The sequence below is a fragment of the Paramisgurnus dabryanus genome, chromosome 17 (genome assembly GCF_030506205.2).
Source record: "Paramisgurnus dabryanus chromosome 17, PD_genome_1.1, whole genome shotgun sequence".
Lineage (NCBI taxonomy): Eukaryota > Metazoa > Chordata > Actinopteri > Cypriniformes > Cobitidae > Paramisgurnus > Paramisgurnus dabryanus.
Window position 1 is genome coordinate 31,367,656 of NC_133353.1, and position 69,534 is coordinate 31,437,189.

The window sequence follows — 69,534 nt, forward strand, 5'->3', positions numbered from 1 at the left end:
TTAATATCAAATACTATTCAATCGGAATAATGACACATTTGCATCATATTTAGATCTGAAACGGCATGTTTTATTTATTTAAGTCTTTATGGCTTGTTTAATTGTGTCATTAATGCATTTTGCACAACAACTGCATTATCATATAAAATTAATATAATTTTAAATCCATAAAGTATATAAACAACGAAAATGACATAAGCTATAGCCACGTGATTGATTTTAATGTTCAATAATGATTTAAAAAAAATATGTTTAGATAAAATTATTAGAGGAACAGATTTTTGCATTAAATTTTACCTCATATGTGAGCATGTGCAATTCCGCGCCCGCGTGAACTCTGGCGAACTTTGGCGTTGTGCCAAGAAGATGAATCTCTACTAATATAACGTTGAGACGGTCACATTTAAAACCATACATTTTCTACACAGAGGAGGTTAACTGCACATTACCGTACTGGGGTTTGGAAATGTTGTGAGCGTTTCTAACACGTTTTAATTCCTCAGCCAAATGCAGCAGCAAGCCAGCAATAGGAGAGAGCTCGTGAGCGCGCCCAGACGCTGATGACGTCTGCGACTGCGTTGACTGCAGCGCCAGCTGCCGCCAGAATAAAAGTAATGTAACATGATCAAAACACTATCAAAACGGCGAAAATCTCCGAAAAGTGACAAGGATGCAGCACAGAATGTAAAACAGTGTGCATATTAAATAGATTAAAGGTCAAATAACAGATTAATGGACGCTTATTAGATTTTGAGGTTGGATGCAAAATCCATTGGCTCAAAAAACCAAGGGGGCACGTGCCCCCTTAGTTTGAATGGGCATGACGCCTCTGGGAACTATACTCTCATTCTGGCGTAATACTCAAGGACTGCTGATGTAACATGGCTGCAGCAGGCGTAGTGATATTACGCATTGCCCGAAAATAGTCCCCTGCCATTGAAAATAACCAATGAGCACATTTAAGAAAAGTGGAATATCCCTTTAAGTTGCTATAAATTATAACTATTCGCTAGTCATGAAAGTTGAAATGAGTTGTAAAAAGTACATTTTGACATGACAACATAGAGAGGAGGAATGGTTGGTCGTCCGTCGCTTAAACCTTCAAGTGCCTTTCTCATGCAGTGGCTAATCCTTGACATCCTCGAAATCCCAGCTTTCCTGCTGTAGAGAGACACCACATAAGTCAATCACTTAATCACAGGAAATCCACAGAATATCCTAAATATGTATTTTCTTTTCATTATTTATATGATGCAGCTTTACTCCTGTGCTACCAGACTGGTCTACTCCTTGGTGTAACACATGGGGTGGACTTTTATGCAGGCATGCATATTGTCATATTTTCAGAAAAAAAATTCAGATGTGTAACCGCGGCAATGCATGTGCATCCAATAAAACCCTCTATAAATAAATAAAAAATAAAGTTGAATGGCTTAAGTTATTGCAACTTTGGGCCCTATTTTAACGATCTAAGCGCATTGTCTAAAGCGCACAGCGCAACGTCTAAATAGGCGTGTCCGAATCCACTTTTGCTAATTTAACGACGGGAAAAATGGTTTTTGCGCCGAGCGCATGGTCGAAAAGGGTAGGTCCTATTGTAATGGGAGTATTTTGGGCGTAACGTGCAGTAAACCAATGAGAGTCACAGCTCTCATCCCCTTTAAAAGCAAGTTGCTCTGGCGCTATGTCTAATCCCTATTTAGATGATGGACTTTGTAAACTGAAAAACTAAGCGGAGGAAGAAGATCCCCAGTTTAAGATTAATGTTAAATAATTATGTTGTTTTTCACTTGTATTGAAATTGTTATTTTTTTATTAAAACCTTTAAAACCCGTTTTCTTTTAGTCATGGAAGTAAAAAGCAGGCTTGTAATTGCTTTAAATGTATGACTATCCAATATCATCAAAAAATAATTTGCAAGTATGTAAGATAAGGTTTGTACTCTAAAAATACTTTATTTGTAACAAACAGGAGATAAAGAATTTACAAACGGCTCTCCTCACGTTTCAGCACTTTGGACAGCGTTTTTTTTAAGCATTACTTAAAAATGTTTCTCATCTCACCATATCCACAGGTACAGAGTCATCATATACAATAAATCCGTGAGGTAGCATTAAAAAAAACATTTAAAAACATACGCATTTGTTCAAAGCAAAGCATTTATTTACTTACCAGGCTGCAGGTGAAGCAGCTCTTTGTGCCTTCTAACGTCTCATAATTAGTCCTCATTTATGTCCAAGAGACTCAATAATAATCTTTTACATTCAATCCTTTAATCTTTCATATTTAAAAGCATTTTTGTGCTGCTGCGCATTCATGTACCTTGTGATAAGCAAACCCGCGTTGTCCTCCCGTGTATAGGCGCATTTTACTAATGCGCTCTTTAAATAACATAAAACACATTGCGCCATTGACTTTAGACTTTAGACCAGGTTTTTGTTGGTCAATGGCGTAGTCTATTTTAGTTGCCTCAAAATAGCAACGCGCCAACAATGCGCCTGAACACACCTCGTTTTCAGACCAGAACGCCCATGGGCGCAAAAGGGGGCGCAAATGCATTTGCTATTTAAACAACGCGGCGCTAAACGTGAAAATTAGGGTGGAAACTAGCGAAAGACACTTGCGTCACGCATTGCGCTGCATTGCGCCGGGTGTAAGATAGAGCCCTTAATCTTTTTTATTTATAGCAACTTCTAACAAGTGAAATTGCTTATTAATTCAAGTTAAAACAATTAATAACCCAACAGTTGGCTCTGTCCAGGGGCGTCAACACAAAAATACTCAGCATAAAACCCTCAACAATGTTGACTGCACATGTAACAGTCCCTGCAACACCAGCTCAACCGAACAGTGCCAAAGCATCATACTGTAGAAAACAGCAGCATGTTAAGTCAATGATTTTAATGAAATGTATTACATATGTAAAAGAAAACACACTATAAGCAAGCACACAACAATAAGAAAAACATTTTTCTTTTCTTTTCAAGAAAAAATTTTCTTAGTATTTTTGTCTTGTTTTCAGTAAAAATATAATTAAGATGCTTTTTCTTGATGAGCAAAATGACCTAAGAAAATAAGTCTAGTTTTTAGACCAAAAATATCAAATGTAAGTGATTTTGAGCATAAAACAAGCAAAAAAAATCTGCCAATGGGGTAAGCATAAAATCTTGAATGTTTCTTAAACACCAAAAAAATCTAGAACAAAAAGCTTACCCCATTGGCAGATTTTTTGCTTGTTTTATGCACAAAATCACTTAAATTTGATATCTTTGGTCTAAAAACCAGATTTTTGCTAATCAAAAAGCATCTTGATTTAAGAATTTTTAGATATTTCTACTGAAAACAAGACAAAAAGTAAGAAAGTCATTTTTGCAGTTTAAGTCGCACAGGTATTGCTTGATTTTTCAGAACATTTTAAACAAATGCTTTCAAAAAGTGGTGGGGACAAAATCAGCCATTTCAAAAAGTGGTGGGGACATGTCCCCAGCGTCCCCAGTGTAAATGACACCTATGTCAAGTATATTGGTATATTTGGGATATTTACCCAACTGTGCACCAACCCAAACTTTTTAGAAGTTGTAAAGGATGAAACAGACAACTCCCAACATACATCATAAAGGATTTTCTGTATTGTTACTGACATCTAAATGTTCTTTAAATTAGGCTACATAAAATGTTGTTATTGCATGCATTGTTTTATATAGTTTACTTACAGCATTGGCCAAACAGGTAAATGAGATTCTGCATGGACTAAAATGAAAAGATATTGCAGATCATGAACATTGTCATTAGATTCTATCATAGTTTCTTTGTCTTCCTTTCCTGCTCATAAAGGAAATATTCAATGAACCGGCAGTAATATTAGTCCTGTCTTTAAAACATTTTGACAAAGTATTAAAGCTCAGATTCAACAAATTAAAGCTGAAATTAGTGAGCTACCATTGCCTTTAGGGAATAATTTTCTCCTTTGTCTTATGTGAAAGTGCAGGTGCTAACATGTATGCCTAATTGACTTAGATAAGCTATTAATTATGGTGGGACTGAATGATCTCACTTTCTCTGGTCTGCTGCTTGATACAGTGATGTTCTTACTGCAATGAGACAAAAGACCATTATTTATCTGTACACGTTGGTCTAAATGTACAAAGTCAGAAAAAATATAAAAAAAAGACCTTAAGCTGTCACTGGGGCAGTCCACTTTAAAATAAAACAGATAGATTACTAATATGTACATGTACCTCTAAGGTACTAATATGACCTCTTTAGGTGAAAATGTGTACTTTTTGAAAGGGTACCACCCCAGTGAAAGCTATAGGGACCATTTGTCGTCCCTGAAACCCTGGTTTCTATGACTTTTGTTCATTTAAAGAAATAAACATTTATTTGAAACAAACCTTTAAATTAACAAATGCATTTTTACAGTAAGAATAGAATTGATAATTGGTTTGCAAGTTTGAAGATCTAAAACTAGCAGTTTTATGCCATGTTATTGTTATTTTAAAAAGTTTGTCCAACTATACCAGATCTAATAAGAGAAAGAGTGAAATTGACAAATACCTTTAAATCGGTGGAAAGTATGTTTTGTCATTAAATAGTACATATTAAATAGTCAAATGTGATCAACACTGCAAAAAATGATTTTTTTTGCCTTGTTCTCAGTAAAAATATCTAAATGTTCTTAAATTAAGATGCTTTTTCTTGATGAGAAAAACGACCCATGAAAATAAGTCTATTTCGAGTGATTTTGTGCATAAACCAAGCAGAAAAAAATCTGCCAATACAGTAAGCAATTTTTTCTTGAAATTTTCTTGAATTTAGTGTTTAAGAAAAATATTCAAGATTTTTTTGCTTACCCCATTGGCAGATTTTTTTTTGCTTGTTTTATGCACAAAATCACTTATATTTGTTATTTTTGGTCTTAAAACTAGACTTATTTTCTTGGGTTGTTTTGGGTGATTTTGTGCATGAAACAAGCAAAAAAATCTGCCAATGGGGTAAGCAAAAAATCTTGAATATTTTTCTTAAATATTAAATTCAAGAAAAATTTATGAAACATTTTACTTACCCAATTGGCAGATTTTGTTGCTTGTTTTATGCACAAAATCACTTAAATTTAATATTTTTGGTCTAAAAACTAGACTTATTTTCTTGGGTTGTTTTGCTCTTCAAGAAAAAGCATCTTAATTTAAGAATGTTTAGATATTTTTACTGAAAACAAGACAAAAATACTAAGATTTTTTTTTTTTGAAAATCACTTTTTTGCAGTGCATGGACCACAAAACCAGTCATAATAAAAGTCAAAATTGTTGATTTTCATTCCAAAAATCATTAGGATATCCTTTAGAGATCACGTTTCATGAAGATATTTTGTACATTTCCTACCGTAACCTAAAAAAATTGTTATCGTTAGTAATATGTGTTGCTTAGGACTTTATTTAGACAACTTTAAAGTGATTTTCTCCATATTTAAATTTGTTCTTTCCACCTCCAGAAGTTCAAATAGTTGTATCTCGGCCAAATATTTTCCATACACCAATGGAAAGCTGATTTATTCAATTGACCCATGACTGGATTTGTGGTCCAGGGTCACATATCTGTCTCTTCTCAACCTTCATGCCACTCAACAGCAAACTACCAGCAGCAAAAAATGTCACCTGACCTTCCTTCCAGAGAGGGTTGCTATGAAACGCGTTGTATAATTCATTTACATACTGCATACAAATATGTGGACAATTAACCCCTTTTGTTTGCATAATAAATTTGTATATTTAATGGGCGCTCATACACACGTGCTCTACAAGCTACAGGAACACAAAGCGGCAGCATCGTGCAACCTGCAACGCCCCATCCACTGCAATCATGCCCTGCTACCTGATTTCAACGCGGAGCCAGAAAAGGAGGATAAATTACCCCTAGCACTGCACAGAGCTTTAATTATAGCCTTGCAGACAAGAGAAAGGCTCATTGATGTGTAGATGAGGATGGACTATGCATGTTGCACTGAAAGAACCCATGTTTTGGTGATTCTCTATCAAAAGAACAGCTGGGTTGCCATTTTCGCTCAAATTAGATTTCACCAAAGCAATGCGATGCGAAACTAAGAGACGCAATTTCAAAAGTTATTTTTCTCGTTTGTTGAGTCACAAGAGCAACAGGAAAAGTCGATCTTGAATTACGTTAGTTGGCAAAATCGAGAAAGGAAGCAAACATCCTCATCATCTGCGCTGGGTTCGAAGGTTGAATTGAAATGGTGTTAAATGAGAGCGTAACCTTTTCAGGCCCTGCAGCACAATGGTGACCGTATAGCAAAAAGACTGTTGAGACGAAGCGACGTGAATGAATCATTTCTTACATTCAAATGAAACAAGCAATATTGAAAGAAATAAATTATTCAAATCATTTCCATTCTTTTAAGATAGCTAATAGTGAAGGAGTGTCAGGTGAAATATGTTACCTCTGTCCAGAATCTTGCTGGTGCCGGCAGTCCATTCACTGTTTGTTTTCAGAGAGCTTTAAGAAAGACGGTGTGGTGAAACATGGAGGTTATTGATACCCCTCCATGCCCCAGACACCAAAAAGCTCCACCCAGCAGTGAACCCTGTGACCTGAGGGTGCCGAAAATGAAGAAACCCCCCCTTCCCTTAATGCCCAGAACATGCATATTGTGTCTTTACTAGAGAGGTTTTCATACTTTACTGCGCTATAAAATGATATATCATGAATAATGACGAGCCTGTGCGTATTTATACTAAGCTTATTGTATATAGACACTGTAAGAGTCTGCTGATGTTAATCATAAGTAGGTAGGGCTGTGCGATATTGACCCGAAATACATATCTCTGTAATTTTGGGATGGGTGACGTTATACGGTGCATATCCCGGTATAATCTACAAAGTGGAATAAATGTTTTCAGGCAAGTCAAAGACTCATGTGAGATGCCATTTATTGAAACAATGTATGATGAAAATTATGGATTATGTAGGCCAAAATACAATTTACCTCAGAGAGCATGTTTCAACTAAATCTAACTTAACGTTTTATTTTCCACAAAAGTCAGTGGTACTATTATTTTAAAAGACAAATGGAAATTGTGCAATGTTTTGGCTAAAGACCCTCCCACGGAAGGGTCTTTATCCACGATATCTGCGATAATTGCCGCAAACTAGCATTGTGATATAATAAATACTACATGACTTCACAAAATTAATAACTTGTGCCTTGCATTTCTCATATAAATGTAGCTCTGGGATGGCAGCTTGATGAAAATAGTTGTGTGATGATATTATGTACATCTTGTCAAGAAACCAGATCATTTTAAAAGCTATGGAACCCTATAAATTGGTACGACCTTGCATTTCGCAAGGTAAAATGATATTAAATATGTAATTTCTTTCTGCCGTTTGAAACCGTTCTTGTATAGAGTAGCACTGGTAAAGGCAAATGAAATAGTAAAAAATAATAAGCCTGCTGCCATGTTGATTATAAAACGAGGCTGTAAGGAATGGATGTCCAGAGCGTGCGCTTTAAACCTATTGTTTTGTATCAGGATCCTGGTCCTTCAGCCATCAAAACACAGAAAAACGTCTTAATCGCGATTAATCGCATACAAAATAAAATAGATTTTTGGCATAATATATAAGTGTGTGCTGTGTGTAATTATTATATTATTATATAATAATTACATATAAATATACACACATTCATGTACAGTATGTATTTAAGAAAACGATTGCATGTGTATACATATTTATTAAAATTTTTATATATTCTATATTATATATAAATAAAAAAATTGATATATAAATTTAAAAATTCTGAAATTAATATATGTATGTGTGTGGTTAAATATACATAATAATTACACACATTACACACACATATATTATGCAAAAATATATGCACTTTTATTTTATATGCGATTAATCGCGATTAATCTTTGCCCAGAACGTTAACATTTAACAAATTTTCACAGGATAAAGAACCTCAGAAATCATGAATTGTTAAAATGAGAAGGGACATATGACCTAATCTTGAGATAAGAGCAATGCAATGTGTACATAAAAATCAGTTTTTTTATTAACCTGTTGCCTAATCACTATTCTAATGTTATAAGCATGCTTGCTTTTCTTTAAAACAGTAATATAGTCCAATAACTAAGTACATATCTCTAATTCGTACAGATTGTGAAAAATGCTCTGCATGAATACGTTAAAAAAACTTTTAATGTTTTAACTACGTTAAATAGCAGCAGAATCAGGAGTCATTTCTAACTAAATAACATTTGTACACAACTTTGGGGGTTGATGGGGTTTTTCCTCTAATAATACTTGCACAACCAACTATCAAATAGCTTGTTATCAAGCAGAAAAAATGCATGGCACATACTTTTATGTTGGAAACAAACTGGATATGTAGACTTTGTTGTAGTCATAAAATATTGTGTTGTTGCACTATATTGGTGTTTTAAAGAAAAGTAAACATGCTTACAACATGAGAAATTAGCAATTAGCAAACAGGCTAATAACAAAACAGATATTATGTACACAGTGCGCTATTCTGATCTCAAATTACGTCATATGTCCCTTCTTATTTTAACAATGCACGTTTTCAAAAAAAATTTGTTCTCTGGAAATTTATAAAATGAAGAATTTTTTATGTGTTTTGATTGCTGAATGATACAAAAACATAGGTTTAAAGAGCATACTCTGGACATCCATCTATCACAGCCTCATTTTGGAATCAACATGGCGGTGGACTTAGGGGTTGTGTACACCAAAACTTTTACGCCCGCGGCCGGTGCATGTTTTCAATTGTTTCCAATGGAAGCTCGGCGTTTTCAAATAAGCCAGTAGCTAGCGGGTTTTTTCCGTGCTGAAAACCGGCGCTCGGCGGTTTTTCCGCGCTCGGCTCTGAGCGTCGAGAGTTGAAAGAGATTCAACTTTTGGAGAAAAGCTCCGCTCGTCAATGTCAGTTCTCACACGGCCGCCCAATTACAGTGGAGGAGGGGCGGGACATTACCACAGCAACCAACCGGGTCGCAGCTGAAGTATCACAGCCACCAAAGCGCTCAGCTGAAGAAAGCTGGCAATCAGCTGACCCTTAGGGGCTGGACAGACCAAAACTTTTAAACGCGGCTGAAAACGCCTTGAGGACGCCGAATGCCAGCTCTTTTTCAGCTGAGTGACAGCTTTCTTCAGCTGAGCGCTTTGGTAGCTGTGATACTTCAGCTGCGAGCCGGTTGGTTGCTGTGGTAATGTCCGGCTCCTCCTCCACTGTGATTGGGCGGCCGTGTGAGAACTGACATTGACCAGCGGAGCTTTTCTCCCCAAGTTGAATCTCTTTCAACTCTCGACGCTCAGCGCCGAGCGCGGAAAAACCGCCGAGCGCCGGTTTTCAGCGCGGAAAAAACCCGCTAGCTGCTGGCTTATGAAAAAAAATTCAAAGTATTTTTGTCTTGTTTTCAGTAAAAATATCAAAAAATTCTTAAATTACGATGCTTTTTCTTGATGAGCAAAATGACCCAAGAAAATAAGTCTAGTTTTTAGACCAAAAATATCTGCCAATTAATTTTTCTTGAATTTAGTGTTTAAGAAAAATTTTCAAGATTTTTTTGTTTTGCTTGTTTTATGCACAAAATCACTTAAATTTGATATTTTTTGTCTAAAAACTACTTATTTTCTTGGGTTGTTTTGCTCATCAAGAAAAGACATCTTAATTTAAGAATTTTTTGATATTTTTACTGAAAACAAGACCAAAATACTAAGAATCTTTTTTCTTGAAAATCATTTTTTGCAGTGTGGGATGTCGATGCTAAATCTATATATTGTGTAGCCTTATAAGTAACGAAGCAAATAAGAATGCTTTCCGAACTTTTTCAAGTTTCGGAAATGCTTTTCTAAAATAGTCAACCTACCCAGTAGAATCAAAAAGTATAGTTATCGAGACTGATAAAAATTTCACCCGAGAGCGGATTCTTGTACGTATAAAACTCAGTTTATAGAATTGTTTCTAAACACATTATAAATGTTAGAAATGTATTGCTGAAACACGTTAGACTGTGAACTATGAAGTAGTGAATTGTGGAATTCCCCCGCTAAACAGTTTTTCCACATTTCTGTGTTCAGGATTTTTTAGGTGTGGCTAAAATGGTGTCTCGATGACACACTGGAGCCACCGAGGATGGCCCCGCCCCTTACACATTCATGAGCATTAATTTAGGTTGTAGCAGTATAGCGGCCACACCCCCAGTGTTTGAGGGCAGAGAATCCTGCCTGTTTTTCCAAGATTTTGATAACTTATTTTATTTACTTGGTATGGTTTTTTAATCATTTAAACTTGGCTGAGTGGTTAATATCATGTTTTTTGTGGTGTTACAAACTGAGAACACATTTAATTTCTGACTTTTGGACTAACATGACAATTTGATGATCAAACAGTGTATATATATTTCCGAAAGAACGTTTTGTAAATCAGACACGAGTGATTCTACATGTTACTAAAACTTTAGACAATTTAAGAGAAGAGCCGAAGAAATATGCAATTCTCTCATGTCACAATGCCACTCTTACTCGAAATCTTTTCACATTTCTGATTAGCAGACACATTTTATCACTCTGCAGACAACTCAATTTTCATTTTGGGAGGGGAGAGAGAAAGGGTGACAGCCCGGGGCCTTTAAGGCGGCTTGGGGACCCCAGTGAGCCCAGCGCTGAAGCTGATAATTAGACTTCCCTGAACCACAGGTCAAAGAGACAGAATTATTTGGCCTGTGTAGACAGCAATTTCCTCAAGCCACACGAGATGAGATATCACAAGCTGTTATACATGAGCACCGGGAAGCTTAAAGAGTGGGATCAGAGTCATTTCTATTCCCAGCAGATATTCGTATATTGAAAGGGCAACTAACTAGAGACCACGATCATTTAATTTGACTTCTTTCAGGGGACCGTGTTCCCCAACCGTCAATTTCAGGGACCGGTTGCGGTGCTTACGTACCCTGACAATAATATCTGGGTTTTCCCCCTTTTATTTGAGGAGAGGGAGCTCTTCATCGGGGTTGATGGTCATGTCGATTAAACGTATCAAAAGTGTCAGAATATAATGAGAAGGTTGCCGTCCCCTGTGTAAGTTCTAGCACTTTGGCTTTGAATAAAAGGCTGGGGGTTTCAGAATGTAGTCGTACGTAGAAGTGTGGATTCAGTAATACATCACACCTATTGAAAACTCTTGTGTTAACCATCATCAAACAAGTGTCTAAATATATGTCCAAAAATTTAAAGAGCACCTATTATCCGATTCACATTTTTACATGTGTAAGTGTGTATTAGTACATGTTAAACGATATGCAAGTACAAATCCAAAAGTTAACGATGATGCGAGTTATCATTTCCAACTTAAATCTCTTTTCTTGGACTACAACAAACACGGATTGTAGGCTACTGTTTACTTCCTCGCCCTGTTGACGTGGACACGAATATCATTAAATGCCGTCCGCTTGTGACTCCCAGTCTGTAGGTAAACTATGTTTTCATATTTAATTCATTCCCCACCAGCATTTTTGAAAAAGTTGCATTTTTTGTGATTTTCACAAAAGTTTTACAAAATGCTTTCTAGGAAATTTTTCTTCTATAAATATATAAACATACAAATATATGAAAGAACCGGCCCCTTTGCTTTCTAACAAATAAACAAACAAACAAAACGAGAAAAAAGTTTCATCCTATTTTTACACTGTAAAAAAATCCAACTTCAGAATGTTCTTTCAACAAAGATAATTAAGTAACTTGAACAAAGATTTTTGTTGAAGGGGGTCAATTCATTATTTTGTGTTCACTAATCTTCCAGCTTACAAATATTTTTTGTTGACTGGACTTAGATATATAAGTTTTTGTCCAACTCGTTTACCCAACTTGACAAACTGAGTAATCTGACAGGGTTTCCCGCAGAAAATTTATTAGTTAAGGTGGTAGGGTTGGGCGGTGGGTGGTGCCGGGGGCGTGACAATCAAAGGTACGCGTCATGATGAAAATAGTTTTATTAAAAACACTCAAATAAAACTTATTTTTGAATAAAATATGACAGAAAATGAACACATACTAGATTATTAATGAATTAAAAGTTTTTAACAGATACCTCAAACAAAAATAGCTGCATGATGAAGTGACACTAAAGGGTTAATAAACACAAACTGAAGCAGATGTTGTAGACCATTAAGGCCGTGTGGCACGCGTGCCCACTGGTAGTGTGAAGCGTGTCCGTGCTATTCTCCGAGATGACTTGATGGCTTTTTGTGCTGCGAAATTATTATTTGTTGGACAACCTAGTTAAGGTGGTAGGGTTTCCCAGCTTAGGTGGGCCGCCCGAACTGCAAAGTGCTGCGGGAAACCCTGTCTGAACAAGCAATTTAAAAAAACAATGGTCTTAATGGTTCCCAGCATACATTGCAACATGTTCACTTTTTTTGGTTAATAATTACTAAAAAAGATGATAGTTTTAATGTTTGCCTGATTTATTGTGTTGTTATGTTGTTAATGTTAGTTATATGTTGTATTTAGAAAATTTTTAAAAGTATTATGTTTGTTCATTGTTACCATAATTGAGAATTGTGTGTTCAGTGTAGAGGGCGACACAGTGTGTTAGGCACATCATTGTTGCCTCCCAGCAAGGTCTCTGGTTCAATGTTTTTTCAGTACTGTTATTGAGTGAAATTCCATGCCAACATGAATGAAAAATAGACTTTTTGGCCAACATGAAATATTTAATTAATATAACATTTTATTTCAATTTGGCCCAACAAGCTATGTTTAGTAAAGAGAGAATATTTAATTGACACACTATTTCAAGTTCAGTTCACACAAAAAAAGTTGGTTTCTGCAACTTAAATTGGGCCAACTAAAAGTTTTAGGTGCAACAGGTCAAAATTGTTGGAGAGGCAAATATTTTACAGTGTATTTGTTTTATTTTTATAACCTCTTAAATATGTGTAAGTTTTTTTAAAAATACCAAATTTCCAGCAAAAAGCTGAAATAATTGCATTTTTGTAAAGGAATTTTGTTAGAGATCAGATTCAAAACGATGATCAAAACATACACAGAGTTTAAAATGATGTTAAATTAGTTTTGCTAATTAAATTACAGATCACCGTAAAAACTCGTCAGGACAGCGTCATTGGCAGGGAAATGTTTTCTCTTAATTGATGATATATCTCGTCAATGGTGGGGAAAAAGTTAGAGAATTTAATCTGACCAAACCATGATTCAACTGCAAGAGTAGCGCTTGTTGTTTGTTGTTTCTACGATCACAAATGTAGGCATGGTTTTAATGTTTTAGTATCCTTACCTTCACTGTAAAAAAATTCCGTAGAAATTTCAATGGTTTTGCAGCTGGGTTGCCGGTAATTTACCGTAGATTTAAATTTATGTTATTTACTGGCAAGAGTTTGTTCAAAGTTAAATAAATTTTAAATATTAACAAGTCTTTATCTTTACAGAATAAAACTATACAATAACAGCCTCATGCAAAGCATTCTGGGAACCAGAAGTCATCATCAACCTTTTTCTGTTTTTTGCTTCAGATTTTGTTTCCCAGAATGTTTTGCTTGATGCTGTTTTTTTAGTTTTACTCTATAAAGACAAAGACTTGTAAATGTTTAATGTTCATTTAACTTTGAACAAAATGTTGCCAGTAAAAAACATAAATTTAAATCTACGGTAAGTTACCGGCAACCCAGCTGCAATTTCTACGGAATTTTTTTACAGTGTTAATCTGTTACACTCTGCTCAAGCCAGCTGGTAAAGTTGATCAATCAGATTGGTCATCTGCATTATCTGGATCAGATTCGGCTCATATTGATAAGGTAGTGAAGACAATATTAACTCCTTAAATTTCCAGCTGACATCAAAATTATTCAAGCCAATCACAACGTATTGGTGAACTGGCAAATCGGAGGACACTACGCTTTTCAGAACGATGAGCTTTTTACAAAATCAAGGTGTTTTAGGGAGGCAGGGCAATAATGAATGGTATGTGGAAAATAATGTTGTTTTTGAACCATAAACCACGCAAACACATTGCATTTCACCAAATACACAAAAAATAACGTTGTTTTTAGCAACATAAAAGGTGCTTGTTAAAAAAGATATGTGTTTTAATTGACAGTGTGGGTTTACTCTGTGAGTTGAGACTATCCTCAAAAATAAGGTGTTTCTCAACCCTGGTCCTCGAGGACCCCCTTCCAGAAAGTTTTAGATGTCTCCTAATTTAAAACACCTGAACTAACTCATCAGCCTCCTTCCAGAATGTCTCCCTAACAAGCTTATAATACAAATCTAGTGTGTTAAATAAGGAGACATCTAAAACATTCTGAAAGGGGGTCCTCGAGGACCAGGGTTGAGAAACACTGTTATAGGCCATTTGGGTGACCACCACCCAGCAAACTAAATGTGGGACAAGTACTAAGTTTTTTGTGGGACAATGTGGGATGCAACTTTTTGTATTCTGCCTTTTAGACAGCATTTTTGAGATATAGTTGAAGTGAAAAGTCTTACAATTTATCAAGATAGCTGAATGCAGACTTATAGAAAAAGGTGTGTGTGTTTATTACGGGGACGGAGTTCGTCTTTATGCATCACCACAAGAAACATCAAAGTACCGCAAGAGCGATTGATGTCACCCACCTGACGGCTCACGCGGGGCAAAGGGGAAGTCGAACACACCTATTTGTGTGAGTGGGGTTGCTGCTTTCGATGTATCGCTGCCAGATGGTGGAGAAACTATGCCACATTTTTAAAGCAGAGTTTTAAAGAACGCATGCATGACATTTTTCCTAATATGCGACGTGCGTGACAGGTTCGAAATGCTGTGCGGTACACCTCAAATCCTATAGGTCGTTTGTGCAAGCAGCGTTTTACGACGTAGTTACGTTTTAGAGATAAACGCCTCTAGTGGCCAGCAGCTTATTATGAACCGTGGTTACAATTCAAGGTTGTTTGACTTGTGTATCAGATCAATATACATGTAATTTTCTACATTTGTAAATTATGTACATAATTTTAAAGATATTTTGGAGTGGAGCCCTAAACCCAACCACTTCTCAACTATATAAAACACAACATGCAAGTAAAAGTGTAGTAATGGGTATTGCATAAATTGACCAATGAACAACAGTATAAAAGTCTTACAAACTCCTTCCAAAAATAATTGACAAAATTGGCCTTGTACTCAAAAAATATGCGCAGTATAAAACAATAAGGAAATGCTTTTCTCAGTGACAAATAGCATATTTTTTATTGTAATCTCACTGTGTAGCAATACTCAATGTTAGATTTGGCTCACACATCTCATATGATGTATGAGTCTCGCACCTGCTTCCCGAAGAACAACAATCAACAGTTAAGCTGAATGGAGGGAAAGTTGTGGCAGATTCTTTAAGTTGGCCGTTACTGAAAAGGTGTTTTTTGTGTGACAGAGGCTGTTGCATTGGCTGGGAAGGAAAACACGGGGACAGCTGTATAATTATACTATTTTTACTGTCAGGAGCTCAGTATGTGAGAGGAGAATTAGCATCACACCTGTGCATAATTGGCTAAATTAGCTCGCATAATGCAAACTCTGAGAAGCATTGGACACGGGGAGGAAACGCGGTGTTGAAAACTGAGCGAGTTGTTTGGACTCCCTCTGGAATTTAGTCAAGGGAGGAAAAGCTTGGTCTGTAATCTTATATCTTGAGTCAAAAGAGCATCCAAAGACCCCCTTGCAAGTGTTGCCAAACAATAAGCAAGTCAAGACCTTGATCTAGGATCTGCTCAGGCAGGAAAAACAGGCAAACTGTCCGGCTCTTTTTTGTTTAAATCCACCTCAGTGAATCTATCATCATCTATAATCTGCAGCAAGAGTGGCACGGGTTACTTGACAGGTGTATGCAGTTTAGGCTACTAAATCTGTGCTGAATTTGACTAGAGAAGTCACAATACTCATCATTTTAGGGCACTAGATGTATTCATGTGGACATCACGGAGTTTGTAGCCTTTTAAGTCACACAAATGCAATTTTTTCCATTGTCATACATAAAAGCACATCCTAACAAAACATTGTAGGATGTGTACATTAGTGAAACTGGCCCATAATCCCATTTTTTCCATTACACATTATACAATATTCATATTTTATAGCAAGTGCAATTAATTTTTACATATCTTCCATGAAATACTGATGTTTTTATAAAGTGTTAGTGCATCAAACCTTAATATAATGAAAATATTGCTTTTTATTTATAGCCAAATGAATCAAACAGTGCATAATCCACAAAGCAGAATTAAATGTGGAAATGCTTTTTATAAATGATGCACAATTCATAAAATTGTCTGACCTTTCAGTTTTCTGAAAGATGGTCCTCAAAATCATGCTTTCTTCTGACTGGGGTTCATGTGTCAATTTAATAGACAAATGAATTGAATCTCGGATTTGAAATGGGAGGCCAGTGAGAGCACTTTAAACTGTTTTCATCTACTGCCACCTACTGGTTAGTGATGCTCAACAAGGCGTTTTTTCTTAGGTCCAAAACGTAATCTTGGGCATGTTAAAATATTATATATTTTTTTTGTGTGTGTAAATATTAGAAACGTTTGTCTGCATTCTTAAACATGCCTACTAAACTATAATAATAATACAAAATAATAAATCAATATTTTAAACAAAAGACGCTCTCAAGTGAGCAGTTGACGTTATTTCCATAAATGTTTTAATGTAATAATATTTTCCTTATAATAAATAAATACCTTAAATAATATATTGATTTTATTTTCAGATTACATGAAATCGTGTACCCAACGTTTTTATTATAGATTTCTAAATCTTTCCAAAACAATCTTGAGTAGATACTAGGCATGTTCGCCTTCATGCGGTGCTGCAAGAACTGACAGGGATGACGTCAAAGTACCGCGAGAGCGATTCGAAATTATACACGGGCATATATATTGTTTTAGTTTAACTGGATACATTTTGTGTAGTGTCTTTGAAGGCCAAAAGGATTTAAAAAGAAATATATATATAAATTACAGTCTCAGAGGGCATGTTTCAACTAAATACAACTTAACATTTTATATTTCCACAAAAGTCCGGGGTACTGACTATTATTTTGAAAGCCAAACGGAAGTTGCGCAATGTTTTTGCTAACGACCCTCCCACCGGAACATCTCTGTTTTGGTTTGAATTCAACCAATCAAAATCAGACGAAGGCGGGGTGTTTACGGGTAGAGGGAGCTTTGAATTTTTTGTGAGTTTTTTAAACACACAGCTGTAGTATCTGGCATTTAAAACTAAACTTCGCTTAAAATGTATATTTTTGAGTTATATGACTAGAAAAAGCTCACGGTAACGCTGAAATGGCGATCTGGCATCACTAGCACCAGAGAACAGACGCTTGTTTTTGTTTCTGTGATAAATCTTCGCGTCGACATTTTACAATTCGTAAAGTTTTTCTTGCTGCTCGTTGCCAACGAACAAACCAATAATGAAAGCGAGGAAAGAGGAGAATACTGAAATAAAAGAGATTAAGGACGAGAAAGATCTCAGTAAGTCCTTTATTCTTACAAGTTACCACTCAACCAATCTTCCAGTGACCAAACTCATGATTAAATATAAGGTGTTTTTATAGCTGTAACTAAATTTAAGATATGTTTTTGTCCTTTAGTTTGTAGTCTTTGTAAACGGAGCGACAACTGTCCCGAAAAGTATGGGGAGAAGATCACACTCGAACAACACGACCTGACTGTCCACTATTTCTGTTTGGTGAGCAATCGCCATGTTACTTTTTACACCATGTATGGTTGGTTGTTTTTCAGGACTCATATTTCACATTGGGCATCAAAACAATGACCCAAAAATGTTAATTCCATTAAAATGAGTTGGACTCCATAGATCCAACAAATATGCTTTATGAATAACACGAAAATAAACAGCAGAAGTGTGCTTTACTTGCTTAACACATGGAAATAATAACAGACAAATAATTATGTTAGTATTAAAAAAAAAACTATTCGTTTTGCTGTCATAACTGCACCGTTTTAATGGTTAGTTGCATTTAAATACATTTATTTAGTGTAGTGTTTTTTCTGCCCCTGACCCTATCAGAACAGACTTGTACCTTACTAGTTAAAATGCCCATATTTTACTCAGCCTCAAGCCATCCTAGGTGTACTTAACTTCTGGAGTTAAAGGGCACCTATGGTCCAATTCACGATTTTACATTTCCATTACAATACGCCAGAGGTATTAAGGCCAATCACAATGTACAGATGAGCTGGCCAATCAGGGACAGAACGCTTTTCAGATCGATGAGTTATGTACAAAATCAGAGCGTTTGAGGAAGGCAGGATATCTGAAGCTACAATAATGTACGATATGTGGAAAATAATGTGTTTTTTGAACCATACACCACGCAAACACATTGTATTATTCCAAATACACAAAATAACGTGCCCTTTAAATTAAGTAATATCCGAGCCCTTTTCAGCTTTTTTGGATGGTGCCCCAATTTTAAAGCTAAAAAGCACATTCATCCAAAACGAATTCTGGGGGTGTGCACAACCAAAGCTTTTATGCCGACGGACGGCGTTTGTTTTTAATTGTTTCCAATGGAAGCACAGCGCTTTTCAAAAAAGCCAGTAGCTTGCGTTGTATGACATTTATTAAATGTACGGATTCGTTTTTTGATTGACGGGGCACTTTTGGATCTTTAAAAATGGGGCACTATCCAGTGCCATTATAAAGCTGAAAAGAGCCAGGATAATATCTAATGTAACTTCGGCTGTGTTTGACTAAAAGTAGCAAGGCATATACATCTACGATGGCTTAAGGTTGAGTAAAATATGGGCTAATTTTCAATACAGGTCACTTCCAGTTCAGTGGTTCTCAAACTGGGGGCTGCGAGATGGTGCCGGGGGGCCCTAGTTTTATGACATTTTATAAAATAAATTAATTTATCATGAATTTTGTGCAATTAAACCTTAAAAAAATAAGACTACTAACCAACAGCACTACTTTGTATTATTTAATATGTTTTGTTTAATTAAAAGTTTTAGAACAGTTTCTTCTCATAAATTGTCTTTGGGGGGGGCACGAAGGAATGCGCCGTACACAAGGGGGGCCGCACGCTGAAAAAATTTTGAGAACCACTGTTCTAGTCTATCCTGTCAGTCAGTCAGTCACAAAACACATACAGGAATACAAAATAACACCTTTACATCTTTAAATCATATTTATTCAAACATGTAAACTTTTCCCTGTCAAGTTGAGGCTCTGTAGATTCTGAAATATAACTTGTACAACTATGTACAACTTTTGTAAGAATTGTATTTCAAGTGTAATATTCCCTGCTTATTTTATAGCTGATGTCTAGTGGAGTGTTTCAGAGAGGAGAGGAACATGAAGGCATTCATGGTTTTCTTGTGAATGACATCCAGAAGGAGATTCGCAGATCTTCAAGACTGGTAAGTACACATTTGACTGACTAAGTATATTCCATTATCACCGTGTAAATGCGTCAGACACTGTAACGTATTTTTACTGATCACTTGCAGAGGTGCACGCACTGCAAAAAGATTGGCGCTTCGGTCGGGTGTTTCATCAAAACCTGCAGGCAGATGGTCCACATGCCGTGTGGAATAGAGGAGGAGTTTATTTTCCAGTTCACCGACTCGTTTCCGTAAGTGTCTTTTCAGAAGACGACATCACCTTTCCTTTGTAGAGAAACACATGCAGTGTCATTCCCACATATTCTTAACCATATCATCAAATGACATTTCCTAAATTCCAGGAGAGGGGGTTGATCTTATTTTGGGAAAGTGACCCTTAGATATTGATGATGGCAGCTTTCGTTTACAGGTGTTACTGTAAAAAGCATGCACCTAGTCAAGCCTGCGTCTCCAGTCCCAGTCTACCGCTCTCCTGCTCTGTGTGTCTGGAGGCCATTGAACCCGTTCTCTCCTACAATGTCCTCAAGTGTCCCGCGTGTCATGGGAGCTGGTTTCACAGGGCTTGTGTACAGGTACCATAAATTTACATATGCTTAATAAATACATTATCACGTCAAACTGTTCTTTAAATTTGATAACAAATACAATTATCTGGGGATGGAAATTTGAGCTCCGTGTTCCGACTCTGTTGTTTCAGCAATATGCATACAGTGCTGCTATGTTCTTCTTCAAATGCACGCTCTGCAATAACAAAGATCAGTTCCAGCAAGAAATGGTCAGGATGGGAATACACATACCAGAGAGGTAAGTGGTAGTTGTTTTCGTTTTGATTGAGAATTTATGTTAGGAAAGTTTTTTTTTTTTTTTTTTTTTTTTGCAGTATTGTGTTTTGTTTTTTACATATGACCTAGTGTTGGGCGATATGCCCTATTTTGAGATCGTCCTATCGTCAGCCTGTGAGATCAGCGATACACGATAGTATCGGGGCAGGGCAGTAGTTTACTCATTTTTTTATTTGTTAATTTTTTACTCATTATAACAAGTCACTTAATGGGTGCACAAAAAAGAACAAGAGCAACACCATCATGACCGCAACCTTCTTAAAACTGATGCCATTAATGCGAGCGCGTCATTAAAACCCTATCATGATTACTTAATAACTGTAAAAACATGCATCTGCGCATGCACACACACATGCGCGCACATACAAACAATTCAATGCATTTGTTTAGTGCTGTTGCAGAAGGCTACATGTGTCACGCAGTGGTGCTCTCAGATGAGACTTTTTAAACGCATCGGTCCAGCGGAACGCGATCATATTTTAAACACAATCATATATTAAACACGAGGGATGTATTGCTACAACTCCTTGAAATGCATATCATAAACAGGATTAATACCTAGTGATCTGACTTTGGACAGAGCGCAGCTTTCTGCACGTATGCGAAAGTGAGAGAGGCGCCATGCAGCGGGTCATATTTTAAACAAAAAGTAAAGTTTGCCTCAGCTCGCATGAAACGCATTAAACTGAACAAAGACATAAGGATTACTACTTTAGTTTATGTTTAGACTTCGGACAGATGCGAGAGCGCGTGCACGTGAGACAGAGAGAAGCGCAGCTGGTCATGACGCGGGTGCTAGAAGGAGTCCAAGACGCACGCATTAAGTGCAGGTACGTGCAAGAAGGAATTCTCTCTTTACAAGCCCTCCGCGTAAAGTGAAGCCCACAAACCCTCATGCGAGGAAAAGCATGCAATGTGGATGTTAATGTAAAACTATGATGATAATAATAATATTAGTAACCATTCGCCAACTATCGTCATGACTATCGCCATGAAAGCCTGCCATTGGCGATATGTCTGAAGATCGTCGATACACGATACTATCGTCTATCGGCACAACCCTAATATGACCTATCTGTGAGCTCAGTACACTCAGATATACTTATTCACAACACTCGGATATACACTCACCTAAAGGATTATTAGGAACACCTGTTCAATTTCTCATTAATGCAATTATCTAATCAAGCAATCACATGGCAGTTGCTTCAATGCATTTAGGGGTGTGGTCCTGGTCAAGACAATCTCCTGAACTCCAAAGTGAATGTCAGAAGGGGAAAGAAAGGTGATTTAAACAGTTTTGAGCGTGGAATGGTTGTTGTTGCCAGATGGGCCGGTCTGAGTATTTCACAATTTGCTCAGTTACTGAGATTTTCACGCACAACCATTTCTAGGGTTTACAAAGAATGGTGTGAAAAGAGAATAACGTCCAGTATGCGGCAGTCATGTGGGCGAAAATGCCTTGTTGATGTAAGAGGTCAGAGGAGAATGGGCCGACTGATTCAAGCTGATAGAAGAGCAACTTTGACTGAAATAACCACTCATTACAACCGAGGTATGCAGCAAAGCATTTGTGAAGCCACAACACGCACAACCTTGAGGCGGATGGGCTACAACAGCAGAAGACCCCACCGGCTACCACTCATCTCCACTACAAATAGGGAGAAGAGGCTACAATTTGCACAAGCTCACCAAAATTGGACAGTTGAGGACTGGAAAAATGTTGCCTGGTCTGATGAGTCTCGATTTCTGTTGAGACATTCAGATGGTAGAGTCAGAATTTGGCGTAAACAGAATGATGGAACATTGATCCATCATGTCTTGTTAGCACTGTGCAGGCTGCTGGTGGTGGTGTAATGGTGTGGGGGATGTTTTCTTGGCACACTATAGGCCCCTTAGTGCCAATTGGGTATCGTTTAAATGCCACGGCCTACCTGAGCATTGTTTCTGATCATGTTTATCCCTTTATGACCACCTCTGATGGCTACTTCCAGCAGGATAATGCACCATGTAACAAAGCTAAAATCATTTCAAATTGGTTTCTTGAACATGACAATGAGTTCACTGTACTAAAATGGCCCCCACAGTCACCAGATCTCAACCCAATGGAGCATCTTTGGGATGTGATGGAACAGGTGCTTCGTGCCCTGGATGTGTATCCCACAAATCTCCATAAACTGCAAGATGCTATCCTATCAATATGGGCCAACATTTCTAAAGAATGCTTTCAGCACCTTGTTGAATCAGTGCCATGTAGAATTTAGGCAGTTCTGAAGGTGAAAGGGGGTCCAACACAGTATTAGTATGGTGTTCCTAATAATCCTTTACGTGAGTGTGTAATGCATACCCCGGTAGTTTTTCCCATAACTAATATAAGTACACAAAAGCTATGTACAAAGTATAAAAGTATTCAAAATAGTTTATATTCAATTTTTTTAAATATTAAAAATAGGCTTTTTGCATCCATTTGTTTATTTTATTTGCATTCATAATGCAATTTTTATTGCACATCACTTTAGCATAGACATGAATGCAAATGTCTTTTTTTCTCTATTACTATATACTTTTAAATATATTTTCAGAGATGCATCATGGGAACTAGAAGAAAATGCATATGGAGAATTACTGCAGGTGTACCAGCGCTGTGATGCCACAAAGTGTCTATCTCACAGGGGTCGTAAACACAGCTCAGTCTCAGGGTAAACGATGTGCTTATATGAATCATATGAAATGAAATGGGATGTGTTCAATATTTAAAAGATGTCATTAAGATTACATTTTTCTGTCTGGCTTACAGATTTTTCGAAATTCTCCGTTGTGCGTTCTGCGGATCCAGAGGAACTCATCGAAAGTGCTCCTGCCTTGAGCTTTATGAAACCGAATGGACGTGTGATGAATGCAAAGGCGCTGTTGAGGGCAATAGTAAGATCTTAACTATTCATTTGTTTTCGATCAGCCTGTATTCATTTTGAAAATAATAATTGTAAAATGTTGCATTCTGGGACATGAAATGTAGGTTTGCATTCTCTTACATTATTATCTTGCGTTATCTATATTTATTTTTGCAGATTCAGTGTCTTTACCAAACCATGTTAAATCTCCACTGGCTGAAAGGCAAGAGAGGAAGAGATTATTTAAAGGATGTATCTCTGATTTTCATTCCTCACTCACTACTAAAAGGTACTTGCTCTGTCATTAGCATCAGGTTAACCACAAAATTGTCTTCAAACTATCCCCTTAAGGAACATCCATTTAGTGCCTTGCAAGACCCCGATCTTTTTGCATTGACATTACATAGTAAATAACCCAATTTTTTGGGTGTTGCAACAGTCTCGCTGAGGCTAAGACATTTGTAAGATACTTGCTATCTTTATTGAATGCATGATATGTTGTTGTTGTTGTTGTTGTTGTTTTTTTTGCTTATTGAATTGCTCAACCTTTGCAGGCAGTGTATGCCCGCCACTTTTCCAGAGATCTTAATGGGTCTGGCCTCTCAGATATCACAGCAGCAGTGCACAGAGGTGTTGGTGGAAGATGGTAATGATGATGAGGTGGTAAAAGCGGCTCTGAGGGTTTTGCGGCAAAGCAACTTTAACCCCTCCAACACACTTTCTGTGAAGTACTCCAAAGACAAACTAAACAACAACGTCAGGAATCAGCGTCGGTTTCTCAGATGTCTCGTTCAGAGCTTGGAAAAGTCTGAAATCTTTGAGGGACCCAATGGAGCAACTAAAAACCTGGTTCTGAACTCAAGAGGTACTATGAGACCCCCTCTTTAATTTCTAATACACTGACGTGACCTTGGAAACTTACTATTTTATTGTATGTTATCGTATGAATAGCTCTGAGGGATGATCTATACTTTGAGATCGGCAGCCTGTTGGCCCTCTCTTTGGTTCATGGGGGTCCTCCGGTGGGCTTCTTCTCTCCAGTTCTGTACCACAATCTGTTCAGCTACCCTACAAACTACAGACCTACATTACAAGACCTTGGAGACACCGTTTTGGCACACAAAATCAGAAGAGTGAGTTTTCATGTTGTTTATGTAAAGATATTGTAGTACTGCACTTTAAATAAACAATGTATTATTGATTATAGTGAAACATATGTTAAATATATATATATATTCTCAGTAAATATATATTCTCAGATTGCAGAAGCAAACAACATATTTAATTTAAGACGTGCAATGCAGTCAGCATCGCAGTACTTGGAAGTAGCAGGCTGTTGGCGAGAAGTCAGTAAGCTCTCTGACAAAGACATGTTGGTGGAGGATGTTCTCAATTTTTACTTGATCATCCGACTACAGCTGCCTCTGCAGAGGTTGGTAGACTTAAATGAAGTTGTGATGGCGATTAATTGTCCATATTGCCAATAGGCCTATACCAGTATTGTGTTTTGATCCACGTGTGTATGCTTGTTTACTGATACTCTTTGTTTTGCCTTTTTCAGGTTTCGGGAGGGTCTGAGGACACTGGGAGTGTTTGAGCAGGTCCAGATGTGCACAGAAGGTTTCTATTCGGTTTTCTGTGGCCCTGTGGAGAAGTTGACTGCCGAATGCATCCTGGAGCTCTTTACCACACGGTTTTCAGAGGAGGAAGATCTGAAAGCACAAGAGTACACAACTCAAAGCTTTTGGAAACAGTACCTACATGAGTGTGAAGGTATGTTTGTTACAAATGGTGTAACGTATGTTGGACGAATTAAAGGGATAGTTCACCCTCATGTCGTTCCAAACTCATAAGAACTTTGTTTATCTTCGGAACACAGTTTAAGATGTTTTATGTTTAGTCCGATGTTTTATATTTACTCTCTTCTGTGTCTCTTGTGAAGCGCATGCACGAGAATAAAGTCACGTGACTGCATTGACGCGGCTGTGGTGTTATCTGTTGCGCCCCAGCTGTTTTTTGTGCGTTGTTTACAGTCTGAGGGAGACGCACGCTGTCAGTAAAAAAAAAAACTTTGCAAACATGTCTGAGGATAACACGTCATTCGCATTACTGCAGTCAAGTGACTTCAGTCGCGGAGGAGAAGACAATGCTGAATAAAGTCATACATTTTTTTATTTTTGGATCAAAATGTATTTTCGATGCTTCAACACATTTTAACTGACCCACTGATGTCACATAGACTACTTTGATGATGTTTTTATTACCTTTCTGGACATGAACAGTAGGGCTGGGTATCGATTCAGATTTTCCAGATCGATTCGATTCTCAATTCAATTTTCGATTCTGGTTCTCGGACCGGTTTTTATACTCTATTCAACTCAATAAATATAGATTTAATACAAATACTATATTAATAAAAAGAACAGTGAACAGCAGGTTACAAGTGGGTAATTAACAAAATCGACGAAGCACCTGAAACTGCCATTTTAAGCACTGTATGAATGAATGAATGACAGGCTTGCCTCTTGCTCCTTGGTAACATTGCGCTAGGCAAAAAAGAGGGTGACATTTAGTGAAGAAGACTAGTAATTCGATTAACGTTAATCTTACGTTCAATGTTTGCAGAAATAAATATGAAAGGAAAAAATTGATTCTGCTCTTTGAGAATCGATTCTGATTTGACCACGTTTAAAAAAACGATTAATCGAAAAATCGATTTTTTTGCTCAGCCCTAATGAACAGTATACCGTACATAGATTTTCAATGAAGGGTCACTAAGCTCTCGGACTAAATATAAAACATCTTAAACTGTGTTTTCCGAAGATGAACGGAGGTCTTACGAGTTTGGAACGTCATGAGGGTGAGTCATTAATGACATTATTTTCATTTTTAAGCGAACTATCCCTTTAAAAAGTGTAACCTATTGCTTATGCATGTTAAAAAAAAAAATTCCCATGCCAATATACATAGAGCTCAGATGCAAATGCTGCTAAATGCCTTCTCTGTTAGATATTGAAATTACTGAATCTAAACATAAGAGCCTGATAAAAATGCTCCTTTACATGTCAGATGCATGTGTTTATCTTGTAGTGGTGCGACATGAGTTTACCTCTTCCTTTTTGTTTCAGATGGCCAGTGTGCAGCATCACTCGAGGATATTTTAACATTTGCCACTGGCACAGATGTTGTTCCATCCATTGGATTCAATCCCCCTCTAGCTCTTTCTTTCCTAATCTCTCCAGACCCTTCCTGTGCCTTTCCTCGGAGCCACTGTGACACCAATCATCTCATTCTTCCAATACTACCCTCTTATGAGGTCTTCAAGAAACACTTGGACTACACAGTGTGTCAGTTTTCGGTTATGCAGTACTTTTAGAGACTCTTTATCTGAGATTAAGGGTGCTGTTGCCCTTTATCTGTAATGGTGCTAAATAATATCTGTGATTTATTTATTGGAGTTATGTAGTATTATATGAATGGTATTGTTCACGTTAGCATTACTTGTTACATTCATCAGTAATATGATAAACCCTGTTGTCATTTATTTGACATTAATTTAGAATCTACAAAGAATCTAGAATGCAAATTGCAATTTGCCTTACATATTACCTAGCAGTTATACAGTAGGTTAAAGGAGTAGTCCACTTTATAGATGGGGCCCATTGACTTACCGTAGTATTTTTTTTCCTACTATAAAAAGTCAATGGACCCCATCTTTAAAGTGGACTACTCCTTTAACCAGTCATAATTTCATTTCAGATTATTCATCAGTTTAAGTTGTTCAAAACTGTTAGGCCTCAGCTGGAAGCAATGCATGTTCTTTAGACTCTACTAGTTTAGGTGCATGTAAACATGGCTTGCAATATAAGGTGTTTGTTACCAGCCACACCATTCAGAGTTGTACCAGTTTTATATATAGTGCATCTACAGTTAAAATGTTCAGTAGTTATAGATATGCCTACAGTCTGTATACCAAGCAACTGAGAATTTTGATTTTTTATTAAAACATGGTTAACAATGAATACTTTGTAATTTCCTAGTAGCCACAAAATGGTGCTGTTGCAAGTTTAGCTTGTATATTAGCCACAATAGAGTTTCCGTACAATGGATAAATGCGTCTTTATAGCCACTACACATGAATCCATACATTTTACTGTATAAACTGTTCTTTGAAAATACAATTGCAATGTATGTTTTTTTCTATTTACCGTTTTTTTTTTTACTGTTGCTCATGTTCTTTAAAGTTGTTGTCAGCTTTATATCTGTCATAATTTATTAAACTCTTTGATGTTACTCCCACTGTTTTTCCCACTTTTAATAATTAACTGTGTAAAATCGAGTCAAACTTTCACAATAAGATGGCTAATATGAGACATCATGAGATAACAATAGTTATGCTGTGCATCACAAGCACCAAACTATTAATAAGCTCAAATAAAATAACAGTATGGAACAGTTTCTCAGATAGGGTTTAAATTAATCCAGGACTAGGCCTTAGTTATTTTAGGACGTTTTTACAAACATACCTTACAAATAGACGTTTTTAATGTACATTTTGTGACAAAACAATGGCACTGATATGTGTTAAAGGCAGGGTGCACGATTTCGACACAACATTGTTGTCTGGGTTGCGTATGTGTGGGGCGGGTCTATCAAAAGAAGGTCCAGATTCTATTGGGGTAGGGGCGTGTTTGTTTAGGTGATTCCAAATTAGGGTGACCACCCGTCCCGCGTAGCGCGAACAGCGTTTGAAGCCCAATTCATGCGTCCCGCAAATTGAGACCGTGTCACGCATAATCAATGCTTGTTTAAAAAAAGTTGGTCGCTCTATATCCTTGAGCCCCATGCAGCCAAACGAACGTTACTTGACAGTTCAGGCTCACTCGCCACTCGCACGCTACTGTTGCCCCTCAGCTGAACTGCTGACTAGGCTGTTGTCAACTTTTCGTTGTTGTCATGACAGCAAAGTCCGCACGCAGCCACGCACGTGCATAACTTTTAGGTGCGCGCTTTCCAATTCGAAAAATGGAGAAAGAGACTGAGTCTGACTCTGCACCGCCATCATCGATTAAAAAGAGAAGGTGTGGGTACAAGAAAGACTGGGAAAATAAATATTTTTTTGGCTAAAGGTGTCTCCAGAACACTGAACAGTTTTTTTCCTGCGCCTGCCTTTACAAACATGCAAGTTCACCATCCTTCCTCCCCCTTCTAGTTCCGTGAACCTCTGGAGTTGTGAGTTAAGACTTTTTTTAACTGTTCCTGTGTTATTGAGCAACTTCAATTCCTGTTAATTCTATAATTTTATATTATAATTTATTTAAAGTGAATAAATTGTAATGAAAAATAAATTAAATAGCTAAAGTAAATCGTAAGTGGAAGTGCATCTGTCAGTTCATTGAATGTTCAAAATATTATGAATCTTTATTTAAAAAAATACACATTGGTTGCCTATATTCATGAGCATACATCAGCAATTACACATGTTTAGGGGAATAGGGCATTATTAATATGCCATGTACACTGCAAAAAATGATTTTCAAGAAAAAAAATCTTAGTATTTTTGTCTTGTTTTCAGTTTTATCTAAATGTGTGCATAAAACAAGCAAAAAATCTATCAATGGGGTAGGCACATTTTTCTTGAATTTAGAGTTTAAGAAAAATTTTCAAGATTTTTTTCTTACCCCATTGGCAGGATTTTTTGCTTGTTTTGGGAACAAAATCACTAAAATTTGATATTTTTGGTCTACATTTTTGGACTTATTCTCTTGGGTCGTTTTGCTCATCAAGAAAAAACATCTTAAGAATTTTTAGATATTTTTACTGAAAACAAGACAAAAATACTAAGAAACTTTTTCTAGAAAATAATTTTTGTGCAGTGTAAGGTGTTATGTGCTAAACATGGGTAAACCACTATCAATAAGTCTGCCTGTGGGATGGGTGCACCGCCGGGCCATGGAGTGTCCCACATTGTCCCTCGGAAACACACCCCTTGTCCCCCCTTGGGCTTATTAGCAGGTGGTCACCCTATTCCAAATGTCAACATTGGCTTTCAGAGATCGTGCACCCTGCCTTTAAGATATGTTAGTGCAAGATGTTTTTTAATTAAGGCATCTTAGGGGTGGTTTCCCAGACAGGGATTACTTTAAACCAAGACTAGGCTTTGGTTTATTTAGGAAATATAACTAGTTTTAACAAACATGCCTTACTAAAAGCCAAACAAAGGGCACTGATGTATTTTAAGATATGTCAGTGCAAGTTGTTTTCAGTTTGGACAGCTCTTACTTTTACTTTAGTCTGGGATTAGTCTAATCCCGGTCCGGGAAACCGCCCCATAAACATGCATTTTAGTCTGGGACTAGGATAAGCCGGTGTCATGAGCAATTCCCCCGGGCAATTCGGTCTCCCCTAGGACCCCGCGTGATTCCATTGGCTGAAGAAACTCCTGATGGGTAGTTTTCTTAGCGCCTTATTTATAATTCCTACAAAATCGCGTTATGATTTATGTAGTTAGAACGTTGTTAAACAATTGATGTCTTTTAAATGATATGTTTCATATAGTAGTATATAAATGAGGCTATAGGTGGGAGATCTACACATTGCTTGCGTCATTTTATTATTTAGTTTATTATACTGTACCATTTCCACTTTTGAAACCGCCCCTATATTGGCTTTTCAAGGCATGAGGTTTAAATAATATTAGAAAGTCAATATAATTGATAATATTGATGCATGTGTTCACTGTATTTCGTCAAACGATTACTGTCACACCAAATGGAGCCTGGTCTGTTTGTCACAGTTCGATTTATTGCCAAATTATTCATTTTAAATTCATTTTTAAAATATTTTATAATTTTTCTATTTCTGTATCCTTATTTTAATATTTTCTTTCATACAGGTTTTCGTACTAAATCTATAAACAATGCACAGATTATGTATATAAATTGAAATGAGACTGTGGTAACCATGGTAACCATTGGTTGATGGATGGACGAACGGACGATTCCATGGATGGATGGATGGGGGTATTCAAAAGATTATATTGATAACAGTATATAAAAGCAGCGATTATAAAAGAAATACTCGATATCACCCTAATTTTTAACTTGACACGTCTTTCGCACTGTGCGCGTGCCCGTACAGAGGCACGCCGGTTGCCACGTCACCTGCACAGTCGTCATCGCATAAACAGTAAAGATGGCGGCCTCCGTCCGGGAGAAACAGACAGGTCTGTTTCAAAGTTTGGATTTATATTAAAACGCTCAATACTGTTGATATCATTTACTTGAGTAATTTAATGCTTTGAGCATTATTTATTTAATATACGACAATAGTGAATACATTACATATGCAATTTTAATGTGAAAATGGTATAGCTGAATACGCTAACGTTATCCGTATTGGTTATTTACCAGCTGTTTAACACCAAATGAATAGATAATCTGTTGAATTTGTATGTCTAGGTAAATAAGTACTTGTGTTTTAATCCCTAAATAGAGAAAAACGGCTTATTTATGATTAACTATCCCTGAGAATTGTCAAAATGACCCCTTGGTTGTACAAGCTAGCTGAGGCACTTAGCAAAAACTATATTGGTGATCACAATCAAGGGTTAAATATATTTTGTCTTCATATTAAACACATAGTTTTCATAATTTTTCTGATGTTGACGATTTATGGATGTTGACATTTGCTCTGTGGCTGGCTGCTGCTATGGACAGGGCTATTCATCTGCTTAAATATAATGAAAATGATGGATGGCATGCATTGCATAAAATAAGCATTGTTGGTATTCGGTCAAAGCTTTTAATAAGCAAGAAAGACTTGTGTTGACTGGCTTTGATTTTAAAAAGTGATATTGAAATGATATTTCGTCCTCAGCTGCTCTAAAGCGAATGCTAAACTTCAATGCCCCACCAATTAAAAACACAGCATCTGAACCGGTATGGAAGGTAAGGATACACCAACCTAGTCTTTAACACAATGATCTTTAAAGGTTGCACAGTTTTGCTTCACCATTTCCAATTCTTAATAGGTTCTTATTTATGATCGCTTTGGCCAAGACATCATATCTCCCCTGCTGTCTGTGAAAGAGTTACGAGACATGGGCATCACTCTCCACCTGTGAGAACCTTTAATACTTCATAATGTGTATGCAGCCTGTATAACAGATGCATTTTTGCAATGTATTTAATGTTAGTGGTTTAAATAATTCGTTTTTGACACTACGACGCATTCTGTTTGCTTTATCTTCCAGCTTGTTGCACTCTGATCGCGATCCCATTCCAGATGTTCCTGCCATTTACTTTGTAATGCCCACAGAGGAGAACATTGACAGGATATGTCAAGTAAACCTTAACAATGCTTCTTCCACATTACCGAGTCTATTTCCTACTTTTTTGCAGCATGTGAAGCCCCCTCTCAGCCAGTGGCAACCTTAATTTAAAAAATGTTACCCAGTTTCAGATCTAATAGAGTTACTTTACCCTTGCAGGACCTGCGAAACCAACTCTATGAGTTCTACTACCTAAACTTCATCTCTGCCATCTCCAGAAGCAAGTTAGAGGATATAGCAAGTGCTGCTCTAGCAGCCAATGCAGTAACCCAGGTGACCAAAGTAAGTCAAACACTTAACTTGGAGAGATGTAACTTACATTAAGCTTTGAAATGGCTTTAATGTTTGTGTGAAAGGACTTCAGTGGCCTGTCGTACAAAGCTGGTTTCTACAGTTAAGTTTGGGTTATCTCAAGCAAACTCAGATTTTTCGGGCTATAAAGCCATTATAGATGTGGGAGGTGATACAAGAAACACCCGAAAATTCTTGGGACAGCATCATATGTCCAAATTTCAGTCAAAACCGTTCTATTTCATCATAAACAATCTGAAAACAGGGCTTTAAGTGTAAAATACCAAACTTGTCCTTTAACCTATTAGTGATAATAAAAAGGGCACTTCGGCGTGAAAGACACAATAGGGATGGACTAGGGATGCATAACGATTAATCGCGATTAATCTATAGCAAAATATTTTTTTTACATCATGTATGTGTGTAAACTGTGAATTATAATTATGTTTATATATAAGTAAGCACACATGCATGTATAATTTAAAGAAAGAATATATATTTATATATTAAGTATTTATATATAATATAAATTAAACATAAATATACAAATGTATATACACATGTAAAAATTTCATAAATGTATACATGCATGTGTGTGTATTTATCTATACAAAGTTATTATTCACAGTTCACTCACACATATATGATGTAAACAAAAACTTTTATTCTGCTAATTAATCGTTATGCATCCCTCGAATTATGCATTTTATTAAAATATACACGCGAGGACAATAAACACCACAATCACCTCTTAAACAATGTTTAAAAATGTTTGTATTTCATTTTATTCGGCTGCCAAGATGTTTTGGTTTAGGTTGCATCAAAGTATTATAAAGGATTAAAGTTACATAAAGTTGCATCTTTTTTAAATTGTATCTTTGACTTCATTACTATGCAATGGCAGTATTTTATTGATGATATCAAGCTTTGTTCAGTTGTAAAACTATTTTTAATTTTCTATAAGAGCATTTAGAGCATTCTTCATGAGAAAATGCTTTTTCTTTTATATCATGACGAACAGCAGTATGAGGGTTAATTGGACCAGTACTTAGATCTGTTGTGCCTCTTTGCAGGTGTTTGATCAGTATTTGAACTTCATTACACTTGAAGATGAAATGTTCATTCTCTGTAATCAAAACAAAGAACACATTTCCTATCACGGTATGTTGATGCCTAAAACTGTAATTTTTATTTTTATTCTGAATGAAATCATTAACCGTGCTGTTGTTATTTACCTACAGCAATCAACAAACCAGATATAATGGACACAGATATGGAGGCCATCATGGACACTATAGTGGATAGCCTCTTTTGCTTCTTTGTTACTCTTGGTAAAACCGACCTCCTTCTACACTTGTATTCTGTTTATTTTTTACTTTTTATAAAATGTGATCTAGTCTGGGAAAACCCAGCTGAAGTCATTTTTTGTGATTTGCCATTTCACATAAAATAATCCTATAACCTTGATATTTTTAATACGGACTAAGGTCATGTCAAAGTTTGAAATTGAAGTAGGGCTGTCAAAAGATTAATCGCGATTAATTGCATACAAAATAAAAGTTTGTGTTTGCACAATATTTGTGCATGTTTACTGTGTAAACATCTGTCTGTCATCTATCTATCTATCTATCTATCTATCTATCTATCTATCTATCTATCTATCTATCTATCTATCTATCTATCTATCTATCATGCATTCAAATGTATCAATGTTTGTGTATTTATTTATACAAAACAATTACACGCAGTACACATGCGCATATGTTGTGCAAACACAAACTTTTATTTTGTATGCGATTAATCGCGATTAATCTTTTGACAGCCCTAAATTAAAGTGAAATCAATGACTGAATTTAAATTCAATTGACTTCAGCTTGGATTTCACAGACAGGGTCACAAAAGTTTAAAATGTAATTTATGCAACCCAACCTCCCTGATATTTGCTCCTCTACAAACTTTGTCAGCTTTGTAATTTAGCATGAAAGAAAGATAAAAGATCATTAGTAAAACACAAATAAGCCACATTTTCTGCTTTTTATAAGGAACTTTTCACATTATTATTTTTGAAGACTTGTTATTCGATGAAGAACAAAAGGTGTCTGTGTTAAGAAAGAGCCACTGGGTGGCAGAACTTTCCTACTGTAAAATTATTCTGTATATTGCCAAAAAGATAAAAATGTGAATAATGCAATAAAACATATTTAAATTAGGTCAGTTTTCATCAAGAATTGATTTACATTTTGAATAAATAACAATTTGGTCCTTTTACCAAAAACAAGCAAGTTGTCTTAATAAAAAAATGCAGTCATGTGTTAAATTTCTAAACGTTCATATCATGGAAACGTAATGATTCAAACTAAGTGCAGTTATCAAGTCTCTATTGCTGTTTATGAAGTGTGAGTGAAACTGAACATTCTTGTGTGTCTTGGGAGCCTGTGTGCAGATATTCAATGCACTCTCCTTTTGGCAGTACACTGAGCTTTCCTGTTATCATAGGTGCTGTCCCAATAATCCGATGTCCACGAGGGAATGCTGCAGAAATGGTAGCCGTGGTAAGAGACCCACCGATCGGTTCTTTTGATGTTCCTCTGATACCGTAAGAACATTCTGAGACGTCTTTGTCTTATCGTGCTCAGTAAAGAGTTTTATGAATTATCAAAAGAGTAAAGAATGGCCGTGGACATTTGATAATCACCTCAACCCCTGCAGTAAACACAGTAATTTTTTTCATTGTAATATTGTAGCTTAGTGTTGTTTAACTAAAGGGACAAACTTCTTCTTTGTTCTGTATGTGGGATTCGGTCCAACCTCGCCTCCACTAGAGAGATTTTGGATGATTAGTTTGAAAGGAAGAATGTCTCGGTGTAATGTGAGAGAAAATTAACACCTGAAGTCGCAGAGTTTATTAGATTCAGCTCGTTCCTACTAAAAATATTAGAATTGTTGATTTAACTTTAATTTGATTTTCCTAGAAACTTGACAAGAAACTGAGAGAGAATCTGCGAGACGCTCGTAACAGCCTGTTTACCGGAGACACCATGGGCACTGGCCAGTTCAGGTGGACTAAAAATACACACATATACTCATACACCCAGTTTGAAATGTGTGACACTCCTAAAGCCATTTTTGTGATTTACTTTTTTCTACATAAAATCATCCTACATAATGTAAATAACATTTAACCTTGATATCTTGAATATTAACTAAGTAAGGTCATGTTAGTCTTTAAAAGTCAAACTTTGATGCTTGTTATCTCAAAATTACATTATGACAGTCTGGATTTCACAGACAGGGTCACATATGATATATCTGTTAAATAATAATTATAATAAAAATATTTGAGTTTGGTTCCAAAACGGTAACGATTTTCAAAGATTTATTATAAAAATGATTATTTTTTCTGCAAAATGCAATAAATTCATGACAAGTTTTTTTCTAAAATGCTATAAATCTATTCAATCAATATATAAATGTACATCAATCTTTGCCATGTTATATTCATTTAGTTGACTAGTGGTTTACAATGATTAAAAAAGAAACACTAATGGCATTAATCAAAACATTTACTTTGTCATATTAAGAAAACTGTCTTTGCTGCTGTCATCCTTGGGACGTCGTCGCTGAACTTTTTTGACAGCGATCAGCTGTAAAATGTTTTGGTTTTGCTCAGTTTTTGTTGGCTTCACGTAAAATAATATAACGTTTTTCTTAAGATCCCCTGGGGTCAATGTGTTAGCATGACATAATCTTGATGCTGTAGTGTGAGAACAAGCAACAGCCGGCATTTTCCGTCTCCAGAATGCCTCTCACATAAATTATTCGATTTTGATGGTATCTTCCTCATCACATAAAACAAGCACAGGTTTATCAATGCCATCAAATTATTATTTTGTTTTTGTTTGTTGATCACAAAGTACAAAGTAGATGAGGAAAACTAGGATTCCCTGTGTATTCAACGTGCCGCCATTGTTGTTTACAATGCGTGGAATGGTGCGCTGTGATTTGTTGAGCTGATTTATTGCATTTTGCTGAAAAGAAAGAGTGCCGTTTATCGCGTTTTGGGAAAAAAAGGGACAAAAGATGACAGAATAACATGGCGGATATGGGATTTTGCGTAAAATTAAGAATTTACTTTTTAATACTGACCTGAGACAATACTGATTTAGGCAGTAACTTTTTTTTATGGCGTTTATCATGTTTTGAAACCAAACTCTTCATTTATAGTCAGTTGAATCTCTGTTAGTAAAGTAACTTAAAGTTAGTAAAACGTCTAATGTGTATTATCGAAATAAAATGCTACCCACTATATAACTTCTCCACATTCTCTCTACACAGTTTTCAAAGGCCGCTGTTTGTTCTTGCCGACCGTAACCTTGATCTAGCAACTCCTCTTCACCACACTTGGACATACCAAGCTCTCATTCATGATGTGCTGGTGAGCAGAACCCAAATAAACTCACATGACCCACAATTAAGCCCATATTATTCATTTCTTCTAGTAATGTTAATGTCCTTTTCCCCAAATGGAAACTACTAGTAGTTCCAAGTTGCGGTATATGGAAAGATGAAATTATTGCAATCATCATGTATGGATGATAAAGGGTTACTTTTTAATGTGGAATGTACGTGTTGGGTTTTTGTGCCAGTAGTCATAAATTCATTGGGTATTTTTTCCATCCCAGTATGCTCCTGCTTAAATAAAGCAAGACTTAAAGGTGCCCCGTGTAAATTTTAGGAGGATCTCTTGACAGAAATGCAATATAATATAAGTGACTAGATTATCAGTGTGCTTACATAATGAACTGTTATGTTTTTATTACTTTAGTATGAGCCATTTGTATCTACATACACCGTGCGTCTCTTTACATGGAAGTTGCCGAAATGTTTGTACAGTAGCTTTAAACGGACAAACTGCTCTATTGAGTGCGTTTCGTCACTACATGTTTGTCATGTGGCTACCGTAGCTTCTCTATGCGTTTCGAAAGGGAGGGGTGAGCTGTGGACTGAACTATTGGTTGCAATTTGCAATCTCACCACTAGATGCAGCTAAAATCTACACACAGCACCTTTAAATTGCAAGGGGTGATTTAATAAATTTAATTCCTAAGTTAATCGCGATTATGAATCCGATATTGCCCAGCTTGTAAGTGAACTAAGGCTTTGTGTAGTAAATGCACTTCATCTGAAGTGCTACTAATCATGGAATCGGATTTACTGACGTCACAATCGCATGCGATTTATTGTGCAGCCCCATTATCTAGCATCCCACATATATATGAATTTGTGTGTTTGTATCAGGACTTCCATCTGAACCGGGTCAGTGTGGAGGAGTCTCAAGGGTCAGAGACCAGTCCAGCCGGGGCACGACCCAAAAAGAAGAACAAGAAGAGCTATGATCTCACTGCTGCTGACAAATTTTGGCAGAAACACAAAGGAAGGTGAATGTAATTACCTTGGAGAATTTGCGATGCCAAATCGTCCTTCCCAACATCTGTTTGGATTAACTTGTGTATAGACGGACCTGTGTGTAGATTAACTTGTTTTTAGCACCGAGCCCATTAAAAGTCCATAATCGATTTCCCGTCGCTGTTTCAGTCCATTTCCTGAGGTTGCAGAAGCCGTGCAGGAGGAACTGGATTCATATCGTACCCAAGAGGATGAGGTTAAACGTCTCAAGAGCATCATGGTAAGACACAAGTATTCGGTTTGTTATTTGTGGAGTCGCTCTAGGGCCGATGCTGAATAATATATAAAGACGGTGTTGAATGGAAGCTGTGATAAGAAGCCTGTAACACAGAAATGTGGTTTCTTCAAAGGGCCTGGAGGGGGAGGATGATGGAGCCATTAGTATGTTGTCAGATAACACCGCCAAACTTACTTCAGCTGTCAGGTAGGAGAAACAGGTTTCTTTGTACCGTGACTTCATTGTGTGCTTTGCTTAAAGAAAGAGTTCATCCAAAATTCAAGTGTTGTTGGTCCAAACCCACATGACATTATTTCATCTGTGTGTGTGCAGACAAAAAACCCCTCATCTACTCAAGTTTTAGTTTGTTGAATTTGTTTCTATACGTGAAATGTATCCTAGTATAATCTAATTACAGCCAGCTATTATAAATATGTATAAGATATCGTTCTCACAAACGGCCTTCCGCTGGACACCTGCCTGAGCCTACACATATAGAGTTAGGTAACATCATGCTCCTCTCTCCAAACAGTTCCCTTCCTGAGCTTCTGGAGAAGAAGAGATTGATTGACCTCCACACCAACGTCGCCACAGCAGTTTTGGACCACATCAAGGTGAGTGCACCATGAGAAAAATGTTTTTTATCTCTTGAATTACGTTTTCTCAGCACATCTTATTATTTCTCTAAATATATTTTCGCTCTAAATGTGCCTGTCTAAACCTCTGTCTTTAGAGCCGCAAGCTGGATGTGTATTTTGAGTATGAGGAAAAGCTCATGAGCAAATCTAATCTTGATAAATCTCTTCTGGACATTATCAGTGATCCGGACGGTGAGTCTTTCACATGCAGAAGACGATTAGAGCCAAGCGAGGAATAGTTCATCCAAAAATTTTAATTACTCCATAATTGCCACACAAAGTGTATATGACTTCCTTTCTTTAGCCGAACACATTTGGAATTATGATAAATAATATCCTGACTCTTCCTAGCTTTGTTATGGCACTGAGTGGCTGGCTGCATGTCATCAGAAATAGAAACCCACACGACCCCGGTAGGGTTAATATATGCCTTTTAAAGTGAAACGATACGTTCGTCAGAGCGATTCGTATTTTAAGCTTTTTTAGATATTGATCATGCTGCGTACACACCAAACGCAAAGCTTCATGTTCTCAGCAGTCACATTCGCATCATTCAAATTTTTCAGCACAAATTTCAATCTTTGCATGTAATCAACTCGTGCAAATACTTAAATTTGCTTCTGGTGTATATGCACCATGATTGGTGTGATCTAAAATGGCGGCACGCCATATCCACTTCGGTTTGCAAGATGATCATTGGTTCTCGCGTGTCTTGTGCTGCATGTTTAGTCACAAGAAAAAAGTCAAAAGTAAATAAAATTACAACAATAAAGTTTTAAGAAAAAGGTAAAAAAAACCAACAATAAATGATATTTTGAGAATAAAAGCAAAATACTAAAATAAAGGTGTATTAATAAGATTAAAATCGTGATATTTTTACAACATTTAAAGGCGGAGTGCACGATATCTGAAAAACGCTTTAGAAAAGAGAGTCAGGCCGACTACCAAAACACACTTGTATCCAATCAGAAGTAAGGTGCGTGTCTATTAACCGACATCGTTGCCTGGGTTGCGTATGTGTGGGGCGGGTCTATCAAAAGAAGGTCCAGATTCTATTGGGGTAGGGGCGTGTTTGTTTAGGTGATTTCAAATGTCAACATTGGCTTTCAGAGATCATGGACCTTGCCTCCAATGTCATAATTTTGACATAATATTGTTTGGAATGATGTGAACAAGCAGATCTGCAAAACAGATAGCAAATTCGGTACACACCTGATGAAGAAAACATATGTACAGGCAAGCAGATGAGGCCAAAATATGAATGCATCGTGCAAATAAAATAAAAAGGCGCTACTTCTGGGTTGTATAAGTTGCGGAGTATCCACCTGGTGGATAATAGCGGTATTGCGGAAAGCCGGAAATTCTCGTCATTGGCAGGGAAGCGTTTTTCTCGTCAATTTCGGCGAAATAGTTAAATGTATCATAGAAAAATGTGATATTAAAGGTGCCAAAGAATGCATTGAAATAATGTTAAATTGTTCTTTGATATTTACATAGAACGTATGTAACTTTATTAAGTACAAAAAAACTTTTTACATGTCCATTTACAACCCTAGGATTTGTCCTTTGAATGAAATGGTCTATTTTTGCCCTATTTGAAAGGGTCATAAATAATAATGTTGAGCTCTGCTCTGATTGCTCTGCGGCTCATGTCAGTAGCTTGCATTAGTAAACATTATAACAACTTTGTATTTTAATTTAATGTGTAATTTAATGTTGGTGCGTATATCTCGATTGTGACATCGCACTCGGTGTTATGTTGAGATTGGCCTGTTTTCCAGTGGACTATTGCATGCTCAAGGTTTATTCCTCATAAAAATAAGGAAAAAAACATGTTCGAGGCTAACTAAATGTCATTATCATGTGCAGAGCTCTTATTAGTCATAAATGCCTACGTAAATACAGTTTTTTTTATTCCTTGGCACCTTTAACAAACCCAGCCAAATTTGCATGGTTAAAAAGCGCCAAATAAATAAAATAAGTTATAAAAATCGTGGAAAACAGGCAGGATTAGCTGCTCTCGAACGATTGGGGCGTGTCCGCTGTCTGCTTTGAAACCACTCCCACTCGCGGGTAAACGTAAAAAAAAGTTCTCTCTCTCAACTTTCAAATACCTACAACCTGAATAAATGCTTGTGATTGTGTTAGGAAATAATATTAAACACATAAATGTGGGAAAACTGTGTAAATATGGTGTAACTTCACAATTCAGTCTTTGTAATGTGTTTCAGCAAAACATTTCTAACATTTATAATATGTTTCGAAACAATTCTCTGAAATGACTTTACACAGACTTTAAGATGTTTTTTTTATTTTTACTTGGCCCTAATCCTCTTTCATATCCATTTAATAAATATTTTTTTACTCTGTTATTACTATTTCTATGGTATTGTGATGGCTAGCGCAGCTCACCATAAAATCTTATTGATTAAAATTTGAAGCTACTAACAGATCGCGCTTATCTGCATGCTCATCAACATCCCCTAATTGTGGTAAAACATGTGGCCTCAAGTGGCTTATTGTCTACTTGACTGGTCTTGTAATCTTGAGCATATTCCAAACACCATTGTATCCCTCATGGCGTTCTGCCAAACCGTCATAAAGTTTTGTTTTACCAAAAACAGCCCCATCCTGAGAGATCAAACAAAACTAATTGAATGAGTAACTCATACCCCCATCCCTTAATGAGAATCTGTCCCACCCCTTTTCTTTATCCAGCCATTCTTCCAGCTTAGTGGACTGAAATACATCACATCTCTTGGGGGAAATGGTTGGCTTTAAAGGCTCTCTGTGATGCTACCACAGGATGAAATTTGTTTTCTCTCCCGCCAGCATTGTAAGGTTTTAAGAGGACACAGTTGCTTGATCTCCACAGGGTCCTCTTTAAGTTCACCGGTTTCCTATGAGTACACTGGAATGACCACTTTGCTGATTATAATGATAGCGATCAGTTCTTTTTTAAGTGTTCGGATCACGTTTCAGCGCTGTAAAAAAATGAAAAACTGTAGTCGTGTTTACTCTGTTGAATGTAAATGAACTGTATGCAATGTTAATGTTTTTTTTCATTGGTAGCTGGAACAGCAGAGGATAAGATGAGGTTGTTTCTGATCTACTACATAACTTCCCAGCAGCCCCCATCTGAGGTACGACCTTCATTCAAACTATATTACCCTGCAATCAACTGTATTTTATTTGTATTCCTATTTTCTTGTCGCAACCAACTCCTTGTATAATACATAACAAAATGTCCTATAACAATCTTTAAAGTCCCCCTGTGGTGAAAATCAAGTTTTTATTGTTGTGTATATCACTATGTGGTGTTTTATGCTTTAAGACAAACAATGTGCAAATTCGTCATTCAACACAATTGCTGAGTATTTTATTCATAAAATTTGAGTTTTTCAAAGACAGACTGAAAATTGTCGTTTGAAATCATCTCGGCTTCCCACGTGTAACCAATCACATCAACATAGTTGAACAAGTTCCCAAACTTTTTCAGCGTGTGGCCCCCCTTGTGTACGGTGTATTCCTTTGCAGCCCCCCAAAGAAAATTTGTGACAAAAAACTGTTCTAAAACTCAACATTTTAATAAAAAAAACATTAAATTATACAAAAAAGTAGTGCTTTTGGTTAGTAGCCTTATTTTTTTAGGTTTAATTACACAGAATTCATGATAAATTCCTGTATTTTATAAAATCTCATAAAACTGGGGCCCCCCTGGCACCATCTCGCGGCCCCCCTTGGGGGTCCTGGCCCCCAGTTTGAAAACCACTGGTTTAAGCCATAAATACTTGGTTGTATAAACTCATACGATGCTCATACGTGCAGCTCATTGTGAAACCAGACTTAGCAGTTAGGTTTTTAAAACTGCCAAGTGTAGGATCTATGTACATCTATATCTATGGTCCAAGGTGGTGCGAAAGAGTGGAGGCAGGGACTAATTCACATATTCAAATCTATGGTCTGAGTTGTTGTGATTGGATAGAGGCGGGAATCATTTGCATATTCATATCTATAGTCTGAGTTGGTGCGTTTGAGTAGAGGCGTTCATATATCCGGGTAGCCTATCCTAAATGTGACAAGGGTAGAGTAATGAAAATACCTCATCTACAGGGGAACTTTAAATCCTTAGACCAATAATTAGAGATGCACCGAATCCAGGATTCGGATTTGGCCGAATACTGGTCTTTTTGACGGGGTTCGGGCGAATCTTAGATTTTTTTTCACCGAACCGAACCCTAGGCTTGCGCTACGCGGCCATTGATTACACATATCGGGTGCTGACGTGGAGATAAGCATTATTTTTCGGTGAGCCTTAGGGGCGGTTCACATTTCGTGGATGCACCTGGAAAAACTAGCGCATCACACCGCATCGCTTTCATTATGCATAGGCTTATGGTAATTGTCAAAATAGTTTTTCCCACTTGTCATCCTGGCATAATGTTGCCTATCCTTTATTTTTACAGTTTAAAATTTAAACAAAATGAAAAAGACACTGCTGTGGATGTTGTTTACTTCATTAATGTGCTTTACTGTGTTAATGGAATAAGGATGCGAGTAGTATTCGGTTTCGGATTCAGCCGGATCTTAAACAGTGGATTCGGTATTCAGCCGAACCCAAAAAATCTGGATTCGGTGCATCCCTACAAATAATACTTCTTTGCTGGGCTTTCCTGATGTGCACTTTCGGTAACATCACAGTTTATTATAATCAGTGGCAAATGTATGGATTTCGTTATTTTGGGACAAACTCACAAAAACATTCTGATTCCTCCCCATGAAGCTCGACCTAGGTTTTTGTACTTTTTGTCTTCAAAAGCCATGTTTGTTCTTTGGACACATGCGGTGCAGATTTGAGGAACACTGATGCTCTTTGATACCATGCCCAAACTTTATTACTCTTGTACCTTGATAAAGCAGAATTGTTCCGCTCGTGGCAAGATCTCCTCAATGGCCATTCCAAGGACAGTATGAGTTCTTGTGTATAATTCGGATACAAAGAAACAGAGTCATGGGAGCAAGTTCGGATGGATTATGTCCAAGCTCCGCTGTGTCCACAGAAGTGACCCTTGAAGTTTAGTCCTTTCAAGGGAGAGTAAGCCAATGGGCCAACGCCTGTCATACACTTATACATCTATCAATCTGGGCTGTAAAAGCTTTGACTTTCCAAAGAAGAAGAGTGAGTCGACAACTTAAGTCAGACAGGAGCTCTTTTTCCACATCTTCTGGGATTTTTCTTTCATCCGCATCCCTCTGAACCGGAGTAGATTATTGTTGGCTAAGTGTTTGCTCGAACTCCAAAAACAACCATTTTGTTGTTTGTTTTTTGAGGTAGTAATGACATCAAAACGCCCTTCTCGTTCCTGCAGCGCAAACTGTTACGCGTCTAACAGAAATTAAGCCACAAGAATACTCGTGGCTTGCAAGCCTTATGCCATCCTTCATTGTAAAAAAAAACAATTCTATTTGGCCCGCTGGATTTTTGTTTTCATCCATGAGATTTGAGCGTTGCTATAAACTTGATTTATTCAAAAACACTCTGTTCTTTTTAGGTTGATCTAGAGCAGTACAAAAAAGCAATGCTTGATGCAGGCTGTGACCTGTCCCCACTCAACTACATCAAGCAGTGGAAGTGAGTACTGGCCATCACCAACAAACACATCATAACACGTCAAATTTGCTTAGTTACTACATTCAATTAAGCAGAATGATGAGCATTGTAGTTTTTTAACTAATATAACCCTTTTTCCAGAGCTTTCACCAAGATGGCTGCAACTCCCGCCAATTATGGGAGTAGTGGAGTAAAACCAATGGGGTATGACGCTACGCTGAATTGAATTCTCATAATGCGAATCGTTTTGTTGATGTCATGTGTTTGGATGCAAATTTACGATGGCCTGCTTGTCAACTTTACAGACTTTTCTCGAGGGTAATGAACACTGGATCCCAGTTTGTGATGGAGGGGGTGAAAAATCTAGTTCTTAAACAGCATGTAAGTATATACTCGTTGAACACAAATAAGTTATTGGATATTAAAAGACAAAAAAACAAGTTATAGATAATTATATCTAGTGATGGCCCACTTGGGCTGGCAGAATACAAGAGCAGATGTTACCAGGACATCATAAACTTTCATCATGGCATGGGTGTACTCAGATGAGAAACAATAATAAATGAAGGTGATCTAGCATAGTCAGTTATGGTGACATGTCCAGTTGGGTTTTTGGATTTATTGTGAATCTTGTTTTTGTATAGAACCTGCCAGTTACTCGCATCTTGGACAACTTGATGGAAATGAAGTCAAATCCGGTGAGCATTCATCATTCTGCTACTTTACCAGATCATCCCCACTTTTCTCTCATTACCTCAAATATATTTATTCAGTGCAAAAGTTGAACAGTGGTAATCCTTTATGTTACGGCTGTTTGTACATGTAGCTCGGTTAAAATCTGATGATTATCCAAAAATGTTTATTTGTCCCCAATTTGCAAATGACATTGTGGGCCCTATTTTAACGATCTGTGAAGCGCAATGCGCAAGTGACTTTGTGGGCGGATCTTGGGCGCTGTTGCTATTTTCCCGGCGGGAGAAATAACTCTTGCGCCAGGCGCAAATCAATAAGGGGTTGGTCTGAAGTAGGTTTATTATTCATAGGTGTGGTTTGGGCGTAACGTCAAATAAACCAATCAGAGCGCTATCCAACATTCCCTTTAAACGCAAGTTCCATGGCGGGTTGCTATTATTATGATGGATTTACCAGGCGCACGCCAGGAGCGGTTCACAGCCGAGGAGACCGACGTTCTTGTAAGAGCAGTCAAAGACAGAGAAGTTGTTTTGTATGGGGATGGGAGAAACCCGCCCAAATCAGCGTAGGTTAGACAGGCGTGAGAGGAAAGAGCCACAATTGTCTCATCAGCTGGCATCCCCATCATTGCGCCAAGCGCTACAATGATGTCAGGAGACGGGGGAATCCCAAGCTTGCCAGCATAAATCGGGCACGTCGTGTAACGGGAGGTGGATCTGCCTCAGGACCTGACGCCAGCAGAGGACATCGCTGCGTCCACCCTCACCGCTGAAAGGGTTTGGGGCCTTTGAAATCGGACCCATGAAACGCAAGCAAGGTCCAACCCCAAAGTACTCTTACAAATCAAGTTCATATACATTAAGGAAAATATTTTTATCGTTATTTGCATGAGAATTTTTTAACGCAGCCACACAATAAATAAAAACTATCACCACAATGCTCACCACTATGATTCCCCTTATCTCATGTGTTAATATTTTTTATTGTAACAATTTATGATTTGCAAAAATAACTGTTGCATCTGTGTAGATTAGATAAGCAAAGTGTGTGCGCGTTGTGCATGCTATACATTATGGTCAAGCATGCGCCCTTAAAATAGCATAATGAACCACGCGCAACGCGCCACTGACTTTAGAGTAGTTTTTTTTAGTCAGTGGCGCAATTGTTTTTTGAAACTGCAAAATAGCTTCAGGGATGGTTTGCGCCGCAACACGCCTCCTTTTTTGCGCTAAACCGCCCAGGGAAATTAAGTTCATTCCCTAGTTTGCCGACGTGCGTCTGTGGAGGGAAAAACCCGCTGTGCGCCGGTACAAAATACGAAATGATACATGCGTCACTGACAAAGTCAATTGCGCTGGGTGCAAGATAGGGCCCTGTGTGTCACCAAGGCTGCTTTACCACCCACTGCAGATTAATGCGCATGACACCACAGCACTATGGGACACTGGACTTGCTCTGAACAGGACACAGAAAATCATTTCAAAACCCTAGTACAGGAAATTTGATATGCTGTGTTAATGTGACTGTTTGCCAGGGAACACCTGCTAAAAGAAGAGAGTACAGAGAGTGAGAGTTTTTTTAGGATGCAAACACTTAGCATGATGTATTAAGTTTCCAAATCTTGGGGATTTGAAAACTTTCCATTTTGCTTTTCACCTTTGAGAACCTAACAAAGATGCAAATACCTCATGAGCTTCAAACATCAGTAACGGGGAACGTCTTTCTGGGAACTGATGCAATTTGAATGTGAACAGGATTGTGTTCTGCTGGACTAAAGGGTCTCATCCATTTGGAAGCTGTAAAAATCTGTATATGAAGAAGCATCAGGTATTTGAAAACATTGGCTGTTTTAAAGTTATCGTTGGACTGTCTTGAAGAAAAGATCTGCTTTGAAAATATCTTCTGATGCTTTGAGATCAACTACGTTCTGGGACTGCGTGGGGAAAGATGATTGATGCTGATTTGGAATTACTGAAAAGGATATGATGTGGCAATTCTTTGACAGTGTCCTCACATTATGACTTTCAGGGCTCGTCTCTGTTTAGACATTTTGAATGTTCCGCAAGCACACTTCCAAGAACTATCCTGAAGAGCTGTCCTAAATTTAAAATACTGTAATGGAGAAAGCAAGCTGACATATTAGATCTGGAGATCAACTGCTTGTGTAACAGTGGCCCTTTAGTTTACCCTTCTCGTACGGTGACAAAAGGACCTTATTTCCTTCAAAAACGCCCTTAGAGCCTCTCTGATCTTTACGCCGGGGTGGACAGATTCCCGCATCGCATTACCAACTGGAAATACTTCCCTTCAAACCCTACATTCTCTGCCCATAAACTTGAATTCATCATAACGGTATTATCATATTGTTAGCTACTGGAATTTCAGTGCCATGCACAATACAGCACTTGTTGGGAAGCTGACGGGAAAAGAGAAGATAGTCCTCGAAGAGTCCCACACTAGAGTTTTGGTCCCCAGCAATGGTAAACCAATAGCAGAAAAATCTGGAGCATGTAGACACTTGGAAGTGTAACAGGTCTCCAGTTTCAGAGTTGATGGCAAAGTTTTCCTTTTTAAAATGAATTATGTGACAGTGCACCAGGTCTGCCAGGCTAGGCTGACTGGGCTCTTGTGGGGGAAGAGACGAGCTTGGCCCATCCGATATGGAGGATGAGGAAGTAGGAGGCACCCGTTGGCAACCGCCTCAGAGACATTTTAAGTCCAAACCGTTCAGAAAAGGAGATTATATCCTTGTTATGTTTTTTTAGTTCAATTTAAGGATTGGAAGAGGATACTTTACAGTTTCAGCTAGTTTTCAGATGAATTGTGACTGGGAAGCATAATATCTTGATAAGCGTTTAATGTAGATGGATGAGGTGGTTTTTAGGAGCCGGTGGTGTGGGAAGAGTGCAGTCAATGTTATTTCATCCCTAATTTACCTACAGTACGTGCTTTGTAATCCCTAATGTTATGTGTTGTGATTTTTGCAGGAGACAGATGACTACAGATATTTTGATCCAAAGATGCTTCGCGGAAGCGAGAGGTAGGACACCAAAGACGCAGACCGATGCATTCAGACGCCTTATATTTTTTAATGATAGAGCTCTCTGTTTGAATTGGTCCCGCTGTATTCAAATATTTTGTTAAAGGCATTTGATCCATGGAGGAATCTGAAATTGCTTGTTTCTTTTATTATATACACACATAAGGCAGCATTGAAGTCGGGTAAATAACGGATCTGCACATCCTTGCCAATGCTGCGACTTTCCACTGAAAATATTTAGAATATAAGAAGATCTGTCGTTTTTCCGCTACTGTTGGCTGCTTTCTCTCTCTGCCACTGATGATGAATTAATTTGACTCTTTAACTCCCTCAGCTCCGTTCCAAGAAACAAGAACCCCTTTCAGGAGGTGAGTAGAAAAAACAATGAGGACAGCTGATACCTGACGATGCTTGGTCATCGTTCTGCACTGTAAGGAAATTGATAAGGGATCTTCATGGTTTGGCACCCATGTACTGTAACTTGTGCATGAGTTAATATGTGTTTTCGAGCAATATTCAGCCTTTTGTTCCTGGTAGAGCTCAGGACTTGGTGCTGACAAAACAAGTTGAAAACCCAGAATGTCTAAGAGCCATTCATGACAGAAAAAGTTCTCATGAAATATACACTGGGTACTCAAGTTTAATACATCTTTTTTATTTTCAAACTATACATGCAGAAATCCCTCCCAAAAATAGCAGAAAACCCAAAATATTAATAACTGAATTTTACATACACTGTAAAAAGTAAAAGTAGGATGGCCTTTCAGTTGAAAAGCTTACATTTTTAGGTTTTACCAATTGGAGTAATTTTTCACTTTTACTTTTTACATTGTAGCGCTTGGATGATAGGTTACACTTTATTTTGATTATAGACATTCTATAAATAACTTTGCAACTACTTCAACTAACTTTTTTTAATTTGCAACTATATGTCAACTAACTATCTATTTGTAGATTGTAAGGGTTAGGCTTAGGGGAATGAAAGCCCAGTTTCCCAGGTGGGCACAGGCATACACCAAACTTCAAAATCTGGTTTAAGAACAATAGATGAATAAAAATCAACCTTAAAAAATATTACACTGGGGGGATGGCAGGTCCTAAAAACTTAAGTATTGAATATTAAAATGAAGACAGTAGAGGAAAACCTTAAAGGAATAGTCAATTTTCTTAAAAGAAAAATTCAGATTATTTACTCACCACCATGTCATCCAAAATGTTGATGTCTTTCTTTGTTCAGTCCAGAAGAAATTATGTTTTTTGAGGAAAACATTGCAGGATTTTTCTCATTTTAATGGACACCACCACTCAACACTTAACAGTTTTTTTCAACAGAGTTTCGAAGGACTATAAACGATCCCAAACGAGGCATAAGGGTCTTATCTAGCGAAACGATTGTCATTTTTGACAAGAAAAATAACAAATATACACTTTTAAACCACAACTTTTCGTCTAGGTCCGGTCCAGCGCGACCTAACTTAAATGCGTAGTGACGTAGGGAGGTCACGTGTTACATATATAAAACAGACATTTGCGGACCCTTGTAAACAATAAACTGCCACAAAGACATTAATGATTATCAGTTGACATACAACAACGTAGGAACGGTCCTCTTTCAACACACTTGTAAACACTGGGGCGGAGTTTTGCGTTCGTCCTCTTTGACCTCTTGACGTCATGACGTATTGCGTGGGGTCACGCTGACGCTTTCAGGACGGGATCTAGACGAGAAGTTGTGGTTTAAAAGTGTATATTTTTTATTTTTATTGTCAAAAAAGACAATCGTTTTGCTAGATAAGACCCTTATGCCTCGTTTGGGATCGTTTATAGTCCTTTGAAACTCCGTTGAAAAAACTGTTAAGTTTTGGGGTCCATTAAAGTGCATTAAAATGAGAAAAATCCTGCAATGTTTTCCTCAAAAAACATCATTTCTTCTGGACTGAACAAAGAAAGACATCAACATTTTGGATGACATGGTGGTGAGTAATTTATCTGGATTTTTCTTTTAAGAAAATGGAATATTGCTTTAAGTGTCTCATCTCCCTTTTTGGGTTATTAAAGGGGAAGCCTTCTTGTCAGGCTTGGGTTTAGGGATTAGAGGGAAAGGGGTGCTGAGGGCGTTCCAAAAGTAATAAAAAGAAAACTTCAAAAATACAAAATGTGTATGATGTAGTCCCAACCTTAATGTATCTCTTTCATGTCTGTCTCAAATCCTAAATGTCCTCAAAATAATTTTTATAATATTGTTTATTAATACACTATGGGGCAGTTTCCCGGACAGGGATTAGACAAGTCCTAGACTAAAATAAATGTTAGAGCTGTCCAAACTAAAAACAACTTGCACTGACATATCTTAAAATACATCAGTGCCCTTTGTTTTGCCTCAAAATGCACACCAGTAATGTTTTTAGTAAGGCATGTGTGTTAAAACTAGTTATATTTCCTAATTAAACTAAGGCCTAGTCCTGGTTTAAAATAATCCCTGTCTGGTAAGCCACCCCCAAGTTTATTAAAACAACTAACATACACATTTGTTAAAAAAGGAATAAAGATAAGTTATAAATTTAAGATAAGTGATTCATCAAAAGTAACCATGCTCACACCAAAATTTGTTTTTATTATTAATAAATTATATAGAACAGGGTTATGGAAGAGGTTAGAGTTAGTGGGATAAGTTCGCATGCACCTGCAAAGATACTTACAGACAGTTAAATGTCTGTTGAGGGATCATCACAATAAAGTAGTGATGCACCGATGTATCGGACGCAGATATACGAAGGAGGATTAGGGCCAAGCTAAAATAAAAAAAAAATATTTTGAGATTAAAGTCATTAAAATGCTAGAATAAAGTCATTATTTAACGAGAAAAAAAGTCAAAATAAATATAATTTCGAGAATAAAGTCGTTATTTAACGAGAATAAAGTCGTTATCTAATGAAAATAAAGTCGTTATTTAACAAGAATAAAGTCGTTATTTAATGAAAATAAAGTCGTTATTTAATGAAAATAAAGTCGTTATTTAATGAAAATAAAGTCGTTTTAACGAAAATAAAGTCGTTATTTAACGAGAATAAAGTCCTTATTTAACAAGAATAAAGTCGTTATTTAATGAAATTAAAGTCGTTATTTAATGAAAATAAAGTCGTTATTTAATGAAAATAAAGTCGTTATTTAATGAAAATAAAGTCGTTATTTAATGAAAATAAACTCGTTTTAACGAAAATAAAGTCGTTATTTAACAAGAATAAAGTCCTTATTTAACAAGAATAAAGTTGTTATTTAATGAAAATAAAGTCGTTATTTAATGAAAATAAAGTCGTTATTTAACGAAAATAAAGTTGTTATTTAACAAGAATAAAGTCGTTATTTAACAAGAATAAAGTCCTTATTTAACAAGAATAAAGTCGTTATTTAACAAGAATAAAGTCGTTATTTAACAAGAATAAAGTCGTTATTTAACGAGAATAAAGTCGTTATTTAATGAGAATAAAGTCGGAAAATTCTGAGAATAAAGTCAATTCAGTTTAGGCATATTCTTTACGTTGTTTACTGCATTAAGACAGTGATATAAATACAGTAAATTCACTACACACTATAATATATTATTAATAAGCATGTCAAGCAGAAAAGCCCAGAATGTGCTCTTTTTCATTAAAGGAAACAAACGTGCACTTTAGCGGTTTGTGTTCTTATTCTGGAATCTTCTGCTTGCCTGTACACAGAATGTTTTATTGATAAAATGTTTGCTGAATATTACTGTGTATTCAATGTTGATTTTAGGGTTATAAGGGGTCTGCACTTAGTAAAGATTTTGCTTTCATGAGAACAAGCCTAAAATGAAACGTAGCCTGCTCGTTGCATTTATCTTCATAAAGTCACAGAGCCTTTCCATTCCTCCCTCGGCCATACGATTAATATCCCTTTTAACCTGTGCACTTTCATTTACAGTAGGTGCGCCTTAATTTTCCTTACGAAAATTAACCATGAAAACCAAAAAAACATGATAACTGTAGTAAAACCATGGTAACCACGAAATAACCATGGTTTTGACAATCATGGTTTTCAAAAACCAGTTAAACCATGGTTAGTGTATTAAAACCATGGTTTTGCTAATAGTAATCAATGCACCTAAAAAACCATGGTTACTATACTTTTCCCACATTAAAACCATTTTGTAAGGGTTACCCAATTAACAAAACCCTTGCCTGTTTTATTAAGGTGTGCACCGAATTTTGTTTCGTTGACATTATCTCCCCCCATATTGACTTTTATATGAGGGAGATTCCATAAAATTGCCTTTCCTTCGTACAGATATGTATCTGCCGATTTTTGATGAATTTAAAAACCAACGGCATATCGGCAATAGCATGAGAAAGGCAGATTGTTTATTTATTAACTGTGTGAAGGCAATAAGTTGCATGTCTGTTGCATAATCCAGCATTTTTTTATAATAGACAAAATAATGAAATACTTCCCAAAACAAAATGAAATCTGAAAAAATTATAGTTTGTCAGACGTGCCATGGGGAAAAAAATTGTAAATGATGTAACTTAGTTAATCACGTGAGAGATAACTTATTTATGTGACCCATGTGGTCAGAGTAAGAGAATTTCGGAAAAAGGCCGTCAGTCTCCAAAATTTAATTTCACTTTGTGCCTCTCTTATTATTATGTTGGTCAGTTGAATGTTAAATAGATCCAATCCATGTTCAGTAAAAATAATTTAATGCAGAAATATCGGTATCAGCCAATAGATGTCAGTTAAAATCTGTATAGGTATCGGCCCCTAAAAATCATATAGGTGCATTCCTACAATAAAGTGTTAATAGATACAGGTATAAAGCAAACCGTCTACTATACTGTAAAGATTGGTAGTTTTAGTTGCAAAGTTACTTATAATTAGTAAAATGTCTAAAGTGGACTATCAAAATAGTGTTACTGGAGGATATATTATGTAAAAAAAAGAAAATGTATTACATTTTAACTGGAACTTTGTTCCCCTGAGCCCCCTTCCTTATTTCCAGCCCTGAAAATAACAGGGTATGTCATTAAAGTATTCAATAAAGTTTCTTTTACCACAAGTATATCAAACAACTTATATCAGCTTTTGTCATTTTACAGGCCATAGTCTTTGTCGTTGGTGGAGGCAATTACATAGAGTATCAAAATCTTGTTGACTACACAAAGGTATGCTAAACAGATTTGGATGTGTGAAATACTTTATACAGTACAGTGTATATATACACACTTTTTCTTAATGAAGATGCACAATGATTTTAATTTCTCTTCAGGCCAGACCAGGGAAGCGGGTTCTTTATGGATGTAGTGAGCTTTTCAATGCTTCCATGTTCATTAAACAGGTAGGTTTTCCTACAGCGTTTCAAACCTGTATACATTTCTTTGTTCTACTGAATACATAGGAATATATTTTGAGGAAAGTTTGTAACCAAACAGTTTTAGAGCACCATTGACTTCCTTAGCATTTTTGTTTCTATGGAAGTCAGAGATGCTCCTGCTTGATTACAAATGAAGAGTTTGGTTCCGAAACGCAATTAACATGAAAAAACGAGTTACTGCCAAAATCAGTATTATATCAGGTTGAATTTAAAAGTAAATTCTTAATATTACGCAAAATCCAATATCCGCTGTGTTATTCTGTCATCTTTTTTTCCAAAACACAATAAACGCCACTCCTCCTTTTTTACAGAATGCAATAAATCCGCTCCACAAATTACAGCGCACCATTCCACGCAATGTAAACAAACGATGGCGGCGCGCTGAGTACACAGAGTCCTAGTTTTCCTCATCTACTTTGTACTTCGTGATCAACAAACAAACAAAAACGAAATAATACTTTAATAGCATTGATAAACCTGTGGTTTTCTGTGACAGGAAAGAAACGTAAGCCATCAACATCTAATAATTTACGCGAGAGGCACTCGATAGACGATCGCTTGTTCTCCCGACAGCATCTAGCTTCTCTCGTGCTAACACATTGACCCCAGGGGAACTTTTGAAAAACTTTCTATAATTTTACTCAAAGTCAACGAGAATTACAGCTGATCGCTGTGAAAAATGTTAAGCAACGACGTCAATATAGCCACGCAGCAATGACAGTGTTCTTAATATGACAAAGTAAGTGTTTTGATTAATGACATTAATGTTTATTTTTTTAAACTGTTCAACTAAATGAATATAACATGGCATAAATGAATGCACATTTATACATTGATTCAATAGATTTATAGGATTTTGAAAAAAAAACTTGGATTTATTGCATTTTGTGGAAAAAATAATTCGTTTTTATAATAAATCTTTGAAAATCAAGTTATGGATTTGAATTTTTTATGTTTTTATAACCTAAGGATGCTATGTGAAAGTTTGTAACAGAAAATAGTGGTTTTCATCTTGTCACTTTCTTGGTATAGAAAACACGTTTTTACCGAAATTTGTCAAAATGGATTTATTGCGTTTTGGAACCAAACACTTCAAATATATTTTCTTCCTTTGTTTTCAGCAGAACAAATAAATGAATACAGGTTTGTAACAACATGAGTAAATGATGGATTTTGGGTGAACTATCTCTTTATCCCTTTGGGTGAACTTTAATTCACAAAAATCGTATCCAAACGCTATTGATTGAGGATAATAATGCGTGATTTAAGATGTCCATTTCAAAGTCACAATTTGCGTCACTTTATCCGAGGGTACCAACTCATCAACATACTTTTACGTACATGGATAAAATTCCATGAAAAAATGCTTTGCAGTCTATAATCCATCTGAATATCCCAGAGTTGGAGAAACACCACCGCTTTGAGTGTCTTGGAATGCTTTTTGCTGCTTGAAGCATATCTACGTAGTACTTTGTCTTGACAAAGTTGACACCAAGTCACAACGTGCCTTTCCCTCTGTAAATATTTTTTGAACGTTTTGCCCGGTTTTATTCACATAAAATTCTTGTTTAACACTTTTACCACTTATTCGTGGTACTACCTTAAAGGCTTTTATGTGCTGCTTCCATGTTTTTCCTTTGGTCGTGAACTTGTTTGACACAGACGTGTTATATTTTTTAATGTATGCTTTTGTTTTAGTATTAATGTGATTTATTCAGTATAAGAGCTGCTAATACCAAACCCATTCCTCTCTCAACAGCTTTCACAACTTGGTCAGAAATAAGAAGAGCGATGAGGTCCAGTTATCCACCTGTCTAAAAATATAAAAAAATCAAGATCTCTTCATTTACACGCCAATAAAATTGCTCTAACTTCAGAATCATTGATATTCCATGTACTTTATACTGTTTTCCTATACTATTTAATTCAATACTAATGGTTCTCAACAATAAAGTTCTAACCGTCTCAAGCAGAAATAGTGTACTGTTTTCATTTTTTGGTCATCAGAATCAGCCAGTGACTTCTTTTTTGAGAGCGCACAATGCAAAGGTTGTCACAACATGTATGTAGCCCATCATGTGTTTGGATCATCATTTCAAAGTATGTGTTTGGCGCGTCATGTAAACTTATGTGCATGACACGTGATGTCAAAATATGAGCTGAAAGAGACAGATACTAGTAATAGTGTTAAGTTAGTGTCTTTCAATTAATTTGTGAACGTGAACATCTTTTTATCATAAATTCTTTTGATGCATGTGCAGCCGGTATGTATTTTGACAAGACGCATGATGCGTATGGTAAACATGATGCAACGAACACATATTTTGAATTTGCGCCCTCTTATATGTATAGATGTATTGACCTAAGGTAAGTTTAGCAGCCTTAAATGATTTTGTGGCTTTGACAACACTGACCTAAAAATCTAAGTCTCTAAAGTCTTTAACAAGATCAGGAGATTACGAGTTTAAATCTTTTCTCAGGCATAGTTTAAAGACATTCGGTCTAGTCTGGGTAACCGGTGTATATCGTCAGGATGTATAGTATGTATGTGTTAACTTTAGTTGGTTTCACCAAAGTCTTACAAAACTCTGACTTAAACGTTTTGCAAAACATTTTTTAAAGATGGACAGCAGCAATGTTCTTCTCTCAAATATTACAGTCCACCAGGTCTCGCATGAAGGAGAGACGGCTATTGGTGTCTATTTGGTTATACTAGGTAAAATGATTTAGTTTTTATAATTTATTGAGATCTTGTTAAAATAAGGTTACTGCGTTATTTCTTGTATTCACAGGATTCCTTTCTTCCATTGGAAATGGGGTTGTGATATTGCTTTTAACTAAGGAAAGAAATTCACTCGAACCGCAGGATTTCTTGACCCTTAACCTTGTGGTATCCGACGGCAGCATTGCGATTTTTGGATATTCTCGTGGAATCCTTGAAATTTTTGATGTGTTCAAAGATGAGGGCTATCTTATTAAAACATTTTGGACATGCAAGGTAAGGACATGGTAACGTGATTACCCAACGGTATGTAGTTACTAAATTAGAATAGGTGTACAGTAGTGACCAATAGTGATTTCTGTGATCGCTCACAAGGACTCCTCAAGTTAGATAAACCATCAAAATATGAGGTTTATGGTACAAAACACTAACCTTTAAATAATGTATTTATACGACAAAATAATTTAGCAAAAAAGGCAAAGCACAGTGTATCAGGCAATCTGGATTTTATTTAAAGGGTTAGTTCACCCCAAAATTAAAATTTTCGATTCTCTTCAGAACACTTTTGTAGATATTTTTGATGAAAACCGTAGGCTTGTGACTGTCCCATAGACTGCAGTTTGATTTTTCCAATCAAAGCCCAGAAAAGAAAGAAAGACATCGGCAAGAATATCCATGTGCCCTCAGTAGTGCAATAATATTATTATGAAGTGACGAAAACACTTTTGTGCGCAAAAAAAAAAAAACGATTTTATTCAACAATTTGTTCTCCTCCTTGGTCGCGTTCACGGGCGGACTACCTGCTGATGTGTACAGACACAGAATGTGCTGCCAAGTATTTTGTGCATTTATGTGGGCTGTTTAAGTATTGTTTACAATATTTGCATAAATGCTTAATAAAAAAGGGGAAAACATTGGCAGTGACGTCAGCAGCATCTGCTGTAGTCTGCTCGTGAACGCACACTAAATGACCAGGGAGGAGAAAACATTTTTTTAGTATCCTTTGAGCAGAAAAGTTTTGTTGTCACTTTATAATATTATTATTGAACTACTAATGGACCTTTTGTAATTTTGGGGTGAACTAACCCTTTAAATATGCAAAAAATATGCATAGAAAAACAAAAAGCTCACAGGCAGCAGATGACTCTGGGCCAGATCCGGGCCAGATCAATTTTACCTGTTCCTTTTTTGGGGATCAACGAACAATCAATATTTTGTAGTCAAAACGGAGCTTTAGTTTATACTCCAAACACACCAATGCAACATGCATGCAAAATGTTTTATTTACAATAATAGGCTTTATGCCCAGCTGCACTACTTCCTGAACTTCAGCCAGCTCCTTGTTTCCTGTCTGCCATTATTGGACAAACTGATTAATCCAGGTGTGCCTGACCTCAGTACGCACAACAACAATAATCAGACACACCTGGATTAATCAGTTTGTCCAATAATGGCAGACAGGAAACAAGGAGATGGCTGAAGTTCAGGAAGTAGTGCAGCTGGGCATAAGCCTATTAAATAAAGAGTGAAGATGTCGATTGTTCAAAGTTGGACATCACTTTTGGCCACTTCTGTATACAATAGGATAATGAATCTTGATATAATTAAGGGATGATGTACATTATCCCATTTATTACATGGCTACTTACCATACGAGTAAACAAATGGAGGCAAAATTTTGATTCAAAATACTTTGTCAGCTTTTATAACAAATTTACACATGGCATGGGAAAAGAGATACATGACTCACCCGGATGAAAGGCGTATTTTAGCAGAATCAATTATAGCTTTGTTCATGTTGATTTGCTTTACTTCTGTTGCTTTGGAAGACAGACCCAGCAACTGATGCGAGTTTCTGGTCTACGTTTCAATTCCCTTTGACGTCTGGCAGGTGGTGTTATGAAACAGGATAGATGAATTATTTGTATCCGTTCCAAGTATTCAGACATGTGTCTTTTTATCCCCTAATCTTTCTGGCTTGCTCCCCAAGACCTGTTTAGTGGGTTATGAGACAGGTTCGCAAAGAATGCCAGAACTGTTTGCAGTGTATAAGATGTTGTGTCTTGGCCAGGTGGATGGATTCCTAATCCTGCTTTTTGGACTCGTCAGCATCAACACGCTGACAGCCATCAGTGTTGTCCGGTACATCAAAGGTTGCCAGCCTCATCATGGTATGCTCCATTTTGGCCAAACATATTAGGTTATTATAAGATACCCAATATTCAGTCCATGTGCTCTGTGCAGTGGGGTTAATTCCTTCAAAGCATTTTAACCCCCATGTTGCCATTTACTGGTGTGCAAATAGATGTTGTGTTAAGGCTGATGCAAAAAAGTCACTCGGTGACCTTTAACCTCATACATTACTCTCATCTACCACACCGTCAGAGCAGATGCTCAAAGTATCTGTCCCTGACAGCAATGCAATCTAGCACGCCGTTTTTCATTCCATAGTGACTCATTTTATCTATAGACAACGTTTATTTCTCATATTGACCAATCACAGGTTCAACCTGATTCCTCCAAGACCTGAAAACCTAAAAAGATAATTCAAGCACCATGTTATTTTTTCCATTTTAAGAAGCTCTTCAGACTTGGCAGGACAAATTTGAGATAAATCAGCATTATTAGTCTGTTAGGACTGCACTGATACAAACGTTCCTGTCGTGTCCATCAGCTCATCTCGTCAATAAGCATAACATTGGCGCGGTCATAGTTGCAGCCTGGCTGTGCTCTCTGTTTTGGGCTGCTTCTCCGCTCTTGGGCTGGGGCAGTTACAGAGGTACAGTAAGACTATGACTATAAGTTGGTTTCTTTCCTCATCGATTGACTTAAAAATTGAGATTTCGTTTGAAATATTCTTCTTTGCAGCTGGCAGGTACGGGACGTGTGAAATCGACTGGACGCGAGCTGTTTATTCTGTTCCAGTCAAGCTCTACGTCATTTGCATTTTCTTCTTCAACTTCTTTGTGCCAGTATCTATTATAGTGTTTTCGTACGTGTCCATCATTCGCAACGTCAACTCCAGCCACAAGTGCAGTCGGGGAGGAGATGTCAGCGAGAGGCAAAGGAAGATTGAGCGGAGAATTACGCGGGTAAGGCCATTGCTCCAAACCCTTTAATCTTGGTTACAGCTCATTCAACCAAAAACTGATGATCGTTTAATATGGAAAAAAGGGCTTTCATGACCTTCTATCACCACAGGTGTGTACAGTAACGCATGTGCCTTTGATTCTTACTCCAGGTCTCCTTAATTCTGTGTGCAGCCTTCCTGTTGGCTTGGTCCCCATATGCAGTCATTTCCATGCGGTCTGCCTGGGGTTACCAAATATCCCCGCTCAACGGCATTCTGGCAAGTCTTTTTGCCAAGTCAGCAAGTTTCTACAATCCGTTTATCTACATTGGCATGAGCTCTAAGTTCCGGAAGGACCTGCGGGCTCTGATCTATTGCCTCAGATCCACATCAGCCCAAAGACACGCCCCTCCCGTCGCACTGGCCCAGCCTGGTGATGTGCAGCTCAACATGGCCACCTTTGAGGAGGCAAATGATTCGGACGCTGAGATGCACCGTAATACAAGCGAAAGCATTCTAGAGGGGAAGGCTGAGAGCTCTGACGAACTAGAAAGCCACAGTAGACCGCAAACATTTCTCGGGCGACAGTTGCAACATGGCTTATTTCTCCAATAAAGAATAAGCAAAGTAGATGAATCTTATACTGCACTTCTGGATGCAGCAGACATATGTGACCATTCTTTCTTAAAAAGTACATTTTATGTAAAAAAAAAAGTGAATTGTTCTTGCTCATAGTTTTTGTCATGCTGTCTAAAGTGTTTGTGTGAAGCATTATAAAATCATATCATTTTAGGTTATATAATCCTATCATATTTTAGTATGCCATTATAAAGGGGTGTCCATCTACCTGAACACTTCAGAAATCTTAAGTATTTTAGTGTTTTGATTTTGATCAGTTCAAATCCATTGCAATATAAACCATAGTTTTGTTACTTGTTGTTTAAAAATATTTGTTTTCCTTTTATTAGTCTTAAAGGGACACTATAGTTTTTTTGAAAATATGCTCATTTTCCAGCTCCCCTAGAGTTAAACATTTGTTTTTTTTAATGTTTTGGAATCCATTCAGCTGATCTCTGGGACTGGCAGTACCACTTTTAGCATATAGCTTAGCACAATCTATTGAATCTCATTAGACCATTAGCATCGCGCTAAAAGATAACCAAAGAGTTTATTTTTCCTATTTAAAACTTGACTTTTCTGTAGTTACATCGTTTACTAAGACCGACGGAAAATTTAAAGTTGCGATTTTTTTAGACAGATATGGCTAGGAACTATACTCTCATTCTGGCGTAATAATCAAGGACTTTGCTGTCGTACCATGGGTGCAGCAGGCGCAATGATATTACGCAGTGCCTGAAAGTAGTCCCCTATGGTAAATTTCAATAGCAAATTTTCGTGCACTGCGTAATATCATTGCGCCTCCTGCAGCCATGGTACGACAGCCAGACCCGCAGATCGGCTGAATGGATTCCAAAACAGTAAAAAATAAATGTTTAACACTAGGGGAGCTGGAAAATAAGCATATTTTCAAAAAAAGTGGAGTGTCCCTTTAAGGCTTTATTTATAAAATGCTCTTCATAAATTTTAACCAGGATAATTTCTAAAACCTTTAACTCTTTCCCCGCCATTGAGGAGTTATATCGTCAATTAAGAGAAAATGCTTCCCTGCCAATGACGAGTTTTTACAGCAATCTATATTTCCACGATTATCCACTAGGTGGCACCCTTACCCAACTTATAAAACACTGAAACTTTCACTGATTCAAAAACAGTAAAACTCTGTGTATGTTTTGATTATTGCTCTGAATCTGGGGCCTCATTTATAAAATGCTGCGTAGAAACGATCCTACATTTGATCTTACGATCATTTATCAAAAATGTGTATGTGTGATTTATAAAACGAACCTATGCACAGAAACCTTGCGTACCCCTTTCTTGCAGATGTGCCATCTATAAATCGCAAATGAACTTGAACTTGTGCGCAGCTGAGCAGTTTCAGATCTCTGCCTTTAAATGATGCCTAATTAATGTTATAGACATAAAAAAGAGCGCTTGTCAATGTTTAAACCCTTTTCAAGCAGCAAGAATGACTTATATTTCCAAAAACAATCGGACAAGCAAAAGTGCTTAAGTCTGCTCAGACATGGCACTACTTTACGATCAAATCTGTGCTTTGTAAATGAGGCCCCTGATCTCTAATAAAAGTCCTTTACTAAAATCCAATTATCTCAGCTTTTGGCTAAAAATGTTGTATTTTTGAAGAAACCTACCCATATTTGAGAGGTGATGAAAAGAGAAATTAAGAAACTTTTTTTTTTAAAGCAGAGGGTCTTATCTTTGATTTATTGTATGTTTATATATTCTAAGAAAAACATTTTTTGGAAGGCATTAAGCTTTTGTGAAAATCATATAAAAAGGCTGGCGCTCTCTGGCAACTCATTGCCAAATCATTGACATATAAAACAGCACCTGTCAATGTTTAAAACCTTTTCAAAAGGCAAAAATGGCTTCCAAGAAAACTGCCGGATCCGGTGCAGAGTTGTCTGCTGTCTGGGTTATTTTTCAAAAACCTGCTGCTTTCGGACAAGCAAAAGTGCATATGTCTGCTCGGACCCTGACGTGGCACTAAGCATTTTGCAACGTCAAAGACAGTTTTTTAAAATACGAATTTTGCCATGAATTTTTACGTACACTCACGCTACAATAAAATTTGTGCGTATGCACACTTTATAAATGAGGCCCTTGGTCTTGACTCTTTACACAACCAGTTTAGCTTTGTGAAGACCCTGTTTGATTTTGAAATTCCAGAATGATTTATTATTACACAATACATTTATTATTACAATTTTAATGCAATAAACCTAAATGTCAGCTACCAACCCACACTGCTGTAACATGTCTAGTACAATTGAATGGACTGTCAAATGTTGCAACATAACAGGGGACAGTTACAATATTCATGTTGCAACATTTGACACTCTTTTCAACTATAAATTGTACGTTTATCATCATATTTATCCATGCTACAGCAATGTGGGTTGGTATCCTACCAACAGGGCCGGGTCTACAGGGGGGCTGGGGGGGGCATTGACCCCCCAGATTTTCCTTGTGCCCCCCCAAAAATGTCCAGCCAACCTTAAAATAACGGAGTCTCTTTACACAAAAAACGTCTTCTTTAGGCAAGCGCTAGCGTTTACAGCTCCCGCCCACTAAGGTCTGATTAGCTTATTCAAACCTTGGAGGTCTTTTCAGCAGTATTTAAGTCACAGGAAAAGTACTACTGTTCTCTATGACGGTAACTAAAAAAAACGCATCTTTAAAATATATATCAAAAACAATGCAATTTAGTATTACATAAACGTAATAACCCAACACATATTAAATTAAAACTTTTTTTATAGTAAAACATGCCCAAAATAGCCCCTTATCCTTTCTTAGACTCTCCTCATTATTTATTCATGCAAATACAACAGCCAATGGCAAGTCTCCAGCACCATTTAATGTGTTTGTTTTAGACATAGTTCTGTTATTAAAATTAGAATATGCAGTTTGGTTGTGGCATACTATATAGTAGATATAAATGATATAAGATGGTTATACAGTAAATATACAGTATTGTAACAGCTGAGCATCGCGTGCAGTGCAGATTTAAAATCAAATTTTAGCGGTTTTGTCATCGTCATTCATCATCAGTTCATTCAGCTCGCGTTTGAGAAAAACTTCACACGCAAAAATCTACAGACTTTTAAGTTCAAGAGGAGCTTTCACTCCGCAAGGTCATCGTAAGGTAAAACGTTGTATTTTATAATGTTGCGTTGTATTATAATATCTAATTTGCTGTGTTATTAACAAAGCAGTATGATTTATCTTTGGTCTCGTCGCAAATCACACTTACAGTATTTTAGGGCTTGTGCTTTTGTCTGGTGCTGTTATAGGCAAACAGGATAACCTTTGACGAATTTGTCATGCATGTCAAATTGCTTACATGATGCAACAATATATTATTTAAAGCATTGTGCTTTGTTGTGATATTTGAGGTTGCTGCAGCAGCAATGATAGGGTCAGGAATTAATGACAATACAGCTTATCACATTGAAAATACATTATTTTAAATGAAGAAAATGTTTGAGAAGTGGAAATAAAGTTCCTAACAAGTGTTTATTTAGAATAAAGGCATATGTTGGGTAGGGTAGGTATAAGAATGGCTTTAATTTATCTATAAGTGAAATAATAGATTAAATGCAGTGTAAACATTAAAAAAATATAGCTATATGTACAGCTTTATATTTATATCACCTGCGTGCCTGATTTCATTAACTGTGACTAAATGTGTCAAACTAGTGTAATCATTATAACATTATAAATCATTAATCTAATTGCATCTTTTAAAATGTGAACGTGCAAAATGACATATAAATTGCCTTTTATTATAAGACATGCAAAGTAATATTGGATTGAAACATCCATAATTTTAGTGTATGAATCATTTTAGTCGAGAAATGGCTGCCCACCCAAAAATCCTGACTGCCCCCCCAGTCCAGCAAGCCTAGTACCGGGCCTGCCTACCAATGTAGGTTTTTGCATTAAAATTGTAGTTTTCCAATGCAAACAGGCTCTAAGGAAATACAAAAAGTGTTATCTGTTGGCCTCCCAGTGATGTATTAGGGAGGAGTAAGAAAAGGATTGTTGGAGTTCCCATCACTTCAAACGCAATTTCAAAGTTTTCAGAAGTACTGGTTGAGTAAACATTTGGGTAGCAACAAAGCACTTTATAGTGGGAAAAGGCCAAAATGAATAAATTCACCACACTAAGAAAAAAAGTGTCCCAGTATCATAACAAATAACAGAAATATACCCTATACAGTTACTCCCTTTCTCTACAAAATAGGAAAAAAAGACTATAGATTTAGAAAATGACGCTGATATTTCCCCAAGAAATGGCACCCAGTGCACAATAACAAGACTTTAGACTTTATTTAATTTTAATCAGCAGCAAGGGTTGAAATAATTAAACAGATAAGAAGACAACGTACATTTGCATAATAAAGATGTATTATGTAAGAGCATTGTGACTGCAATACGATCTACCTAAACTAAAGTTTTATTTATCCCTGACCAACCTGCTAAACAAGGTAAGCAACGCTTTTGAATTCACATTTTGCAAGGACGCCGTTTTACTAATTTTCACTATAACCAAACATTATAGCACATCTCATGAAGCTGCCCTTGAATCCTTGAGTTCCTGAGGTTCAAGTTCCACAAAACAGTTTTAGCGGCCCTCAATCTGTGTGGCCATGACTGTAATGAGCATGACTGTCACAGTAAACATCAGGAAGTCAAGCATATTACTGAGTTCAGTAACAACATGAATCACAGAACCCACATTCCTAAAGTCTTGTGTTCATTTTAAAATTATACACAAAAAGACAAATATTTTACCAATTATGCAGGATCTTACTAAGGAGAAATACAGTCAGCAACAGACGGCAGCAATGCAGAATTCCAGACAGCAGACGACTCCGTGACGGATCCGCAATCGGAGCTGCAGACTTTTTCAAAACACCTTGTTTAACCTCCACTTCATCTAGTCAATTGTGCACAACATGAAAGCAAATTTTCTTTATTTTGGATAATTGCAAATGCTTTGTACATTCAGTACATTATTGTATCCTACATTTTCAATTGCTTATGTCATTTACATTTACATAGCCTACATTATATTGGTTTTCTGTTGAACTGTCTTATGCCTCAAAACATCTAGGAACTAGTTCATCGCATAAGTCATTAAATGCATAATAGTTTATCTTTTTGTCATAATCAGTTTTCTTTAGATTTCTGTCATTGTGCTTATTGTGAATATCTCATTCCCCACCAGCCATTTTTTGAAAAGTTGCCCACCAGCATTTTTTGTGTTTTCACAAGTTTAAAAAAAATGCCTTCCATGAAAATTTTCTTCTAAAAATATATATAAACATACAAATACATCAAAGGAAAGAACAGACCCTCTGCTTTCAAACAAACAAAACGAGAAAAATACTTTTATCCTATCTATTTATTCTCTGCTTATAAACTCTTAAATATGGGTATTTTTCTTAAAAAAATATTTTTTAGCAAAAAGCTGAAATAATAGCATTTTTGTGAAGGAATTAGAGGTCAGATTCAGAACGATTATCAAAACATAAAAAAAATTAAAATTAGAAAAAAAAAGTTTTTTTTATAAATTGGGTAGTGTATATCTAATGGATAAAGATGGTATCAGGAACCTCATCAGGAACACTTTTTTATGCAAATATTTTCTCTTAATTTAAGAGATAACTCGTCAATGGAGGGGAAACAGAGATTGATTTTCTCTAAAAAAAAAAAAAAAAAAAAAAAAAGGTGACGTGTTAGATCAACCAATGATCAAGTAGTTCAATATTCAATAGAATAGAATAGAAGTAAAGTGTAATGTAAATATGAATTTTGTCCAATCTCTTGCAATCAATATTTTACATACACCAGTATTTAACTTCATACTGCACTGTCAGACAAAATGTCAAAAATGGTCCCAAGTTGTCCTTTAAAATGGAGCTAATATGTACCACTTAGGTACAGATAGGTATACATTTGGTACCAATATGTACCTTTGAGGTACTAAAATGAATTGGTAAGGTGTACTTTTTGAAAGGGCACCACCCCAGTGACAGCTAGTGATGGTCGTTTTCGAAGCACTGCTTCATGAGGCTTCGAAACATTTACGAATCTTTTGTTTCGAATCAGTGGTTCGGAGCTTGTTTCAAACTGGCCAAAGTCACGTGATTTTAGCAAACGAGGCTTCATTACGTCATAACTGTTTCGAAACGTTTCGAAAATCCGATGGTTCACCACTAGGGGGAGTTGATCACATGACCAGTGTCTAATAAGTTTAGGTGAACTCGGGTCAGTTTTATTATGAAAGTTCATAAAACATTTATCCTTCTGACTAATAACACTGCCTTGTTGTCTACTTTTTGTTTATAGACAGATTTAATGACAAAAATGTGCATAATTAAAAGGGTAGTTAGTTTTATTCATTTGTTTGCCCTAAATAAAACTAAAAACACATAAAACACTTTTAACTATGTCTTAATTAAGTTAAATAATTTTTAAACATATTTTAATAAAAATCTTGCTATTATTTTGTAAAAAAAAGTGTAAAATGTGTGGACAGATCTGCTTTTACACTGTTTTGACCAGCAGGGGTCGCCAGCGTGTGTGGGTTTCGAACTGCTTCGAAAAACTGAATCAATTTTCGAAGCAATTGGTTCAATTGATTCGAAGCTTCGAAAAGCTTCGTTTCTCCCATCACTAGTGACAGCTAGGGACTTTCTGACTGTGGGTTGAAATTAAAAAAAGTACAGCCAGGTCCGGGGCAAAATCATGAAGGGGATGAGATCCTTGTTCATGATTATTGCGAAGATGTTCTTACGTTTTTGCAAACATTTAGAAGAATTTTGACAGTTGATCATGATTTGTAAGTTAAAACGTCTGTACATTTTACGAACAAATTTGTGCGTACACATGCTTAGTGAATGACACTGTTATTAAAATCGTAGCCATATAGTTTACATCAAAAACTACTGACACATATAATTTATAAAAATGGCGAATCATGCTAACTGTCTTGTTAATGACACTACGACTAGGATTTTCGTGGCACTGACAAGCTTTTGTAGGTATTTCATGATGTTAGTACGAATTGTTTTGAGAAATGCATGTACTATTTTGCAAATTTTAAAGGGGGCATTTTACATAACTTTTATAAAATGTAAAATAAATTTTTGGTGTCTCCAGAATATGTATGTAAAGTTTGAGCTCAAAATACCATATAGATGTCATAACATGTTATAAAATGTTAAAATTGCCACTTTGTAGGTGTGAGCAAAAATGTGACGGTTTTAGGTGTGTCCTTTAAATGAGCTGATCTCTGCACTAAATGGCAGTGTCGTGGTTGGATAGTGCAGATTAAGGGGCGGTATTATCCCCTTCTGACATCACAAGGGGAGCCAAATTTCAATCAGCAATTTTTTCACATGCTTGCAGAGAATGGTTTACCAAAACTAAGTTACTGGGTTGATCTTTTTCACATTTTCTAGATAGATTGAAACACTGGGGACCCAATTATAGCACTTAAACATGGAAAAAGTCAGATTTTCATGATATGTCCCTTCAAGAAATTCTGAAATAAACTGTATGACAAATATAAATACATTTCAGCCTCAGTATTTTTCCCATACATACAAAGTATGCTAGGTATTCACATCAAAACATGAGCCTTATATACAATTTTATTTGCTTAGTGACTATTTTCGAAGGATTATATATTTAGATTATTAGAAATATATAAACCATCTTTATTTGTGTCTAATACAGTGAGCAGCTTTGTAGTTTATGTCTGTATCAGGCTGTTTTTGTCAAACAAATGATTAGGACCTTTATGACCCAATTGTGTGAAAAGTCCCCTAGCGTTCCAAAAAAGCTAAACTTTCTCTACTCATGCGTGTTATCTCCAATAACAACAGGATTAATCCCACACAAAATAATGGGATGATCCTAGTGTGCATTCATATTACAGTGACTGTTCTGCCAAACGAGGGCTGTCAGGGGTTAGGGCAGGACTGTTACGCAAGGTCACTTTTGGCTCAAACTCCACATGCTTATTTTGGTGCAAAACATCATCTGGCTACTGTGTAGTGTGAAAAATGATGAATCCAGGAAAGCATGAATCAGTGCGATTACACTGCCCTATTGTATAACGTAATGATTTATGGGAGGAAAGTGTTGCATATAAAAGACGAAGTTGTTATTTCCAATTTAAACATACAACTAAAGCTTCTACCTTTCACTGCTGAAAATGTATACCACATTTATTAACTCAAATTTCATTAGCTCTAATGGAGAGTGACAAGTACATTATAGTGTATTAGCAGGTCTTCAACATTGACCCTACAAAGCTGAGATGACACAAAGACACATGGAAGAGCCTTGAGAAATGTCTGGAAAGCAAACATCAAACACAAGCGAGCTGTTTTTCCAAACTGGCATAGATCTTAATCCAGCCCACATTTGGAGACCTATTCTCCTGTGGCATATTCATCACAACACATGTGAAGCGTAATGCATTTATCTGAAAAAACAGAACCCAAATATATAAAACCATGGAAAAAATTAAGAAACCATATAGTTTTACCTTAATCTTCATTTCTACATGTATTGTTAGCATTTCAGTCCAGTGTCTGTTAAACTGCAACAAAGGCAAACCTCAGGGGTAACAAAGTCAATAACCCATAAAAGGATCTGAATAAAAATCAGGGTTATTCCATCAAATATTTATTTTTATATTATTCCTAAAATACAAGTAAATGCTGTTTATATTAAAATGAATATAATCTAGTTTTCTTTGCAGTATTCAAGATCTGAAAACACTGCATCTTTTTGTTAGTTTCTGCAAATAAATCTGAATAAAAAAAAATGTTTTATTAGGAATTTGGCTGAAATGCTGTGGGTAGTTGACAGAATAAAACTAAAATGATAATTTTACTTAAACACATAAATAGGGAAAAACCGAAAATAATCTTAAAGTGGTTTTATTTGTACTTGTGTCTTTATGTATTAATCGTGAAATATTGTATATTCTGCTTAATGTTTCCAACATTGAAATGAAATCAACTTTTATTTTGGGAAAATAAATTTCTCTTTTGAGCAGACAAATCTGGGCTCAAGTCTTTGCGATATTAGCCAAGGCTAATATTTGTGTAGGTGAAGATGGTTGCCTAAATGAGACATCCATCGTAGTATTGGACGCTTGCTACTATTTATAAGGAGTGAAGCCGTAGTCTTTGCATTCTTGGACGAAAGCGACAGATCTCCCATGAAGTCTCACATGGTGTGAAACGTGACCGCGCAATGCTGGCATGTGATAAAGTGTGTGCGTGTGTGTGCGCGTGTGTTGCTTTTCCTTAACTCAGCCTCTCATCTAACTGCACACAGGCATCAGATTCAGGCCAACAGGTCCATATGATCATCAGCTGGTCTAACAGGAAAAAAACTACAAAATAATACAACATTGTCACCTGCTTAACCTATTATATTTCAATCTAGTCTATTAGATAAAGCTAGAGTGTTTTTGTGAAACTAAGCTAAATCGCCAAGTAAATCTAAACAAAATCTAGCAGTAATATTGGTGACTATTCATCTGTCTGTCTGTCAGAGGTTCTTAAAATATTTGGGCGTGTGCCAGCCTTATGTAGGTTGCATCCCTTTGCCCTTCATTCTGTCTGTCTGTCTATTTATCTACCTATGTGTATATGTCTGTCTGTCTGTCTGTCTATCTATCTATCTATGTCTGTCTGTCTGTCTGTCTATCTATGCATCTATGTGTATCTGTCTGTCTGTCTATCTATCTATGTCTGTCTGTCTGTCTATCTATCTATGTCTGTCTGTCTGTCTGTCTATTTATCTATGTGTATCTGTCTCCCTGTATATCTATGTGTGTCTGTCTGCGTGTCTGCCTGCCTATCTATCTATCTATCTATCTATCTATCTATCTATCTATCTATCTATCTATCTATCTATCTATCTATCTATCTATCTATCTATGTCTGTCTGTCTGTCTGTCTGTCTGTCTGTTTATCTATGTGTATCTGTCTGTCTGTCTATCTATCTATGTCTGTCTGTCTGTCTGTCTATCTATCTATGTCTGTCTGTCTGTCTGTCTATTTATCTATGTGTATCTGTCTGTCTGTCTATCTCTGTCTGTCTGTCTGTCTGTCTGTCTGTCTGTCTGTCTATCTATCTATCTATGTCTGTCTGTCTGTCTGTCTGTCTGTCTGTCTGTC

The 69,534-nt window shown here is 36.7% G+C and overlaps 3 protein-coding genes across 3 annotated transcripts; all 3 read left to right on the forward strand.

Moving 5' to 3' along the window:
- The first annotated feature begins 17,247 nt into the window (after positions 1–17,247).
- Positions 17,248–27,224, forward strand: g2e3 (G2/M-phase specific E3 ubiquitin protein ligase). Its single transcript, XM_065288788.2, has 14 exons — positions 17,248–17,571; positions 17,691–17,788; positions 19,387–19,488; positions 19,579–19,703; positions 19,883–20,045; positions 20,171–20,277; positions 22,898–23,014; positions 23,113–23,237; positions 23,384–23,495; positions 23,761–24,071; positions 24,158–24,339; positions 24,466–24,638; positions 24,768–24,979; positions 26,335–27,224. The coding sequence occupies exons 1-14, from the start codon at positions 17,511–17,513 to the stop codon at positions 26,580–26,582; spliced, it is 2,136 nt and encodes a 711-aa protein (XP_065144860.2). The 5' UTR covers positions 17,248–17,510; the 3' UTR covers positions 26,583–27,224.
- A 3,121-nt stretch (positions 27,225–30,345) lies between these two features.
- scfd1 (sec1 family domain containing 1) lies at positions 30,346–54,862 on the forward strand. The gene is made up of 25 exons (XM_065288299.2): positions 30,346–30,431; positions 31,085–31,155; positions 31,239–31,327; positions 31,461–31,551; positions 31,698–31,820; positions 32,903–32,990; positions 33,071–33,160; positions 34,326–34,381; positions 34,802–34,887; positions 36,165–36,264; positions 37,128–37,267; positions 37,425–37,515; positions 37,646–37,719; positions 38,045–38,126; positions 38,246–38,342; positions 41,223–41,293; positions 43,703–43,782; positions 43,903–43,965; positions 44,067–44,142; positions 44,406–44,459; positions 47,442–47,494; positions 47,829–47,862; positions 52,612–52,677; positions 52,782–52,850; positions 54,646–54,862. The coding sequence occupies exons 1-25, from the start codon at positions 30,401–30,403 to the stop codon at positions 54,667–54,669; spliced, it is 1,899 nt and encodes a 632-aa protein (XP_065144371.1). The 5' UTR covers positions 30,346–30,400; the 3' UTR covers positions 54,670–54,862.
- A 128-nt stretch (positions 54,863–54,990) lies between these two features.
- Positions 54,991–59,490, forward strand: opn6b (opsin 6, group member b). The gene is made up of 6 exons (XM_065288300.2): positions 54,991–55,602; positions 55,679–55,884; positions 57,680–57,779; positions 58,283–58,387; positions 58,477–58,700; positions 58,850–59,490. Exons 1-6 carry the CDS (start codon positions 55,509–55,511, stop codon positions 59,291–59,293), a joined length of 1,173 nt encoding a protein of 390 aa, XP_065144372.2. The 5' UTR covers positions 54,991–55,508; the 3' UTR covers positions 59,294–59,490.
- The last annotated feature ends 10,044 nt before the right edge of the window (positions 59,491–69,534 follow it).

What these genes read in the sequence shown, in the direction of transcription:
- opn6b (XM_065288300.2), top strand. Translation starts at nt 55,509, where the DNA reads ATGGACAGCAGCAATGTTCTTCTCTCAAATATTACAGTCCACCAGGTC. An exon ending in AAACATTTTGGACATGCAAG is followed by an intron (nt 55,885 to 57,679) that starts GTAAGGACATGG and finishes TGTCTTGGCCAG; the next exon opens with GTGGATGGATTCCTAATCCT. An exon ending in GGGCTGGGGCAGTTACAGAG is followed by an intron (nt 58,388 to 58,476) that starts GTACAGTAAGAC and finishes TCTTCTTTGCAG; the next exon opens with CTGGCAGGTACGGGACGTGT.
- g2e3 (XM_065288788.2), top strand. Translation starts at nt 17,511, where the DNA reads ATGAAAGCGAGGAAAGAGGAGAATACTGAAATAAAAGAGATTAAGGAC. An exon ending in AAACACAGCTCAGTCTCAGG is followed by an intron (nt 23,015 to 23,112) that starts GTAAACGATGTG and finishes TCTGGCTTACAG; the next exon opens with ATTTTTCGAAATTCTCCGTT. An exon ending in CCTGGTTCTGAACTCAAGAG is followed by an intron (nt 24,072 to 24,157) that starts GTACTATGAGAC and finishes TCGTATGAATAG; the next exon opens with CTCTGAGGGATGATCTATAC.
- scfd1 (XM_065288299.2), top strand. Translation starts at nt 30,401, where the DNA reads ATGGCGGCCTCCGTCCGGGAGAAACAGACAG. An exon ending in CATCTGAACCGGTATGGAAG is followed by an intron (nt 31,156 to 31,238) that starts GTAAGGATACAC and finishes AATTCTTAATAG; the next exon opens with GTTCTTATTTATGATCGCTT. An exon ending in ACAAGAACCCCTTTCAGGAG is followed by an intron (nt 47,863 to 52,611) that starts GTGAGTAGAAAA and finishes GTCATTTTACAG; the next exon opens with GCCATAGTCTTTGTCGTTGG.